Genomic DNA, 72,089 nt, shown 5'->3' with positions numbered 1-72,089 from the left:
TATAAAATATGAATGAGACTATTTATATTAGATAAATAGATATATAGATGATGGATGGATAGATAGATATGATAGATAGATAAGTTAGATAATAAAGATGATGGATGGATAGAAATGATGGATGGACAGATGGATAGATAGATAGATAGATAGATAGAATGGATGGATGGATAGAAAGATAGATATGATGGATGGATAGATAGATAGATAGATGATAGATATGATGGATGGATAGATAGATAGATAGATAGATAGATATGATGGATAGATAGATAGATGATAGATAGATAGATAGATAGATAGATAGATAGATATGATGGATGGATAGATAGGTAGATAGATAGATAGATAGATAGATAGATAGATAGATAGATATAGATGGATAGGTAGGTAGGTAGGTAGGTAGATAGATAGATAGGTAGATAGATACGATGGATGGATGGATGGATGGATACATAGATACATAGATACATAGATAGATAGAGAGATAATAGAGAAAGATGATGGGTAGATATGATGGATAGATATGATGGATGGATGGATAGACAGATAGATATGATGGATGGATGGATAGAAAGATAGATATGATGGATGGATAGATAGATAGATAGATAGATAGATAGATAGATAGATATGATGGATGGATAGATAGGTAGGTAGATAGATAGATAGATAGATAGATAGATAGATAGACATAGATGGATAGGTAGGTAGGTAGGTAGGTAGATAGATAGGTAGATAGATACGATGGATGGATGGATGGATAGATAGATACATAGATACATAGATAGATAGATAATAGAGAAAGATGATCGGTAGATAGATATGATGGATGGATGGATGGATGGATGGATGGATTGACAGACAGGATTCATAAATCAAAGGATGGATGGATAGACAGTATGGGTGCATGGATAGATGTGTGGGTGGATGGATGAATGGATGGATAGATAGACATATTGGTAAGGATGGATGGATGGGTGGACAGACGGATGGATAGATAGAAGATAAATGATGGACGATTTCAACAGGTTTCAAAGATTTCAGCAAGTATTTCGTTGACCATTTTTACCGTTGATAAAGTTTATGCCAATTCATATTACATTGGATGGTTTAAGTGTCTTTTGAAGATTCCTTGGGTGGTTTTAGTTTCCTTTTCCTAATGGCTATCTAAGGAATGTCCAATTTGTCTGGGCCCCAGCTCTGAGCTGCTGTGGGGGAATGAGCTGGAGCAAATAGCAGCCACCTTCTGCCGTAGGAAAGCAGACAGACAGGTGAGTTGGCACATGGCCCACCCTACAGCTCTGGCTTCCCTGGGGACCCCTATTAACATGTTTTTGGTGAGTCAGTAAAATGAACCATTTCTAGGACTTGATACCCTGGTGAACTGGGTATCGGAGAACCAACCTAAGGTCAGGTACCAGGGGGTTGAGGACCTGAGATCCATCAAAGTCCGTGCAAAGGAGAGATAATGGTAGATAGTCCCATGGGCTGGAATCAATGGCAAATCTCAGGGTGTGGCCGGTGAGACAGACAGACGGGGTCTTGGTGAGAAGTCCCAGGTCTCTTATGCAACACTCTGGGGACCCCCCTGGGTCAGAGGGCCCTCACGTGCACCAAGGTGCCTTGTTACCGCTTTTCTCTGAGAAAGAACGGGCTGCCTGGCGTGAGACATGCCTCAACTTCCCTAAATTTCCAGGTGGGAGAGAAAGCTCTCATTCCTACACAGCGACCAACTCCTGCTTTAAAAAAAAAAAAAAGAATTGCTATATAATTAACAGACAGCGTCGTTCACATTTCAGGCGTGCACCGTGCCGATTTGATACATGTACACGTTGCGGTATGATTGCCCTTCTCGCGTGAGCCTCTGTCACATCGCATATTGTCATTTCTTGTCTGTGGCGGGAACCATCTAGTGTCTTAGCAGGTGTGATACTAAGCATCTAAGTCTGCGATCGCTGTCACTCACTATCACCTGCATCAGATCTCCAGAACGTGCTTATTCAGTTTTCATTTATTTATTTTTAAATTCCAGTTAGTTATCATACAGTGTAATAGGAGTTTCAGGTGTTCAATACAGTGATTGGCCAGTTCCCGGCAACATCCAGTGCTCATCACGACAGGTGCGCTCCTTAGCCCCCATCCCCGATTTCCCCCATCCCGTACTCTCCTCCCCTTTGGTAACCACCAGTTTGTTCTTTATAGTTGAGAGTCTCTTTCTTGGTTTGCCTGTCTGTCTCTGTGTCTTTTTTTTTTTTTTGCCTCTGCCCATTTATTTTGACTCTTACATTCCACATGTGAGTGAAATCATATGGTATCTGTCTTCCTCTGACTGGCTTATGTCGCTGAGCATCGAAGTCTCTAGGTCCATCCACGTCGTTGTAAATGGCAAGATTTCATTCTTCTTCATGGCGCATACGGATGCACACAGCTCTTCACAGTTGTGTTTTTGGAGATTGGCTCTTGTGGGTTGTGTTTTTGTCTCCTTTGGAGATCCAACTCCTACTTGGAATTCAGATGTGCTTGCAGGCCAATCCGAGCTGTCTTTCTGAGCATGACATCCACTCTAGATAAAGTCCAGGAACTTTTATAGCTGGTGTTTCCTTCCACTTCCTTTACATAGAACATCAACGAAACAATTATGCATCTTGTTTCCTTGACCATTTCTCAGCCTTGGGGCTGTTGACGTTTTGGACCAGGTGACTCTGACGTGGGGGCTCCTGAGCCCTGTGGACTGTTGAGCAGCGTCCCTGGTCTCCACCCACCAGGTGCCAGGAGCACCCTCCCCCAACAGCTCCATTTCAACTACCAGAACTGTCTCCAGACATGGCTGAGGGTCCCCTGGGTGAGCCACATCGCCCCTCTTTGCAAACTACTTCTCTCTAAAATAGGAGGAATGAAATATTTTCTCTCCCTACATATATATCTGAAGAATGCATGGTTGACTAACAGAATTACTACAGCTGGGTCCAGGTTGCCACATAGGATGCCATCTGCGTTTTTGTTAGGTTTTTGACACACATGAAAAGCACAGTAGAGACAACCTAAAAAAAATACACACACACAACGTTTGGTGGTCTTTCTATGAGATTTCAACCCCCCCTGACTTTTTTAAAGAAAAAATTTTTAATGTTTATTTAGTTTAGAGAGAAAGAGAGACAGAGGTGGGGGGGGGGGAAGGGCAAAGACAGAGGGAGACACAGAAACTGAAACAGGATCCAGGCTCCGAGCTGTCAGCACAGAGCCCTACGCGGGGCTTGAACTCATGGCCCACGAGCTCATGATCTGAGCCGAAGTCGGACGCTCAACCGACTGAAGATAAATGAAGTCTAGATTTGCTCCCCGCATCGTGCCCCAAGTCAAGACTAACACATCACACACTTAAACATTGGTAAGGAGGGTAGATTTCATGTTAAGAGTCCTTAGCACAATATAATAATAAAAAAAGAAAAGAAAGAAAGAAATGAAGAGACATGGTCTTAAGCCGCAGAAGGAAGTGGGTCTATGTTGGTCTTGTCTGGAGGCTGGGTCGGCTGTGTTATCAACAAAGGGGAAGTTATCTTATCTCTGTAGGAATGTGTTAGGGCTATCTTTAGACAAAGAGAGAAAAAAAGCAAAAAAGCCCATCACGTCTGCTGCGGCCACACGGCATTCGAGTTAGAACTCACTCTGCTGCATGTCTGCTTTCCAACAAGTCACAAAGAGCAAGAAAGCCCAAGGCAACTAGAGTTTTACCTCGACTCTGACAATCCCCAGGTTTGCCATTGCACACGGACCCACCGTCATCCTTAAAAAGCATTACTATCAAGATCATGAGGTCACTGGTTTTCTTTGCTTCTAAACTCCAGCTCCCATGGAATGACGCCCTGAACAAATGGAAATTCTCATTGCGTTGAAACGTGGTTACTTCTCTTCAAAGGAAGATCATCATAATGAAACCAGAATGGAAAGAAAGTGAGAAGAATGGTGTATGTCTGCGGTCCATCTGTGTGGATGCCAGCGTGCTCCACGAAATCCTCTGGAGGAGCCCTAATAATGACCCCAACTCCGGGCACCTGCCCTGTTCCTGAACCTCCCTCTGCAGGTTCTGATAAAGCATTTGGCAATCAGATAATCACCGGGGAAGGTATTACATGAATTTCTTGCCCCCCCTTCCCCCCTGACTTCGCAAGGCTGCAAGCACGTTTTAAGACAGATGTTTGCCGTGCATTCCTTCCAACATTGCCCTGGATGGAACACAGAACAAGGTTTCATAGAGAGCCTTCTCAGATCTGCTTCCCTCCATCTGCTAAGTTTTCAAGAGTTGTATAATTTATTACATGGCAGGTCAAAGGGAACTTTGCCGAGAGAGGATGGGTGTGTAGAACTTAAACATTTAGGGGTTATTCAAAGTAACTCAAACCGATGGATATGTTTTGGGGAAATAAACACAATGGTCTGTAATTGGGAATTCAATCAGATTACGATCTCTACTTTTTTTTTTTTTTTTTTTCATTTGAGAGAGAGTGAACAGGGCAGGGGCAGAGAGAGAGAATCCCAAGCAGGCTCCGTGCTATCAGCACAGAGCCTGATGCGGGGCTCGAACTCATGAACTGTGAGATCGTGACCTGAGCCGAAATCAAGAGTCAGACATTCAAGTGAGTGAGCCACCCAGGCGCCCTTGGTTCCCCTTAATGGTAGCGACTGTGTGGATGAATTAGTGAATGCGTGAACAACAACAAAAAATAGCCTGAACTGATGTCTTTCAAGGTGCACCTGAAATCAAGCCACACGGGATGATGGGGCCAGAGATGGACACATGGGCAGTTCCCCCACAAGGCCAACAGCTTATCCAGACAATGCACACAAAGTACCATTTTCTCAATAAACCTGGTTTTTGTTTGTTTTTAAAGAACAAACTTGTGATCTATGCTTGCACGTGGATGAAGGTCAGAAACATGATGCTCGGGAAGAGAAGCCTGACACAAAGGCACCCATCATGTATGACTCCACAGGAAGCTGATGGCTGGATGCCAGGGGCCAGGCAGGGCACAGGGTTGCCTCTCTGTGGGGGATGAAAACGCTTGGGAACGGGGCCCAGAAGGGGGTTGTGCACAATGGCGAAGGTACTGAGCGCGTCTGAAGGGTTTGCTTACTTTTGTCCAGCGGGTACCTGGGTGGCTCACTCGCTTGAGCATCTGACTTTGGCTCAGCTCATGATCTCATGGCTCATGAGCTCAAGCCTCGTGTCAGGCTCTGTGCTGACAGCTTGGAGCCTGGAGCCCGCTTTGGATTCTGTGTCTCCCTCCCTCTCTGCCCCTCCCCTGCTCACACTCTGTCTCTCTCTCTCTCTCTCTCAAAAATAAATAAACATTAAGAAAAATAGTCCCAGAAGATTCTCAAACTCCAAGTCAGGCTTGCTTATGGACGGAAGTGCACGTGAAGTGAGAATCTCAGGAAATGTGCAAACCGAATGGCTTGACATCGTCACTGTGAATTCAGGTGCTGGGCAGGCTTTTGACTCAGATAAGTAAAGAATTGTCTCACATGGTTTTGGAGGTTCAGAGAGTCCGAAACTTGAGGGGTAGTCTGGCAGCCTGGGGACTCACGGTGTGTGTGTGTGACATCAGGCTTTTTTCTCTCCAGGACTTCAACTGATTAGATGAGGCCCACCCACATTATGGAGGCAGTCTGCTTTACTCAAGGTCTGTTGATTTGAATGTTAATCTCATCCAAAATCCATCCTCACAGAAATATCTAGAATAATATTGAAACACATATCTGTTTTTTTTAAATTTTATTTATTTATTTGTTTTTTGAGAGATGGAGACAGAGAGGGAGTGTGAGTGGGGGAGGGGGCAGAGAGAGAAGGTGAGAGAGAATTCCAAGCAGGCTCTGTGCTGTCAGCATAGAGCCCCATGTGGGGCTCACACTCAGGAACCGGGAGATCATGAACTGAGTCGAAGTCAGAGTCAGATACTCAACCAGCTACTCAACCAGATACTCAACCCAAGTGCCTTGCATACTGTTGGTTTTACAGTTAGTTTCACGGTAGTCCATTTTCTCTGAAAATTAAGTACGTATTAGAAATTTGCTAATGCACTTTGCTATTTTTCCATGTTGCTAAAAGACATCTGTCTCTAACTGTATTATCTGTCTACCTACCTATCATCAGTTATCTATCCATCCATGCCTCTATCCTATCTACCTATGTTCTATCTATTCTATCTATCTATCTATCTATCTATCTATCTATCTATCTATCATCTATTTATCATCTACCTGTCATCTATCATCTACCCATTCATCCATCCATCCATCCATCCATCCACTATCTATCCACGTATTATCTATCTTCTATCTATCTATCTATCTATCTATCTATCTATCTATCTATCATCTACCTGTCATCTATCATCTACCCATCCATCCATCCATCCATCCATCCACTATCTATCCATGTATTATCTATCTATCTATCTATCTATCTATTTATCTATCCATCCATCCGTCTACCCATCCATCCATCCACCCACCCACCCACCCATACATCATATCTATCTATCTATCTATCTATCTATCTATCTATCTATCTAGAATCTGCCTCTCTGCTATCCAGCATCTATCCATCCATCAATCCATTCATTCATCCACCCATCATCTATCTGTCATCTATCAAATACCATCTGTCATCTTTCACTTATCAATCCATCTGTCCGTCCATCCATCCATCCATCTATGTATCATCTATTTATCTACTATCTATCTATCTGTCATCTATATATACGTATCTATGTATTGATCTATCATTTAACAGTCCTATAAATCTGTACAGCTATCCTAACTCCTTGCACAGAAAGTGATTACACAACTCTTCTCCAGAAGAAGACTCCATTAGAGCCAAACTATTAATCTTCCCATAAAAAGTCTAACAACCATTTTCTGAGCTCATCCTAATTTCACATTACTCTGGGAGGGGGGGTGGTTCTGGAGAACAGACTTGGGGAGGGTCATGGAAGGACAGAGAGCTTGTATATTTTATGTCCTTTTCACTTCAAACACAGTTGGCTTTAAAAGACGTTTTCACAGGAATATAGAGCCACTTTTTTAATTCAATATTTTCTTCCATACTTCCCCCAAGTGACAGATTCCATGCTTTGATGACCTTATCCGGATGTAAAAGCTTATATCAAAATTGATATCACCATGTGGAAAAAAGGAGAACCCTTTTGTGTTTTTGGTGGGAATGCAAACTGGTGTAGCCACTCTCACAACAGTGTGGAGGGTCTTCAAAAAAATTAAAAAACAGAATTATCATAGGAGACAGTGATTCCACTTGTGGGACTATATGTAAAGGAAATAAGAATACCGACTCAAAGAGTTATGTGTACCCCTATGCTGAGAGCAGCATTACTTACAACAGCCAAGACATGGAAACAACCTAAATGTCCATCGATGGATGAATGGGTTGAGAGGTTGTGGTCTAGAGATACCCACAATGGAATATTATCCAGCCATAAACCATGAGAAAATCCTACCATTTGCCACAATGTGGATAGACCTTGAAGACATTCTGCTAAATGGAAGAAGTCAGAGAAAGACACACACTGTATGGTGTCACTGATATGTGGACTCTAAAAAAAACCCTGAAAACTCACAGGAGAAAATATCAGACTTATGGTCACCAGAGACAGAGAGGTGTGGGGGGAGGGGGGTTGGAGGAAGGTGGTCAAGAGGTAGAAACCTCCATTTATAAGGTAAATACATGCTTGATGTACAACGTGATGACCACAGTTAACAGTGATGCATAGTATATAGGGAAGCTTTTAAGACTGCAGATCCTTAGCTCAGAGCCTGGAGCCTGCTTCAGATTCTGTGTCCCCCTCTCTCTCCACCCCACCCCTGTTTGTGCTCTGTCTCTCTCTGTCTTTCAAAAATGAAGAAACATAAAAAAATGTAAAAAAAAGACTGCAGATCCTTGTGATGAGAAATCCTCCTTTTTCTTTTTATTGTATCCACATGAGAATATGGATATTCACTGAAACTATTGCACTCATCATTTCCCAAATATGTCAATCATCAATCAAACCGTCAGGCTCTATGCCTTCGACTTACGCGGTGACATTTGTCAATTATTCCTCAGACTGGAAAAAACATCGCTATCACCAGAGAACTTTTTGTAAATAACACATGGATCGTTTCACCGAAAACAGCACTGAGGCTCATTGTATTTTTAATGGGAAGGCACACTTTAATAACGAAACATGAATAATAAAACACGAATTTATCCATGGCTTTCAATGTTCCACAACGACAACAGGAAATACGCTCGTTTTTAGAAGACAGGATTGAATCCTTCCATCTGGTTGGTACTCCTTCGTGCTCTATGGAAGAGGCGGGGTTTGACTGGATGAATTGGCAACATGTGGGCAGACCGTGGGTCGCGCACGTGGCTGAGTGCTGTTGGCGTGGGTCTCCAGGGTTGATGCTCTCTTTTTGGAGGTGCCACAGACTGTGTGCGTCCCCTCAAAATTCATATGTTGATACCTAAACCCCAGGTTGGTGGTGTTAGGTGGTGGGGTTTGGGGGAGGGGGAACATTACATCATGGAATTAGAATCGTGCCCTCATAACAAGAGGCTGAGAGAACTTGGTTTTCTCTCCCCGCTCTATGAAGGCACAGCCATTCAAGACGGAGTGTGGGAACCACAAGAGGGTCCTCGCTGGACACTCATTCTGCCCACACCTGGATCCTGGACGTTCAGCCTCTGCAAAATGTGAGGAGCAAATTGCTCTTGTCGGTAAGCCACCCAGTTCATGGTGACTGAAAGCACCTCGCTGTATAGCGGATGTCGAGGGTTTACTCATCTTGCAGAATTGAACATTTTTACCATTGATGGACAAGTCCCCGTTGCCCTGGTCTCTGGGACAGAATCTTCCACACTTCTCCTGTTTGGAGGAAGGGACTATGCTGGACACCCTGTGAGTCAACCGTGCGGTATTTGTCCTTCTGCGTCTGGCTTATTTCGCAGAATGCCACGCCCTTCAGGTTCACCCGCCTTGTTGTGTAAGGCAAGATTTCCTTCTTTCTTTTCCATTTTTTTAAATTTTTAAATTTATTTTCTTAATAATTGTTTAAGTGTATTTCTTTATTAGTGAGAGAGAGCACAAGCTGGGGAGAGGCAGAGAGAGAGAGAGACACAGAATCCGAAGCAGGCTCCAGGCTCTGAGCCATCAGCACAGAGCCCGATGCGTGGCTTGAACTCACGAACCCGAGATCATGACCTGAGCCGGAGGCAGATGCTCAACTGACTGAGCCACCCAGGTGCCCCAGATTTCCTTCTTGATTTTTCTAAAAAAAATTTTTTTAATGTTTTTATTTATTTATGAAGGAGAGAGAGAGACAGAGCATGAGCGGGGGAGGGGCAGAGAGAGAGGGAGACACAGGATCCGAAGCAGGCCCCAGGCTCCGAGCCATCAGCACAGAGCCCGATGCGGGTTCGAGGTCACGAACCGTGAAATCATGACCTGAGTTGAAAGTCAACACTCAACCGACTGAGCCACCCAGGCACCCCAGATTTGTTTCTTTCTTAAGGCTGATTAGTACCCGTTGTGTGTATATCCCGCATGTTTTGGTCTTGGTCCGCTCATTTATATTGTTTCTGTGTCTCGCTGATTGTGAAATTGGGACGGTGCTCTTCCAAATATTCACCTTTCTCTGAGCAACACGGCACACTTGAGCAGAATGCTTTTACTCTCATTTCTTGCCCACTTTGTGCTTTGCGCTCTTTGTGTCCGATTTCTAAATCCATTCTCCGTTTCAAACAAGTTGGGGGAAGACCCAGGTATTGCAGGGGGTCCGGCTGGCAGAATGTGGAGGGGTCTGCACAGGTTCAGTGCCCTGTGAGCTGGTGAATCTGTAGATACAGGTGGCCTGGCTCAGAGCTCAGTCCCTGCAGCGGGATTAACCATACCCTTGCTCACGGCCCCAGTCCCTGTCTCCTCTTGCTTATGCTTTACTTCATTGGCTCAGTGGAAAGAATTAGGTTGAAATTCTTTGAGTAGACTCTATACAAGGATTACAAAACTCCATTGGTCTTAGCAATATGGTTTCAGTTGCAGACAGATGCAAGGCAGAGAGTGCACATGAGTGTCTCCACGTTGACCATTTTAAGCACATTTTTCTTTATTCTTAATCTTTTGAAGGCTTAATATCTATTGGGATTTAAGTTAGCAATGCCAGATAGTGATCTCCTACTTCCTAAAATACTGTAGAAAGAAGTATTATCCATAGTTTCCATTTTACAAAGTCAGTTCCTGCCCAGTGAGACCCTGGAGAATACTTGTGTCTAGTTTAAATTTCTTGCAATTTATTTATTTGTTTTGAGACAGAGAGAGACAGCAACAGTGAAAGCAGGGAGGGGCAGAGAGAGGAGAGAGAGAGATTCCCAAGCAGGTTCCACACCAGCAGCACAGAGCCCAATGCGGGGCTCGAACTCATGGACCGTGAGATCATGACCTGAACCAAAGCCAAGAGTCAGACACTAAACCTACTGAGCCATCCAGGTGCCCCTAGTCATGTCTTATTTTATTTTATTTTATTTTATTTTATTTTATTTTATTTATTTTTTTGATGCTTATTTATTTTTCAGAGAGAGACAGAGTGTGAGCGGGGGAGGGGCAGAGAGAGAGGGAGACACCGAATCCGAGGCAGGCTCCAGGCTCTGAGCTCTCAGCACAGAGCCCGACGCGGGGCTCAAACCCACGAACCGCGAGATCATGACCTAAGCCAAAGTCGGACACTTCACTGACTCAGCCATCCAGGTATCCCATAGTCATGTCTATTTCAAAGGAAACTTTCAACTTCGGGGAAAAAATGAGAAAGGAGTCAGGAGCATAAACATTACCTGGGACCTTGTGAGAAATGCAGAAAATCAGAAAATCTGGGGTGGGACTCAGCAACTCTGATTATCAGACCCTCTAGGTGATTTGACACGAGCAAAGTCAAGTTGAGAGCCAGCCACACAGTTCTCACCCACTGGCCACACATCAGAACCACCAGGCTTTCTAAAACCCCCCATGTTGGGAGTCACTCCCAGAGATTCTGACTTCGTTGGTTTGGGTTGGGGTTTGGGCTCAGAGGGCATTACACTTCTTAAAACCATGCTTCTCAAACCTGGGCATCCCCCAAGTTCTAGAAACCTTGGTGCCCAGACCCAGCTGTTACATCTCCCCAGGTGGCTTTGATGCACCGCCCGGGCTGACAGCCACACGTGTTTGTCCCCCAGGGGATTCGGCTCTGCAGACGATGCAGAGAATGTGTGGTCTGCTTCTTCTCAGACGTTGACGTGCATAGAAATCACTGTGGATCTTGGTAAAATGAGGATTCCAATTTTGGAAGTCTGGCTTGGAGAGTCAATAAGAATCCAGGTGGTAGAGAACTGAGTTAGAGGCTCTCTGTCCTTCTTAGGGCATCTTGTGAAGCCTTTCATTTCTTTCATGAAGTCCCCCTTTGCCTTCTTTGTCTATTGGTGTTTCCAGGTGGGGATCACGAATGGAGCCTAAGTCACGGTTACTCACATCAACCTTTCTCAGCCTCACCACTGTGGACACTCGGTTACATGATCCTCAGTGGTGGGGCTGTTCTGCGTGTTGTGAGGTGTTGAGCAGCATTCTTGGTCTCCACCCTGTACGTTCCAGGAGTTCCCCAAGATACGACAACGAGAAATGCTTCTGGACATTAGCACGTGTCCTCCACAGATAAAATCCTGGTTGCGATAACTGCCACAGATGGAGGGGTGGCTGGATGGATGGGTGGATGGACGGATAGGTAGATGTTAGGGTAGGTAGGTAGATAGATGATAGGATAGGTAGATAGATAGATGATAGGTAGATATATGGATGGATGGGTGGATGGATGGGTAGATAGGTAGATAGAGTCTCTCATGCTAAGACAGCAAAAGCAACCTCAACAATAGTGACATCTGGGGCTGGATGAGTCTCTAGGGTGTTGAGCATCATCCCTGGTGCCTACCCACCAGATTGCAGTAACACCTGCCCCCCAAGTTGTGAGAACCACGCATATCTCCAGACATTGCCGAATGTCCCCCAGAGGTACAATCAATCATCCCGTCCCTGTCGAGAACCATGGCGTGAGATGAATACGGTGAGGACTGTTCTGAATGTGATACATTGGCCTCTGCCCTTGTCAGTCCCTGGAACCAGAAGGGACAACACACAGTCGGAGCCTTGATTCCCCAAGTTGTGCCTTCTGCAATGGCTTCTTCCCAACACTTTGGAAAGTCCCCGGCTCTCTAAGTGAGCTCAGATCTTTCTGGCTCCGTGGATTCAACAATTAAGTATTGCCACATTCTTTTTCGGTTCTGAAACCGGCTTGTGGGGCCAGGAATGGAAAAATAAAGTGTCATCATGCAGTATACGGCAAGGAAAACCCTGCTTCTCCTGTCTGTTGCCTCCAGAGGACTTTGCGCTTGTTAAGATATTTTCAACGGTTGTTAAACTGTGTGTTTAACAACAGGCGTTACTCTGTTCTTGCTGGTGGATTATGTTACACCATGAACCTGGCAGACCTTGGAAAACTCTTTAATGCTAAGTAGCCCGGACAGATTTGAACTGATGGATTTGACCATTAAAAAAAAAAAAAATTTCATGGCTGCCTCATCTTTGGGAAGAGGAAGAAACAACTTACTTTACAGTGACTTGAACTGCAAACTTACAAAGAACATACACTGTTTGCTGATATTGCCGACCGTGGCTTCGTGGATGATGAAACAAATCTTTAATCGACTGAGAAACATTTGCAGATTTGTCTTATCTCTGCTGGAAACAACTCGTCCACAAAGGCCAAAAAGATATTTTTCGCAGTAGGTCAACGGGATGTTTTTGTTCAAGTAGTCTCCACAAGAGGGCAGTGGATACCACTTAGAGGGTCTTGCCCCTGGGACTTGGGAGGTGATTTTTATTTTCCCAGCAGATTTCACTCATTCTGCTTCAAAACGAACTGTTTGGGAAAGTGAGTCTTCTTACATACATATTATTGCTTATATTGAGTATGACCTGTTTTATAAGCTAAGGATCGTTCACCCATGTTTTAGGAAGAACTCATATTTTCCATCTTGCTAATGCAGACTGAGTTTCTTCATCCGCCATGTTGAATATCCAGCTCCAAGGAAAACACCAGTCAACCTTTTTTAAAAAATGAAGTGGCCTGTGAGTTACTGTTCCAGGGAGGACAACCATGCGAGGCGAGCTGGAACAGCAAGATGTGCATCACATTTAACGACACTTAATCAACACTCTCCAACTTGTAAATGCGATATTGCTATGAACAGCCCAATTCGGATAGATTCTGCCCAAAGTGCATCTCAAGAAATAAGCAAGAAAATCTTCTTTATCTAAGCGCATAACCCCGTCTTGCAATGTGTGCAACGCTCCCCGATTTCCCCAGGACGGAGCATTTTCACCGGCTCGCACACCTACTTAGAGTTTCACGACATAAAACTCTCAACGGAGGGTGAGTGGCTTACGACTCAGCAACACCGAGTCTCTGCAAAGCCCCACCTTCCCCATCTTCCAAAAGAAAACACGTCACAGAGCTGCAAACCCCTCTAACCCGATTATCTACACTAATTACAACCTTCATGCCACGAGGGCTGGCATGTGGTAGGTGCTCTGATTTTGGAACCCCACTAGCCATTGGAAAAATAGCAGACAGTCCTGTCTTTGTCTCCAACACTCATTGCTTTGGGTTAATGAAAGGGTACAGATGTCTGGATACTGACTAGGATGATTGCGTCCATGCACCGCTAACATGATTCACCGGCCAGTTATAACCCGTCAGTGTCTTATCTGGGGAAGGCTGGCTCCTTAAGGAATACTGACATGCCTCCCTTTAAAGTCTGGTTTGCTTTGGATTTGTGTACATTTCTTCAAGCCAGGACGTTTGAGCACAGATGAATTAGCTCTGAAATAAAAACACTTCGCGGGCCATTATGCTCAGTGCCCAAGCATCTGCAAGTCCTTTGGGAGGCTCTGGAGCCATCTGATGTGGCTGCTGGAAACATTCAGCTCCTACTTCTGCTTCGTCCATGCACACCCTATAGCTAGCAAGCACTGCCCCTGCTTTGAGTTGAGTTAAGGACCACAACGATGTTCAGAAAGGAAATAGCACCAGCCTCCCACTTATAAAACTCTTCTCACATAGCAATCTGAGAACCTTCCGTAACCGAAGCAGTTGAAAATCCAAACATAGTGCCCATAGACCGTCTGCTAACTGACCGAGAGCCGTGGCCCAGAATTTTAATTGTCCTCCCATGTGAACTCGGCCAATCAGTTAGCCAATCGGGTTGTGCTAACTGCATCAAACCAAGGCACATGCTGCCTTTTATTATCACTTATATTTTTGAGGAGAAAGGAAGTATGAAAGATTTCAAGACTGTGTTGTTATCTTTTTAACGTAAGGTAGGCAAAAGTTTATTTCAGTGAAATTCACAAGAATATCTCTATCACTATCTGTGTGTCTCTATCAATACCCATCCATCCATACATCCATTCATCCATCCGTCCATCCATCATATCTGTCTGTTTGTCTCTCCCTCTGTCTATGTATGAATCCATCCATCTATGTATCCATCCATCAATTCATCAATGCATGCATGCATCCATCCATCATATCTATCTACGTATCCATCCAGCTATCATCTACCTATCTGTCTATCTATTATCTATCTATCTATCCATCCATCATATCTATCTCTCTCTCCCTCTGTCTATCTATGCATCCATCCATGTATCCATCCATCAATTCATCAATGCATGCATGCATCCATTCATCATGTCTATCTATGTATCTATCCATCCAACTATCATCTATCTATCTATCTATCTATCTCTATCTATCCATCATATCTGTCTCTCCCTCTATCTATGCATCCATCCATCTATGTATCCATCCATCAATTCATCAATGCATGCATGCATTCATCCATCATATCTATCTATGTCTCCATCCAGCTATTATCTATCTATCTATTATCTATCTATCCATCCATCCATCCATCCATCATATGTATCTCTCTCTCCCTCTGTCTCTCTATCTATGCATCCATCCATCTATGTATCCATCCATCAATTCATCAATGCATGCATGCATCCATTCATCATGTCTGTCTATGTATCTATCCATCCAACTATCATCTATCTATCTATCTCTATCTACCCATCATATCTATCTCTCTCTCCCTCTGTCTATCTATGCATCCATCCATCTATGTATCCATCCATCAATTCATTAATGCATGCATGCATTCATCCATCATATCTATCTATGTCTCCATCCAGCTATCATCTATCTATCTATTATCTATCTATCTATCCATCCATCCATCATATCTCTCTCTCTCTCCCTCTGTCTCTCTATCTATGCATCCATCCATCTTTGTATCCATCCATCAATTCATCAATGCATGCATGCATCCATTCATCATGTCTATCTATGTATCTATCCATCCAACTATCATCTATCTATCTATCTATCTATCTCTATCTATCCATCATATCTATCACTCTCTCCCTCTATCTATGCATCCATCCATCTATGTATCCATCCATCAATTCATCAATGCATGCATGCATTCATCCATCATATCTATCTATGTCTCCATCCAGCTATCATCTATCTATCTATTATCTATCTATCTATGCATCCATCCATCCATCATATCTATCTCTCTCTCCCTCTGTCTCTCTATCTATGCATCCATCCATCTATGTATCCATCCATCAATTCATCAATGCATGCATGCATCCATCCATCATGTCTATCTATGTATCTATCCATCCAACTATCATCTATCTATCTATCTATCTATCTCTATCTATCCATCATATCTATCACTCTCTCCCTCTCTCTATGCATCCATCCTTCTATGTATCCATCCATCCATCCATCCACCCATCCACCCATCCATCAATCCATGCATGCATGCATCCATATATCATATCCATGTATCTATCCATCCAACTATCTATTATCTATCTATCTATCATCTATCTTCTATCCATCCATCCATCCATCTGTCCGCCTGTCCATCCACCCAGCCATCCATCTTTCATCCACTGTCTGTCGATCTGTCTACACATTTGGTGTAAGAACATGGAAATGGTTATATTTAAGCGGTGATCTCAAGTGTTGTGGTGGTTTTTCCAGGACCTAGCTGCAGGTTTTCAAATAGATAAATAGAGGCTACTTTATTGAGACACAGTTTACATCACATAAAATTAACCGTTTAAAGGAAACAATTCAGGGGCATTTATCGCATTCAAAATGTAGGGGAGCAACCCCCTTTTTTCCCCCAATCATAATAAGGATACTGTCTTCATCCCCTTCACCTATTTCACCCATCCCCCATTGACTTCCTATCTGGTTTCCATTGGTTTGTTCTCTAGAGTTAAGCACCTGTTTCTTGGTCTGTCTCTCTCTCTCCTTTTTTCCCCTTTACTCTTTTGTTGCTAAAATCGTGCATGTAAGTGAAATCATATGGTATTTGTCTTTCTTGACCGACTTACTATGGTACCATGTAGCTCCATCCGTGTTGTTACAAATGGGGAGATTTATTCGTTTTTATGGCTGACAATAATCCATTGTGTGTGTGTGTGTGTGTGTGTGTGTGTGTGTGTGTGTACATACTATAGATGGTCACTTCCGTATCTTGGCGATTGTAAATAATGCTGCTATAAACATAAGGGTGCATGTATCCCTTTGAATTAGTGTTTTTGTATTTTTGGGGGTAATAGTAGTGTGATTGCTGGATCTTGGGTAGTTCTATTTTTAACTCTTTGAGGAACCTCTATACTGTTCTCCAGAGAGCAGATGCATTCCCACCAACAGGGCAAGAGCGTTCCCCTTTCTCCACATCCTCACCAACATCTGTTGTTTCTTGGGTCATTGATTTTACCCAGTCTGACAGGTGGGAGGTGGTATCTTATTTTGCTTTCGATTTGCATTTCCCTGATGATGAGTGACGTCGAACATCTTCTCATGTGTCTGTTGGCCACCTGGATGTTGTCTTTGGAGAAATGTCTGTTTGTGTCTTCTGCCCTTTTTTTAATTGGATTATCTATTTTCTGGGCTGGGCAACAACGAATTCTGTCTAGTTCCAGAATATTCTCATCCCCCCCAAAGGAGACCCTGAACCCATTAGGTAGTCACCACTCTGTACTTCCCACCTGCGGGCCCCAGCCAACCACTGATCTGCTTTCTGTCCCCATGGATTCACCTGTTTTGGACATTGGGATACATTGACTCACACACCATGTGGTCTTTGGTGGGTGGCATCTTTCACTGCCCTGGATGTTCTTAAGGTTCATCTACGTGTTAGCAGATGCCATGTTCTTCCCTTGTCACAGGTGAGTAACATTCCACTGTCTGGATGCATTAGAGACAAAAGGTGGCAACAGCCCAAATGACCATCAGCGGACAAATGGATGAGCACCATGTAAAGAGCCTTCTCCAGTGTCTGTCATAGCATCGGGCAAAGGGTCTCAGAGGCCCGACCCAGCCTGGCCCCAGGGCTCTTTCTGCCCAAAGAAGAAGAAGGAGAGGGTGCACCAGCCCTTTCCCTCATTACGGATTCTCTTGCAGGGGCTCAGGTGAAGGAATAATGATGTAAGCAGTGACTGAACACAGAACCTCATTCTCCACCAAAATCTGGGAATTTGTGGCTTGGGTGTTTTCTGAATGTGACCAAACTAATAAAATAATTAATGATCTTTGGTGGGATTGAAAGGCACTATCAATACAATCATGTGAATGCACAAATCTAATGAACTATATCGGTTTCGTAGGGTTGCCGTAGCAAAGTGCCACAGACGGGTTTCAGGACTACGTCTCGCCCGCCATTTTCTTTCTCAGCAGACGGACTTACCATCTATGTCTTGATGCAAATTTAAGGCTCTCTGGACCACGTGCTACTCCCCCGTCTATCCCACATGCACGTGTGTCTTTGAGATGTGACCCCATCTGTTAATTCCCTCTGGGCCAATCTGTTTCGTATCGTTTGGGCAGTTATAAAACCGTAAATGGGAGTGTATCATTCTCTTCAATGAAATCCTATGTAGTGACTCTTTGTCCTTCAGAGCACAAGTCGACCCCTTACCCCACCCCCTTTTTTGGTAATTGGTGAGGTAGTAACTATCTTCAGCTTTGCAGGTGATCTGTTTTCCGTAGGACCCACCCAACTGTGCCACAGTATCACAAAAGCAACCATAGAAAATATATGAGTGGGTGTGGCTTTGTGCCAATAAAACTTTATTTGGAAAAACAGATGATGGGCCATATTGGGCCCACGGGTTCTAGTTTGCCGGCCTCTGGTTTAGAGGATAAAATCCCAGCATTTAAGCTATCACATACAAAGTCTGTCATGACCTGAGTTTGTCCCCTTAAATGATTCTCTCTTTTGTCATGTGCCACAAGTGGAGGAAAGACAGAGAGAGAGGGAGACACAGAGTCCAAAGCAGGCTCCAGGCTCCGAGCTGTCTGCACAGAGCCCGACGTGGGAGTTAAACTCATGAACCGTGAGATCATGACCTGAGCCGCAGTCGGAGGCTTAACCCACTGAGCCACCCAGGCGCCCGGGAGATAAGGTCTTTGAAGAAATGGTTAGGGTAAGATGAGGTCAGTAGGGTGGCCCGAACCCAGAAGACTGGGGTCCTTATAAGTAGAAGAGATCAGGACACAGACACACACAGAAGGACGACCACGTGATGATACGAGGAGAACACGGCATCTACACGCCAGGGAGAGAGGCCTCAGGAGGAACCAGCTCTGTTCCCCGCCTGGATCCCCTCCAGAAGCGGGAGACCATCAGTGTCCTTTGTTGAGGCCGCTGCGTCTGGGGTATTTGTCCTGGCAGCTGGACCACACGAATACGGGCACCTTCTCCGTGGCCCAGAAATCACCCTACTTTGTGCGTTCTTACAGTAAGTCACCCCGAGCTGACTCCCCTTGGAAATGCCTCCCCGCCCCCGTCTCTCATTTTTCCATTTGGCCTCCGTTCATGAGATGCTACAATGGATGTATTTTTCTTGGTGCAATAATCTTTGCTGGTTTTTTTTTTTTTTTTTTTTTCTCTTCCATGCTGTTTCTCGTCTGGCTGAGGGAAGTGGAAAATTTTAGGCAATGGTCCCGGGATCTCAGACCACTTCCAAACTCTTGCTATTGAATAAAAATATTGTATGTTCTCCTTCTCCGTGATTGGCTCAAATTGACTTTCTGTTTTCATCACGTTCCCCAGGTGATGGACGACCCCCGCCCCCCCCATTTTTTTTTCTTTTTTAATTTCGTCTCTGCTGCCTTGGCTACTTTTAAAGCAGGCTCTCGGTGTTCTTATTTTTCACGACGTTCCACGAGCCTTTCACGGAATCCACGTGTCTACATTTTCAATGCACACGTTGTCGGGATGATGCACACGATCCAAGCAAACGAAGGTTCTGATAAGGTCTTACACATCTTGGCCAAGCGCTTGGATCGTGGACTATATAGGATTTCATTGAAGAGAATGACACGGGCATTGGCATCCACATGTCCCTGATGATAAGTGACACAGAGCCTCTTTTCGTGTGTTCGTGGCCATCTGGACGTCTTCTTTAGAGTGAGGTCTGTGCCCGTCTCACGGGGCACACGCACAGACCTCTTGAGAGTCTGCCTGTAATTTAAAAGCTGGCTCCTGAAAAGAATAAAGGGGGTGCCCTGAGGAAAGTCGTAAGGGGGAACGCAGACAAATGAGTTTCCACAGCAAGCTGTGGGATTGTAAATGGGGAGCCGATGTGTTAACCCTGCCTTTGCCATGGGACAGACCCAGTTTTCACAAGGAGTCGTGTCTCCACTGACGGCTTGTGGAAACTCGGCCACGTTCTCTTGTCTTCCCACACTCCCGTTCCCCTATGCGTAAGCTAGAGTGGACCACGGTGCCCGTCCCAGGATGCTGACATCCGGCCTGGGACGCCGTGAGTCTGACGCGCTGACGAACGTGCCTCGAAAATATCGAGGCGGTTCGATGCCTGTTCACTCGATTTCCCTCTCATTTTCTGTATTTTGATGTGATTCTCTTGTTCATGTAAGGAAATGAGAACTTGGGGCATCTGCGTGGCTCAGGCTGTTGAGTGTCCGACTCTCGGTTTTGTCTCAGATCATGTCTCACAGTTCATGGGTTCGAGCCCCGTAATGGGGGCGAAACCTGCTTGGGATTCTGTCTCCCTCTCTCTCTGCCCCTCCCCTGATCTTGCTCACACGAGCTCTCTCTCTGTGTCTCTCTCCCTGTCTGACTGCCCCCTGCTCCAAAATAAATAAACCTTAAAAAATAAAAAATAAAGAAGATGAGATATCCAAGTCCCCAGGGCTGAGTGTTGACTTCTCGACTCCCTTTATGAAGTGCCATCAGTGAGGAGTCTCTTTAGCAGATGGGGTTTGGACCCACAGGTTAACCCATAACCTAACCCGCGAGCTTTTAGGGGAGGCAGTAATATCCTCAGCTTAACAAACACACCTCATCTCATGCTAAAGTGTCACCAGCTAGGTGTGGCCACAAGACTGCATTCAGCAGGATTTTAGGGAAAGTGCTGGGAGCATTTAGGAAGGCTGCTGAGAAAGAGCTCGTTCCTCACTGCTCCCTTGTTTCTACTGCCAGGAATGCAGATGGAAGTGATGGCTGGAGCTACAGCATCCACGTTGCGCCATGAGGCAACATGAGGGATGGGAGCCATGGGTTGTGATGCTAGCACAGAAAGGGACATTCCTGGGTATCTTGATCCTTATTCCCAATATCTGAAGCTTTCAGGTTTGCTTTTAGAAGCGTCTGTGTGTCACCAAGTGTTGTTGTGAGTATCTGTCTGTGCTTTGGCCAGAGTGGGGGCACATGAGTAGGAGCCGACCCCATCCGGGGTCAGACATGTGCGTGTGCACGTTTGGGGTGGGGAGGGAACGGGAGTAAAGGGAAGAGAGACCTCCCCGCTGTCCGTTCCCCAAGGGACACAGCCTGAGCCCAGAGAGTGTGAGAAAATGAGCCCGTTGGCAGCGTCTTGGAGAACATAAGCTTGGATGTGGTCACGGGGTCTCCTCGCTTCGCCCACGGGCAGCACCTGCTGTTAGGACCGCATGTTTGCTTCCTGACATCTGCTTTACGACACGAATCACTTAATTCCCGACCTCACCCCTGGTGGAGGGTCCTTCGATGAGCGGGGACGACCCTGTGAGCCCATGAAGGAGTCCTTCCTCTTAAGGTTACAGCTCTGAGTGGCGGCTGTGATTTGGGGCAAGAAATGCCCTCGTGGGATCGGACTCGAGGGGCTCCTTGCGAACTTGCTTGCGTGTACCGGGAACCGGAACAGGTGTGGTGATGTTGTCCCTGTGCCCGGGGACGTCGGGGAAGCGGTAAAGGTCGGCATGACAAGAACGTGTGGCAAGGTTTACATCTCTGTTCTTTCCCTTTCTCTTCAGGAATGACTCTGGGGGGGGGGACAGTGACCCTCCATGCAGGATGAGGGGAGTCGCACTGCCAGATGGCCCAGGTGGGGATGAAGGGCACCGGTCGCAGCAGAAGGCTGGGACCGGGGTCCCCGTCGGGACCCCGGAAGCACGCTCCCAGGCCGTCAGCCACAGGACTCCTCCGGGGGGAGGTACCAGTGGGGGCAGAAGCCACACGCGGGGGGCTGTGCATGTGGCTCCCCGGGCTGTGGCCACTGTTGGCCAGTCACTGATTTTTACGGCAAGCTGCCCTAAAATGTTAAACGTCAGGGTGCCCTGTGCACCATTGTGACGCACAGGGGTGGTTCTGCCTTGTCTGCTTCTCTTTCCGGACTGGCTCTTCCTTCCGTAGCTCAGCTCGGGCCGTAGAGCCTGTGCAGCCCAGGGCCCATGGAAGGGTCTGTCTCTGCCCGACGTGGGTCCCCTGACAGCCACTGCTTCTGATCCCCAGGACCTCGTGACCAACATCGTCCATCCTGGCCAAGTTCGTGCCTGTTGCTCTCAATCACTCCCCCTGTGCAGACATAGCACGCTTGCAGGGTGGGGGTTTTAATTACCCTGATACGGCTACAGGCTCAGGGTTTTATCTACACGCAGCTGAGGCTGTCTTATTCGTCCTTTTGCAGTCGAGTACCTTTTCCTTGTTTTCCCCCAAATTGTTCTGTTCTGCCCCCTCACGTCCCACTGAATGCTTGCACCTTGACCCTTTCTACCTGTATTTTTAGAAATATGTTTTAAATATTTATTTATTTTTGAGAGAGAGAGAGACACAGCACAAGCAGGGGAGGGGCAGACAGAGAGGCAGACCGAAGCAGGCTCCAGGCTCCCAGCTGTCAGCACAGAGCCTGATGTGGGGCTCAAACTCACGGACTGTGAGATCATGACGTGAGCCGAAGTCGGACGTTCAACCGACTGAGCCACCCAGACACCCTTCTCCCTGTATTTTATTTCATGTCTGAATGCACTTCCTCGGGGGGCCCGGCTGTATGAATTTTCATGGGTGCTAGACTTCAGTCATGCCGTGACAGAGCCTTGGTCAGCCTGGGATCTCAGACGCCCCATAGGCTTGAACGCAGGGAAGCTCAGAGACAGGTCTACGGGTCAGTTTTCCTGGGATTCCAGTCTTTACCTGGTGCCAGTCCAGAAGCGATGTCGTAACGCAGTGGAACCCACGCGAACGGCAGGTGTCTCTGCCTTTCGCCCTGAAAGCCAGCCGACCTTCTGCCCCACAGCTGCCCGGAGCTATGGACAGACGTGAAGGCTTAGCCACTTCTGACGGGACGGCCCTGGGTTTGCACTCTGGGGAACCACCCGTGCACGGAACTGTGTACATCCCTGTGAAGATGTGTGCTTCTACAGGGCCCTGTGCCACCAGAGGACAAAGCCATCCCGCTCACAACTTCTGGCATCCTCCCCCTGTGATCCAGTGACCCGGCCAAGACCCAGGATGAACTGAAGTTCTGATATCCGAGAATGTGTGTGAGACCAGCTTAATCCCCGAGCAGGGGACAGGGGCCGAATGTGGGAGCGCCCTCCCCGTCTGGAGCAGGTCTTCCGGCGAAGGAAGATCGCAGCCTCATTCCCTGTGGGGCGGGCTGCTGAGGAGGGTGAGGGGCTTCGAGACCTGGCCTTTGTTTCCTATTCTTCTCAAAGTTTGTAAGAGGGTCTCATGTACGCCGTTTTCTACCCACACTCCTGCCTTGGGGTCTTGCACATAAGCAGGGAATATATGTATACACAGAATCCATATATACACACACACATATATATCTGATGTATATACACATATATAAATCATTTATATACACATTATGTATGATATGTATACATATACATTAGATATAGTACATATACACATAATATACATACATACAAATATACATAGTATACATACATATATACAGGTAATATATATATACATTATGCATCATTTATATACACACATATGTAATATACATTATATATAACATATATACATATACACAATGTATACATATATGCATTTTATATAGTGCATATATACATATACATAATATACATACACATATATTTGTAGTATATATACACACAATTTATATATACATTAATATATGCACATATATACATAGATATACATTATATATAACATATACATATACACAACATATACATATATGCATTTTATATAGTGTATATATACATATACATAATATACATACACACATATTTGTAACATATATACACATAATTTGTATATACATTATGTATAATAGATGCACATATATACACATACATTATATATAACATATACATATACACATAATGTATACATATATGCATTTTATATAGTGTGTATATAAATATACATAATATACATACACATATATTTGTAATTATATACATATAATTTATATATACATTATACATAATGGGTGCACATAGATACATATACATTATATATAACATATAGACATATACACAGTATATACATATATGCATTTTATGTAGTGTGTATATACATATACATAATATACACGTATATTTGTAATATATACACATAATTTATATATACATTATATATAATACATGCACATATATACATAGATATACATTCTATAGTATACTGTAATATATAGTATATATTATACACATAATATATACATATACATAATATACATAGAGATATATATGTAATGTATGCATGTTATATTACATGTACATAATATATGCACATGTATACATTATATAATACATAAACACATATGCATAATATTCATACACATATATACATGGTATATACATGATGTAGATACACATATATACCCAACATATATATACATAATATACACAGATACATAATATGAGTATATATAACATACATATACACACATATATACATTATATATACATTATATATACATATACACATTATACACAAATATACACACGTATATACATGACATATACACACAAATAGACACATGATAATTGGCGTATATATACAATACATATACATCCACGTACTATATATACGTGTATATATTGACCAAATGTCTGTGTTATTTAGTGACAGAGTTGCAATCGGGTAGCCCAGAAAAGGGCGTGACGTGAACGGCCTTGGGGAATCCTAACACTCTGGTCAACCCCATCCCAATGTAGATATGCCACGAGGCGTAAGGTTTGCAAAACCAAAGCATCGGTGTGCTTGAAACATGAATCCTTATCGCAGTCCTTCTGGCCTTCTTGCCTTGTGACGGGAAAGGAGATGCACCCAAGTTGAGAGGCATCAGGCTCGCTTCCGCCTGGCCTTTTTTTCTGTACTGTGGTGGACACACGACTTTGCCTCAGTGTCAGGAGTAGAGCACAGCGGGGCGGAGAGAGAGGGAGACACGCAATCGGAAGCAGGCTCCAGGCTCCGAGCTGTCCGCACAGAGCCCGATGGGGGGCTCGAACTCATGGACTGCGAGATCGTGACCTGAACCAAAGTTGGACGCCCGACTGACTGAGCCCCCCAGGCGCCCCTCCCGTCCACCCATTTTGCCCATTCCCCCCCACCCCAGAACCCCACCCCTCTGGCTGCCATCGCTTTCCTCTGTGTACTGATGGCTCTGTTTCTGCCTTTTCTGTATGTTGCTCTTTCTCAATCTGGCTTGTTTCACTCAACATAATTCTCTAGCTCCATCGATGTCGTGCCAAACAGCACCACCTCATCCGTTTGTATTCCTGAATAATAGTCCATAATATTCCCTTGTGTGTGTGTGTGTGTGTGTGCGCACCACACTTCACCCGTCCATCTATCTCTGCACCCTTTATTTGCTTCCATATCCTGGCTGTTATATAAATAATACTGCTATAAACCTCACGGTGTCTGTGTCTTTCCCGTCTGGTATTTTCATTTCCTTTGGGTAAACACCCAGTAGTGTGGTTCCTGGATCCCAGGCCGATTTTATTTTCCACTTTTTAAAAAAAAAAAATTTTTCCTAACGTTTATTTATTTTTGAGACAGGGAGAGACAGAGCATGAACGGGGGAGGGTCAGAGAGAGAGACACACACAGAACGTAAAGCAGACTCCGAGCTGTCAGCACAGAGCCCGACGTGGGGCTCGAACTCACAAACCGTGAGATGATGACCTGAGCCAATGAGGAGTCAGACGCTCAACCGACTGAGCCACCCAGGCGCCCCTATTTTCCACTTTTTTGACGACCCTCCGTCCTGTTCTTCAGAGTGGCTGCAGCAGTCTGCGTTCCCACCAACAGGACACAAGCGTTCCCCTTTCTCCACATCGTCTCCGATGCCTGTTGTTGCCTGTGGTGTTTGTTCTAGACATTCTGACAGGTGCGAGGGGATACGTCACGGTGGTTTTGATTGGCATTCCCCAGATGCCGAGGGACGTGGACCATCTTTCCATGTGCCTGCTCTGTGCTGGCGTGGGGACACAGTCTAGCCTTCCCTCAGCACAGCCATCCATGAATTATCTGCGATCATTCCTCCCACGCGTACCGACTCCTTCCTGCCTTCCTCCTGCCTTGCAGGAGAGCAGATTTCTGCATTTCTGTTTGCTATTTATTTCCCCGCTTTGCTACCAAGGCCCGTGTGCTCGGACCCGCCCTGAACCTGCGTCCCCGGGCTCGCCCCGATGCGCTCACATCCTGCCTTGCAGACCACAAGCCAGCCAGTGTAATTTCCATCCAGTGGGGGGGGGGGGGGGGGAGCCAGCTGCTACAGAACTTGGCAGGGTCGAGGAGAAGTGGTCCCAGCTCGCTAATGAACATCCAGAAGGAAACTGTCTTCTCCTCTGGGTGGTTGCCTCCAAATGTGTCATGTTCTCATCGACATCGTTGAGAGGCATGATCAACGGCAACGTTTCATTATGTTGAAGGCACTCGTTGGCTCCAGAATGGGGACATTGGAAGACGGGCGTGTGTTAGACGTACCTGGAGATGCGTTTCTTCTCAAAGCAAGATGGATTAAGATTCTCTCACTGGACCAGAATGCCTGGGGGTGGGGCCGGACGCATGGATTTTGATCATCTCCTCCCTGGGATTTTGATTCCCAGTCCTGGGTGTGCAGGTAAACTGGGCAGTAAACTGGGCAGGGAAGCTGTGTGGGGGGCTGAGGTTCACGGTTCTATAAATTCTTAAGTTGGGGCTGAGGTGGTGGGAATGTGGTGACAAGCCCAGATGTCCCTTAAGGTCACAGATGCTTGGGTAAGGGGCACCGAGCCCCTGATCAGTTGAAAATGCACGTATAAGTTTTTGGGACTCACTCGAAAGGTAGCCACTCATAGAGCACCATTGAGCAGAAGGCTGGACGGTTAACGGTCGGCCCATACGCTCTGTGTATCACACGCTGCCTTCTTGTAGCCGAGAAAGCTGGAGAAGAGAAGATGTGGCTCCGAGGGAGGCAAACCATAAGCGACTCTTAAAAACTGAGAACAAAGTGAGGGTTGATGGGGGGTGAGAGGGCGGGGAGGGTGGGGGATGGGCTCTGAGGAGAGCCCCTGTTGGGAGGAGGCCATGAATGTTCCAAGGATGCCCACCGAATGGAGAACACGTTCATTCCTCAGACACGGCGGATGGCGTGAGGATTGCATAGGCGTCATCCCTTCGTGCCTCCCAGACGTCCCTGCGGCTCGACGACCCTCCTGGTCTTCCAGAGGAGTCCGAGGTTCACGCTTCATCACATCCCGGGATGTGCGCTTTCAGTCCTGAGGGTGAGCACGTCACGGGCCAAACCAGGATGCGTCGGGGGCTCTCTTTCCGCTTGCGGTTCAGGTGCAGGTAACTGGTTTACCCTCCGGCCCCATCCAGTCAAGCAATAAGGAGTCCACGCGTAGGAAGCAACAGTCCTCGAGACTGGACAGCAGGCACTTACGAAGGGGAACCCCCGGGAGCCGAAGCATCAGAGCGGGTGCCGTCGCGGTGTTCTGTCCCCGTGCGGGCCGTGGGGGATCTGGCCCTCAGGAGAGTGGACACAAGAGGGGGGCGGCCAGTGCCTTCTTTGCAAGCCCCCGTGCTCCTTTAGCTGCAAGGAAGGCTGCACAAGACACCCTCCGGGACCACCGTGTGCCCAACAGACCCTGGGGGTTCTCTGAGCACATGCACAAGGGCAATAATGGAACAAGTGGGGTGACCGTGTCTGCACCGCCCGGGGGAGATGACGAGGACCAGGAGAATGGCACTGGGCCCACGAGGAGGCGCAGACTGGAAGTGATGGGACGTTGAGACAAGTGGGACGGGAACGTGGGACAGGGGGCAGGGAGGCAGCCGTGAGCCGGACTTGACTGCTGCCAAGGGACGGCCGAAACGGTTGTGGTCCGTGGGTGAAGACGCTGGCTGTGCTCAGGAAGAGGACAGAGCGGCCTCCGGGAGGGATGAGGTCAGGAGAAACCCCGTCAGCGCACGCAGGGACGTCCCACAGCAGCTGCCGTCGCTTCCCTGCAAATGGCCCGGCTGCATCTGACATCTGGCTCTCGGGGCCCAAGCCGCCTGCCTTCTCCAGCGACGACACCACCTCCTGGAAGCCACCTCCACGCATATGAGTCACCGCCTCCTGCCCCCTGATGCAAAGATGGGACATTCCCATTCACGTGCTTTCATCCATCCCGTCCCTGGGAGTGCTGAGTCAGCTGCACGGCTCCTTTGGTCGATCTATCCCTCTGATTGATTTATTCTTATTTTTGAAACAGCACAAAACATCCCAAAGTGCCCTCATTCTCCAGGGGTCACACGGATGTCATCAAAACCTCACCCTGTGCTTTCCATTAATGATGGAAACTTTCCCTCCGATGACTAAACGGGTTTATGGGACTGTTGAGGGTGAACCCTAACATCTTCATGCTTAAGGAAAGGAACGGCCAGTGTCATCGGGGATATTAAACTATTTTACCTTTTACGCGTGTGGCTTTTCAACATCTCAATTAGTAATGTTCTCACTCTCTCCAGCAGTCACTGCCCAATAGACTTGATTTCGCCCCTGAGATAGCCCAGTGGTCAGAGCTCTCTGCCCATGGCCGGTGGTGAGTAAAAAATGCGTCCCCAACACCAAGGGTCTTAGAACAGCAAATGTTAATTATTGGTCATTAGCATATTAATTTATTGTATTAATACTATTTTAGTATTAATGTATTATAATCCTGATAGTATATTAACTTATTTTATATATGGCATGTTAATCCTGATAGTATATTAATTTATTATAGTCCTGATGTGTATAAACTGACTATATGCAGCACATTAATCCTGACACTATTAATTTTTATAGCAGTTTATTAATTTATTATAATCCTGATAGTATATTAATTTATTATACTACTATAATTATTCATTATAATCCTGATAGTATACTAATTTATTATAATCCTGATGTGTATAAACTGACTACATGTAGCATATTAATCCTGATACTGTATTAATTTTTTATAGTAGTTTATTAATTTATTATAATCATGATACTATATTAATTTATTGTATATAGTATGTTAATCCTATAGTATATTGTTGTTACAGTAATATATTAACTTATTATAATCCTGATAATATATTAATTTATTATAATCCTGATAGTATATTAACTAATTATATGTAGCATATTAATCCTGATAGCATATTCATTTATTATAGTAGTTTATTAATTTATTATAATCATGATAGTATCTTAACTTATCACCTATAGCATTTTAATGCTGATAGCATATTCATTTGTTATAGTAGTTTATTAATTTATTGTAATCCTAATAGTATCTTAATTTATTACATATGGTAGTATATGAATTTATTATAGTAATTTATTAATTTATTATAATGCTAATAGTACATTAATTTGTTATACATAGTATGTTAATCCTGATAGTACATTAAGTTATTATAATCCTGATAATATAGTAATTTATTATAACTGATTGTATACTAAGTGACTGTACATAGTATATTAATCCTGGAAGCATATTAAGCCATTATAGTAGTATATAAATTTATTATAATCCCAATACTCAATTAATTTACCATAGTCCTGACAGTATATTAGTTTATTAAAATTAGTGTATTAAATTGATCGATTTAATTAAATTTAAATTACATTTAAAAAGACAGACACTGCTTCCCTCCATGCAGAAGCTCCACAGGTGAGTGATGGGGATATTTCTGTGGCTGGGACCAGTCTGGCTTTGAAACAATTTCCTGGGCTAGAATGAGGGGAGGGATACCCAGGGTGCAGGAGATTGGAGACAGTGTGTGTGTGCCGATGTTCTTCTGCACAGAACTGCTGTCTCTGAGCAGCACTTTGTTACCACCCACAAAGGTTAGCATGAAGACACTCCTGGCAGAATGCATTTGCAAATTGTGTCACTCTCTTCACTGTAGGGGAGTTATTGAAGACGTCTTTGGCATTAATGACTCAGAGATACGACTGGAACAGCTCTCCTTCCTGGAAGAAAACGTTGGGAAATCGTTATTTGCAGAATAGGAGATGTCTCACTTTTTCCTTTGGCTGCTAGGAAGCTCAAAACTCAATTATTTTTAAAACTCTGGTCGTTGTGGTTGATAGGGATGCATTTATATTAACAGATTTCAAGTCAAGTGGGTGAGAGAAGACAATTTTTTTAAATGTTTATTTAGTTTTGAGAGAGGGAGGGAGACAGAGTGCAAGCAGGACAGGGGCAGAGAGAGAGAGAAGGAGACACAGAATCCCAAGCAGACTCCAGGCTCCGAGCTGTCAGCACAGAGCCCAACGCGGGGCTTGAACTCACGAACCGCGAGATCATGACTTGAGTTGAAGTCACGTGCTTAACCGACCGAACCACCCAGGTGCCCCGCGAGAAGGTATATGTTTAAATAGTCTGCCTTCCAAAGTTTTCATTATGAATAAATTTTTTCTGGAGAATTATACACATACTCAAAGGCCGGGAGAATATTCTCTTGGATCCCGCACGTACCCATTATGTTAAATAACTAGCAACCCATGGGCGGCCCTGTTTCTTCTACACCCACACCTGTCCCTTCCTACGAACCCCAGGTTTACCTGGAAGCTAACCCCACGCATCAGACAACTGCATTCAGCTACTTTTCTAAACATGCTTGCCTTTGCACTCAGTCCCAGCGTTACTGACCACCCCTTGCTGACAGGACGGTGTCCAAGTGTCTCGTCTTTCTATGGCATTGATGGCCCTTCCCTGACTTGTTCCTTTTCTTGGGCCCTGATGACATTTTCCAAAGTGAAAGCATGCAATTTAAAAAGAAAGAGTGCATCTCATGATTGTACTGTAGTAAGATACTCCGGGGGCCAGAGGAAACCAATAATTCCTCTCTGCCCCCGTCATGCCTGGGACGACAAGTCATGGCTCCATTCACCAAGGCGGGGGTGCCATTGTCTTCTGGCATTCTGCAAGGAGACCCCATTCTATGGCAGCACAACATGAGTGTGCATGTGTGCAACGTGCTTAGATTGCTGCGCCATCTTGGGTTTTCTTCAAAACCCCATCGTTGCTTCCGTGGCTGTGTGGTTCCGGCCGAGCGGTCAGCCGTGCCCGTCCACGCGCTGCTCACGGATCAATCACCATCGCTCGGATCTCCTAAATCAAACACGAGCGAGGCTCTCCTTCAGAATGTGCGTTGAGGTCACAGCTGCCGTGGGTCTACAGTCTTGCGAAATTGGTATTGATGGCTAGTCCATTTAAGCAATTACGATCCTCTCAGTGTGTGTCTGCACTTGGCAGAGGGGAGATCTGCCTTGGCTGCTTGCAGAAGTGAAAGTCGTGGACTGTGTTTTCCAAAAATGACTGACTCAGAGCCATGGAAGCTTTAGAGTGCAGGGCGACTTGGTGCGTCTTAGGGGGAAAACGGGAACTTGGTAGGACCACACCCATCGCCGGGGCCCGTCCGTAGGTGGCATGGCTCTTACTGAGGACGCATTCTCAAAGGCGGCTTGGAAAACCCTCGTTAACAGAGCAGAAAAGACAAAGGCCCGTGGAATCCCAAATGTGTTATCCAGTGTCAAAATCAGGGGACAGTTAACAGATTTTTTCTTAAGCTTTTGAGTTTCCTGTGGACTTCTACTAACGGCTGTGGAACATGGGTCGGCCGTCATTTTCTGTATAAAGAATAATTTTTTTTTGGCTTTTGTTTACCATAAGTATGGTCTCTGGTGCAGCATTAATTCTGCTTTGAAAGCGGGTAAGCAGATATAGTCAATACCTAAGAAATGGGCACACTTCTTCCCGTTTTTTTACTTTTTAAATTAAGATTTTTTTAATGTTTATTTTCGAGAGAGAAAGGTTCAAAAAATAATAATAACAAAAAAAATAATAACAACCCCCCCCCCCCAAATGTATGAATTACTCTTAGGACACATACAAAACCAAGCAGCTGACAAGCTTTGGCCCACGGATCATTGGTTCTCAAATCCTGGTCTAGATGATTTGCTTTCCTCAGGGGTCATCAGAGGAACAGAACCGATTGGATGCGCAGGGAGGAAGAGATGTCTTATGGGGAATTGGCTCAGACCATCATGGAGCCCGCAGACCGCGACCGTCTGCCCTCTGCAAGCTGGAGGGCCTTCCCACCTGCCTGTCTGCACGAGAAGATGGGAAGTTACGGGTCCGCGTCCCAGGATCCTTGGTGCCGGGGATCCTCCCCTGAGCCGGATTCTTCCAGGTACGTCTGCTGTCATCCCACGAGGCGGAGGGATGACCTCGGACAGGGAGTGCTCACGGCACGGGGGCACGTCTTCCGGCCAGCATGCCAGCACGGTGACAGGGGAGCATCTGCTTCTTCTGGAGTCCCCACAAGACTCCCCAGTCCAGTGGTGACATCACAGGGGCTGCAGATGCCAGGATGCTTCCCAGGGCTTCTAATTCACAGGTCTGTGTTCACACCATTCCCACCACCCCCCCTTCCATGTACTGAAATATAGTTGACACACAATGTTATACCACTTTTGGGTGCACAACACGGTGAATCGCTGGGACCCTATGTCTTCCCCTCCCCTTCCCCCGTTTTGCCCGTCACCTCCCCTCCCTCCCCTCTGGCAACCACCAGTTTGTTCTCTGCGTTTATGGGTCTGTTTCTACTGTGTGGTTCTTCACAGTCCGCACGGGAGTGAGATCATACGGTATTTGTCTTTCTCATTTCGCTTAACATGGCACCCTGGAGGTCCATGCGTGTTGTAGCAAATGGCAAGATCTCATTCTTTTTCTTTTTTTTTTTTTTATGCTTGAGTAATATTCCAGATGATTCTGTTCTTACAGGGCCGAAATCGACCCAGCTATTTGTAGAAAAGCAACAGCCCGTGTCTTTCCCACGCTGGCCGAGGATGAACAGAAAGTCGCCTTTTCTTCCTGCTCACATCATCCAGACTGGTTGTGCTCCCTGCGAGGCAGAAGCATGCCTGGAACAACAGTGGGTATTTACTGGGTATCTCCCGCACGCCCGGCATTGTTCTCAAAGGACTATGTTGAAGCTCCTAAGTGCTCCTGGGGTTGAGGGCAGTTAGAGCCCTCGTTTTCAGGATGAGATGTCTAGGGGACAGTCGGAGGAGAAGACAGAGGCTGCATCTGTCCTCCCTATACGCAAACGATGACTTGTTTTTATCGATCTGCAACTCGTCTCAGTTAGATGGATGTGCTGTGGAGCTGAAATGACTCATCAGTGAGCTGAAATGATGTGCCCGTGGGTCAGACCATCACGTATGACTGCTTAAGTGACTTTCTAAAAAATACAGCCTTTGACGGGGTCACCTGGGTGGCTTAGTCAGTTGAGCATCCAACTCTTGATTTTGGCTCAGGTACTATTCTCATGGTTCGTGGGATCAAGGCCCACGTCGGGCTCTGCAGGGACAGTGTGGAGCCTGCTTGGGATTCTCTCTCTCTCTCTGCCTCTCTCTGCGCCTCCCCTGCTGGCACTCTCTCCCTCTCTCTCTTTGTCTCAAAAATAAATAAATATTAAGAAAACAAAAAAATAAATAAGTATATCCTGTGATAGATGATGGGGCATGAAGCCCAGTGCGAGTCCAACGTTGCTTTAGACGTCCTTGAGAAGATATATTTTACGTAAGTCAAACACTTAAATGAGGAGGCTTGGCATCAAGTGGATGGCCTGCCACAGTGTGGGTGGGCCACACCCTATCAGTTGAAGGAATTAAGAGAAACTAAGAGGAGTCCCTCCAATGAAGAGGGAATTCTGCCTCCAGAGCACAGCATAGAAATTCCACCTGAGTTTACAGCACAGTGCCCTGCAGAATTTGGACTGAAGCATGCATCAACTCAGGTGAATTTCCAGCCCGATGGCCTGCCTTATGGATTTGGGACTGGCCAGCAGCCCTCAAAGTCATTTGAGGTGATTCCTTAGAATAAATCTGTCTCTCTCTTGGTTGGTACGTAAATAGATGGATGGATGATAGATAGATAGATAGATAGATAGACAGATAGATATGATGGATGATAGATAGATAGATAGATAGATATGATGAATGGATGATGGATAGATAGATAGATAGATATGATGGATGGGTGGGTGGGTGGGTGGATGGATGGATGGATGGACAGACAAGATAGATAGATAGATAGATAGATATGATGGATAGATAGATAGATATGATGGATGGATGATAGATAGATAGTTGTCAGTGATAAGAAACAGAGAAGATACAGATAGAGATATAAGGTATCTGTATATTTGCCTACTGATATTTCCATGTTTCTCTCTGTGTTTCTATATCTGTATCTCTTTCTGCACGTGTTTCTCTGCCTTTCTCTGTCTCCCGTTGCCTCTCTGTCTGGAGATCCCTAACTATTACAGCCCCAAGGACACAAAACCAGCACAATGCCCCACAACAGCTGGCCCGCGTCTGGTTCCGGGCCAGAGCCCCTCCCCGTGATCTCCGTGAAAGGATTAAACTATTCCGGCCATCACTGACCTGCAGAATCTGAGGGTACCCTGTCTAGACAGGTCTTGGGTTTCCTGCATCTGAGCAGAGCCCGTGCCAAATGTGGTCTGTTAACGGGGAGGTCAAGACAACTGACTTTTATTAAGACGCCTAAACCTCAGACGCTGAGTGGGATTTCCAGGCTCTTACATCAGGTCTCAGATTGGGAAGAGCCTTGTGAGTGAGGGTCATGGGGTGGGGGCTGTGACGTCCCTGTGGCCAAAATACATTTTTTGAGATCTGTGGGCTCCCCCCCCCCCCCCCCCCGCTGAGTTCATTTTGCTTTCGTTCGTGGGTCCAACTGTTCACCAGGAGCCCTTGGGCCGGAGCTGGAACACTCACAGCCTTGTCGGCAGCCGAATGCTGTCCGCAGGTTAATTGCAGCTGAGCGCGGGGGGCACAGGCTGGCCGTGGTCCTGAGCAACGACCCCGTGAGTTCTGTTTTCACTGCCCAGCGACACGACAGGATGGCCACACGCTCCAGGAATCTGCTGACTCCCTCCGACACATTTATAATTCGGAAGTGAAACCAGTGTGGCTTCCCACCCTCACCCCCCTCCTCCCGCCCCCCTGGTAACCGTGTTCATCCAGCACCATGGTCTTGCAGCCTTGTAGCTCCGTGAATTTCTGGTTCTTTCCACTGGGCTGGGTCTGTCTGGGCTCAAGCCGTTGCCTTGCTTATGTCAAACCCGAGTCCCCGTCTGAAGTTCACCAAACCCGATGCGAACCGTCCGGGCAATCTTAGCTGCCCAGAGCGAGCAGAGAAGCTCCCCTCGTTTGCAGCACGGCTTCCTGCTGGCCCGGCCCGCAGCTGCCCAGCTCCGTCTGGAATTCTCCAATGGGCAGTCTTCGCAGAATGCTTTTGCTTCCCCGTGAATCCTGCTGCTTGGCCCTTTCCCATTTGGACAATAAAAACAAGCAGCTTGGGAGCATAACTTTGCAAGAAAATTTTATGCCCGTGCACTTTTTTTAATAGACATTTTTTTAAACTTTATTTATTTTCAGAGAGAGAGAGCAGGGGAGGGGCCGACAGACAGAGAGAGAGAGAGAGAGAGAGAGAGAGAATCACAAGCAGGGTCTGCACTGCCAGTGTGGAGCCCGATGTAGGGCTCGAACCCATGGACCATGAGATCACGACCTGAGCTGAAATCAAGAGGCGGACGCTTAACTGACTGAGCCACCCAGGTGCCCCCAACATACTGCTAAAGGGACGGTTTCTGCAGAGTTTTGAGGTCCAAGGTAAAAAAAAGTTGTGCACATGCCCATTTATCCTAACACCTGTCAATGTTTCAGGATCCATCATGAGGAGTTTCTTTCTCCAAACTCCCCCCCCCAAACCCCCACTGTCATCAACCCACAATTGCTTCCCTCTTGTACTTCCGTTTCTAAGCAGTCGTATACTCACAATGCGCCAGCTTGGCAGAGATATGGTTATAAAAGTGCATTCACCACCCAAACTTTTGTTTCACTGCACAATGATTCCTCAGTGGCTCACGTCTTCTTGGATCTCTAGCAGTGAGCACTCACCCGCCATTGCCAGCTGTCCCTTCGCCCAAGGTACACTGGGTGAAAGTCCCCCCTTGATGAAATGCAGTGATATCTATGGGCAACAGCCCAACTGGGTGATGGGTGAGGAGGACTGAAACCATTTGGAGAGGAAATCTGCATGAGTCCTTCTAAATGGCTTGGGATCTGAAGCAAGGCAAGCTTGGCCAGAGGGTGGCAGGACCCTCAGGGTAACTAGTCACGGGTGAGGACATTGAATGACATCTACCTTGTGCATCAACATGGCAGGTGGCCTCTTGTCCATCTAACAAAAGCTGCTTTGTGTGTCTGAGTTGGACAGGACTAAGGACAACCCAACGTTGAACTTGGTGGCCAACGTCTGGGTCCAGACGTTGCTGTGTTTGTGAAAGCAGCTTCAGCTATCACCAGTGCATGTGACCTCGTTGACTACGTCTTCTGGCCATGATGACACCCAGCCTGTTCTAGAGATGTATTGTCTCACACGGTAGCCACTAGCCATCAATGGCTAACAAAATTTAAATTCTTTAAAACAGGGACACCTGGATGGCTCAGTTGGTTAAGCATCCAACTGTTGGTTTTGGCTCAGGTCATGATCTCACAGTTCATGATTTTGAGCCTCACATGGGGCTCTGTGCTGACAGCTCAGAGCCTGCTTGGGATTCTCTCTCTCCCTCTCTCTCTGGCCCTCCCCTGCTTGCTCTCTCTCTCTCTCTCTCTCAAAATAAATAAATAAACTTACAAAATTATAAAATCTAAGAAAATTTAAAAGTCACTTCCTGGGTATTACTAGCCACATTTCCAAGGCTCACAGGCCACCATATTGGACCCCATTGCTCGGAACATTTTCCCATAATTGCTCAAAATTCTGTAGGACTGACCATGATAGTCTGGACAGTGGGTATTTCCAAGGATCATCCAATTATGAAGAGATTAAAGTATTTTTAATTTGTGGAATTTTTAATTTATTTTTTATTTTTATTTTTTAATTTTTTTCAATATATGTTTATTGTCAAATTGGTTTCCATACAACACCCAGTGCTCATCCCAAAAGGTGCCCTCCTCAATACCCATCACCCACCCTCCCCTCCCTCCCACCCCCCCATCAACCCTCAGTTTGTTCTCAGTTTTTAAGAGTCTCTTATGCTTTGGCTCTCTTAATTTGTGGAATTTTTTAACTTGTAAGATCCTAAGGTGCATGGTGGATGACACCCATGGAAAATACCGTACAACTAGCAACATTCTCTTCATAACGAGGACACAAATATATTTACCTCAAAACCTGTAGCCCATGAGATAGTGTAAAAAAGTCCGGATGTGAACGAAAACCACATTCTGAAAAATCCCTAAAACTGCGATACTTCTAAATCTGCATGGAGAGTCATACCATCCACCTGGAGTAAGGCTACGGAAGTCTACTAATTGTTTATAAACACATATGTGCTGATTCTCAGGTTCCCTCACGATTATTTTGCCATCTGCAGACGAGCAAAAGGCAAGAATCCAGCTTCCCAGAGGGGCAAAGCAGGTGCAGGTGAGTAACCAGCAAAACAGCGGACCAGTCGTGCCTGACTGTGTTGTTGGAGATGTGCACGATCCATCCCTTTCAGAAGGCTGGCCGTCTTATTCGGAGTAACGCTCACCCGGGGTGGGCAGAGACGGCCGAGAATTTGTTTGAACACAACCACCGTTTATTCGTTTTCAATCACTCGTGCATTGCAGGTGTCCCAGCTTGAGGAGCGTTCTTCCACGTGGCGCCTGGGACGTGCAGGTTCTTCACCAGCTGTGGGTTCTGCCGTCTTCGACACCTGGCTCCCAAGGTACGCACGTTTTTGTTTCTTGGCTCTTTGCTGTGGCTGTGTTTGGGCCGTGGTTCCATTTTGGTGCAGCTGCAAGGGCAGCTGGTCCCGGGGCACCTGGGGGGCTCAGTCGGTTGAGCGTCTAAGTCTTGATTTCGGCTCCGCTCATGATCTCATGGTCCGTGAGTTTGAGCCCTACGTTGGGCTCCATGCTGACTGTGGGGAGTGTCCTTGTGATTGTCTCTCTGTCCCTTTCTCTCTACCCCTCCCTTGCTTATGCTCGTGCTTTCTCTCTCTCTCTCCCAAAATAAATAAAGTTAAAAAAAAAACAAACAAACCCGCCCATCCCTCTCTGCCAGGACGGGAAATTCATGCAGACTCTTTGGAAATCCATTTGGCACTGGCTTGTGGAGAAACTCTTGGGTACGTGTGCATGTGTAAGCGTGTCCTTAGTGGTAATGTCTGCAGTGGTGATAAACCTGCACAGAACCCACATGTTTGCTGATGGGAGGGTGGATATATAAAGTGCGCAATCATTGCATAATGGGCTATTGTGCAAATAATACACTGAATCTGTGTGCAATGTTATGCATGAGGGTTAGCAATCCAGTGTTCAGAGAAAAAATGACACGGGACCAGACAGCGTGCTTTCAATGACTAAGGCTCAAAAATAAACATACTTATATGACATATATATGTAATACACACACATGTATACACGGGTGTATATGACATATATATGTCATGTTATATATATTATATTACACATATTATTATCGGTAATGATATATTATACATGATAACATTATGCATGACAATGTGCATAAGATAGATAAGACGTATATGTAATATACATACATGCATATACACATTACATATGTGCATCTTAGAAATTCTTAGAAATCTTTCAGTGTCGACAGAAAAAAAAAATACAGAACACCAGACAGTGTGCTACCAATGAGTAAGACTCAAAAGTAAACATATTCATATATATATATATATATACATGTATATGTAATATGCACGTATATAATATGTATATAATAATGCAGCATATATAATATAATGTTGTGTATGGTAATATAGTATTATGTATGATAATGTATAATGTAAATAAGACTTGTATATGTAACATACACAGACATAATATATATAAATAAATATATATATAAATATTTATATATATATATAAATTACATATGTGCCTCTTAGAAATTCTTAGAAATCTTAGAAATTCAGTGTTGACACACCCAAAAAAATACAGAACACCAGACAGTGTGCTATCAATGAATAAGACTCAAAAGTACACATACATATATATATATATGCATATATGTAATACATGTAAGATATATGTATTACCTATATGTCTTACCTATAATATAATAGTATTGTATATATGATAATACAACATCATGTATGATAATAAGTATAATATAATTAAGACATGTATATGTAACGTATACAGACACATATATATTACATATGGCTCTCTTTAGAAATTCTTAGAAATCTTAGAAATTCAGCGATGACCGAAAAAAAATACAGAAGACCAGACAGTGCACTATCAATGAATAAGGCACAAAAGTAAAGATACTTACATATATGTCTTATACGTAATATAATAAAATATATAATATAATATATTATGCATGATACTATGTAATGTAGATAAGACGTGTGTATAATATATATAGACACATATTACATTATTATTATGTAATATAATAATGTAATATAATAATATACTATGTATAATAATATTTACAATATAGATGTGTGTATAATATATACAGGCGTATATTACAGATATATATATGTAATATACCATAATAATATACCACATATAATACATTATGCATGATAACATATAATGTAGTTAAGACATGTGTGTAATATATAGACATATATTACAGACATATATAATATAATTTAATATAATAATATATCATATATGAGAATATATTACGTATGATAATTTTTATAGTATAGATGTGAGTGTAATATATACGGCATATATTACATATATATAACATAACATCACATAATAATATACCATATAATATATTATGTATGATAATACTTATAGCATAGATCAGACATGTGTGTAATATATGCAGACTTATATTACATGTGTTATATATAAGTATATATGTACATGTACATATGCTATATACAATATAGTATCGTATGTTATTATATGTTATACATATGTACACATGTATGTGTATGCCTTGTATGTAATACGTATCAGTCTATACACATGATACAGATATACACACAAACATATGTATATATATCTTAGTCTGTTTGCACTGTTATAACAATATATCACGGACTGGGGAGCTAACACACAACAGACATGTGTCTCAGTTCTGGAGCCTGATCTCACGTCCCAGATCAAGGCTCCAGCAGATCTCGTTTCTGGTGAGGACCCTTTTCCTGCAGTGTAGATGGCCATCTTCCCACTGTGTCCTCACATAAGGGAAGGGGTGAGGGGGCTCTCTGGGGTCTGTTTTGTAAGGTCCCTGATGAATTCATGGGGACTGCACCCTCATGACCTGATCACCTCCCAAAAGCCCATGTCCCGATGCCCTCACCATGGGGATTAGGGCTTCAACATAGGCTTCTTAACTACATTATATGTTATCATGCATAATATATTATATGTGGTATATTATTATGGTATGTTATATTATATATATATTATATTGTCTTATGCAGTTCAGAACACTGAGAAGTCCAAAGACACATTGCCAGTGAGCTGGAGACCCAGGAGAGCCCGTGACGTGGTTCCAGTCTGAGTCTGAAGGCAGGAGAAGACAGCTGTCCCAGTGCAAAGGGACTCAGAGAAGAGTCCCTTCTCGCTCATGGGAGGTTTGGTCTTTTGTTCTACTGGGACACCTTCAACTGATTGGACGAAGCCCACCCACACTGGGGTAGGTCATGTGCTTTACTGAGTCTACCCATGCAAATGCTATATAATGTCTATATGTGTGTGTGTGTGTGTGTGTGTGTATGTGCTGACAGCTCAGAGCCCAGAGCCTGCTTCGGATTCTGTCTCCCTCTCTCTCTAACCCTTCCCTGCTCGTGCTCTGTCTCTGTCTCTCAAAATTTGCAGAGGGGAGAAGACAGAGCGATCACGGCCAATGAAGACAGAACACAGACGCGGCCAAAGAGCGTTCCACAGCACGTAGGACGGTGTGTGTTGAGGAGAGGCCAGCTTCGCCATGGCAGCCAGGGTGGAACAGGAGCCACCCTTTTTTTTTCTCTCCTAGAGAAACGTCCGATTCATAGGATGACTGATGTGTGTCCAACAGCGATTCTGAACCTGCCCACTTCCTTCACTTGCAAGGGGTCAGAACTCGTCTAATCTGTCACGGCCCCGCTTCCCGTCTGAGCTATGATGGTCCCCTAATGTGCCGTCTAGACAGCCGCCCCAAGATGCTTAAAAATGTCAACCACCCCATTGCACATTCTTCCTGAAAACCGTCCTACACCGTTTCGGGTTAACGGTGAGACCCCTTCCTGTGTACTAGCTGGCCGTGCGTTCATGCACCCTACCGTCACCCCGTTCTATTTCCCCCGGCCCTTTCCTCCGCCCCTGGCTGCGTGCAATTTGACCCAGCTCTTTAGACGGCTCCTTTTCCGATTCCTGGGTCACCCTAAGTGACCTGTCTCCCCACCACCTCATGGAAACTTGCTCACCATAGCACGCTCACAGATACGTCTGAGGTCTTGTGGGACCCCGCCAGGCAAGCCTTTGAGGCCCACGTTGCCGGCAGTGAAAAGCAAAGGTCCTGTGAAGTCCCGAAACTGTAGGCTTAGTGGAAACCAATGCGTGACACGTACGGGTTATGCAAAGAGGTTGTGGTTAGGACCATCTTTATCTCGTGCAGAGCAGGGTGGGGGGGTGGGGGTGGGACGAAAAGACCGTTTGGGATTTTCTTTGAGAGCGAATGCACGTGTGCATACGAGCCAGGGGCCATCGACACGACTGTGGACACAGAGGACCCATGTCTCCAGAAATCTCAGTTGAGCATGCAATCCTGTGTTTTGGGAGAGCTCTCCGTGAACCACATACAGAGAACGAACGCCCCCTCCCATCCCTCCGGGCTGGGACTTGGCACACGGGGGTCTTGCGACTGTACCTCCCCCGGAAAATCCGCACACACGTGGAGCCTCTGAACGCGACTGTGTTTGCACACAGGGTCTTTGCAGATTGAGCTGCTTACGAGGGGGGCACGGCTGTCTGCGAACGACCCCTTCAACCTCCATCCACTTTAAAACCCAGTCTCCGCGGCAAGCCTAAGCAGGCACGAAAGCCGGAGGGTGTCCACCCAGAGCCCTGCTCTGCTATCACATCAGCTCGAAGGCATGTAAACAACAGGCTCAGGCCCCTACATTCGCTGCCAAATGTACGCGATAAATCATCCCTGACCTCGGCCCCGTGCACAGTCATCGGCAGATTAAACCGCGTCTGGCGTGTGTTCCGGGGCCAAAGGTCTCTCGTGGCCATTAGAGCTGAGTTCTCCTCCAGGGAACGTTCTAGGGAGGGGCCTCGAAGGACGCCTTCCCGCCCACGCGCGCCTTCGCCGTCTGGATGTCCACGGGGACCGTGACAACCAGGCCACGCTTTGTGCGGCGGCCGGGATGCGTTTCAGAGCCCAGGTGGGTGGGCCACGCGGTAGGGAGAAAATGGTCCGTGGGTTTCAGCAGGGGCGTGGGCACGACGCGCTCGCCTGTATCCTGTGCACCCCCATCTGTGTGCGTCTCCCTCGCCTTGTATTGGCCCATCCCCGCCTCTGTTCGCTCGGCCATCGTGGTGGCGGTGAGCCTTCCCATCACCCAGACTTCTGTAGGTGGGACGGGTCTCTTCTTACCGCACTCCCAGGGTGCTCCATAACTCCTCGAATTTTGTGACTGTCAGCTGCTAAACCGTGTCCCACCCCCCCCAAATTCATGTTGGAGCCCCACCCCCCCCAGGACCCCCGAATGGCACTGTCTTTGGAGGTGGGGTCTTGAAAGAGGCGATCAAGCTAAAATGAGGTTATGGGGGTGCATCCTAATCGCAAGGCACCGGGGTCCTTCTAAGGAGACGGATGAGGACACAGAGGACCGAGCCTGTGAGGACACGGGGAGAATAACCTACAGGTTTTTTCCAACCCTTCCGCCAACTCTTTCTTTATCATTTGGCAGACCTGTCTTAGCTGTGAAATGTTGCAACCAGATTGTAAAGAAATCCCAGAGAAGATTTCCAACCACTTGTGTGCCCCCATTCCGGCTGAGAGCTGAAGATTTTCCAAGTGTCCTAAGAAGATGCCTGTGCAATGTTCCTACCATTCAAGGCTGCATCTGAAGCTCCGGTTGGTTCTAAGTCTTTAAAAATTTTTTTAATGTTTATTTATCTTTTAGAGAGACAGAGAGAGGGAGAGAGAGAGCGCACAAGTGACGGGGGGCAGAGAGAGAGGGAGACACAGAATCCGAAGCAGGCTCCAGGCTCCAAGCCGTCAGCACAGAGCCCGATGCGGGGCTCGAACTCACGGACCGAGAGATCATGACCTGAGCCCAAGTCGGATGCTTAACCCACTGAGCCACCCAGGCGCCCCTATTTGCAAACTATTTTAATTAATCAAAGCGATCAACCAAAACATCTATCATGTGCATCATAAAATAACACATTTTTATAAAAAATAACGGCGTTTTCGCAAAATGGAAACAAATCCGTGAGCAGAGTAACATTCTCTTACATTTTTTTTTTTTGCAACCGTCCAGCTTAACTGTTTGTCAACGTGTTGTTCTGGTTGAAGTTCGTGGCAAAAAAGCCCGGGCTCACACAGGTGTATCTTCGGGGAAGAGAGAAGTGTTTTCACAGCCTTCTTAGGTCATCACGGCTCTTGTCTGATATGCCATCAAAACGTGCTGAGTCGTGGGTACTTAAGGGGTCATTGGCATGCGGTGGTGAGACTGTATCAGTCGGGTGTTCAGACTCTGTCAGATTACAATCCACCGCTCTCCCTGGCACTTGTTACTGCCACTACCAGCCCCGTGCAGAGCCCTTAAGCCTTGGGGAGCTGTCACGTTCACCCAGGATCGGTACACTAAAGTCCTATTGATAGTGACCCTTCTCAAGCATGCTTCCTTCCGACTCTTCACACAGGCTCAGAGAAGCCATCAAGCACAAGAAAAACAAGCCCAGAGACAGTGAAACAAGGACAGAAAGAAAACAGTGCTAGGCAGAACCCGATAATGCCCCTGTCTTCCCTGCCCCTGAGAGGACAGGCATCGTCTGCCCATGGTTCAGTGACACCCAAGTCGAGGCACTGCTGTGAGAAACATTGCAGGTGTCATTATTGCCCCGAATCAGTTGACTGCAACCTAAGGAGAGTTTCTGGGTGGGCCTGGCCTGATCAGAAGACTGTCTGGTTGGGCCCTACCTAATCAGGAGAGCCCCCTAAAAAAACAATCAGTGGAAGTCTTCCTGCTGAAGGAGACTCAGGCAGAGAGATTCACAGATGACGGGATAGTCCGTGTGAAGGGGATTCTCGGTTGCTCGTTTGACCGTGGGCGACCCTACGAGCTCAGAGGAGCCCCCGGCTGCCAGTCAGCAAGGATGCTGACCAGGCACGGAACTACACCCTTCCCACAACCACAAGCACTTGCACGAGAGCCCGAGCTTCAGATGAGAAGCTTGATTTCAGCGTGGGGGGACCCTGAACACAGGACCCAGTCACACCGTGCCTGGACCACTGACCTTTATAAACACGTGTTGTGTTAAGGTGCTATGTGCTATGTTTTTTTTGGTGTTTATTTACTTCTGAGACAGAGAGAGACAGAGCCTGAGCAGGGGAGGGGCAGAGAGAGAGGGAGACACAGAATCGGAAGCAGGCTCCAGGCTCTGAGCTGTCAGCACAGGGCCGAAATCCGATGCTCAACAGACTGAGCCACCCAGGTGCCCCTGTAAATGCTTTCTAGGGAAGACTCTTGGGGGGGGGGGGTCTATGGCACCCCAGACCAACAAGAAGTAAACTGATCAGAAGCACACAAATGTTAAGGGAATCGCGTTTTTTGCAAAACAAGGAGCCTATAACTATCCTCATGTTTCCAAAGTTGCATGAGCAGAAGAGGGCACAGAACCCATGCAGCTCCTAGGAAGACAAAAGACCGCGAGGCGGGTCCTGAGGATCCCATGATTCCCACAGACGAGACGCCTGGTCTACCATTGTTGCATTTCTGAAAACGATGTGCATATTTTTCCAGTTGCCATTATTACTCAGAATAAGGGAGGTAGACAGACAGCTCATCTGTGAGTTTACAGACCCCTGGTCTGCACATAGCCTGCGCCTAATCCCCGAGAAGGAAATTAAGGCTCGTGGGCCATATCTGGCCCTCCACTTGCTTGTGCAAATAAAGTTTTATTGACACAGAGCCTCACCCACTTATTTGCATATTGTCCACACTCCAGGAGAGTTGAGTTCTTGCAACAGACACGTGGCGATTCACAAAGCTAAAAATATTTGCTCTCTAGCCCTCTACAGGAAAAGTTTGCCAACTCCTGGTCTAGACCCACTTCACAACTTTTGGTAAAAATGATTTTCGTTCACTGAAATTGCGTTCTCTTTTTTTTTTTTAATTTTTGTTTTTTAGTGTTTATTTCTGAGACAGAGAGAGACAGAGCACGAGCGGGGGAGGGGCAGAGAGACAGGGAGACACAGAATCGGAAGCAGGCTCCAGGCTCTGAGCTGTCAGCACAGAACCCGAGGCGGGGCTAGAACTCATGGACCGTGAGAGCGTGACCTGAGCTGAAGTCGGACGCTTAACCGACTAAGCCGCCCAGGTGCCCCTGAAATTGTGTTTTCTTGTAGACATACTCCAATAGCTACAGAAACCAGCTCCCTGTTGAGGATGATGGAAATTGTTGCTTGACACGGACTCTAAGATTGCCAACGCCTCTCCCTCTGGCTAGAGCCAGAGAGAGATCCCCTGCTGACTACCAGGAAATGGGGAGTGCTGTAGATCAAATTCCACGCTTACATAATACGACAGCAAGATCAGTTGCGTGCACATGATCGCCAGGGTTCCCCTTTCCCCTGACCCTTGAAACGGAGCAGAGTTCCTGAAAACATTCCAGTTGAAATGATAAGGCCAGTTCGTATGGTCCCTGGAAGAAAGCCGTTGCAGGTGAGTGATTGATTGTTTATACTGAGAGTACTTTCTGGTTTGGCTTAAAACCTTGTCGTTTGTGGGAAGGAAAGGCTGTTTGCTATTAACTCCCAATTCTGTAAGCCTTCGCATGGCGACAGAGTTTCGTTCAACCCGCGGCGAGCCTCGGTTTCCCTTGGGATTCCGTGCGGCTTGGCTGGAGTGCCTTCTCTCCGGCATGGCGGGCCCCATCGTCTCTTGGCTTCTGTCTCCTCCAACATGAGCGCGTTTCCTGAAGCTTCTGGTGCCTACTTGTTTTTCTCTTGCGTTTCTTTTGTGTCCATTCATTGTAAAAGAGAAGAACCATTCTGGGGGCGCCTGGGCGGCTCAGTCGGTTAAGCATCTGACTTCAGCTCAGGTCCTGATCTCACGGTTCATGGGTTCAAGCCCCACGTCCGGCTCTGTGCCGACAGCTCGGAGCCTGGAGCCTGCTTCTGGTTCTGTGTCTCCCCCTCTCTCTGCCCCTCCCCTGCTCGTGCTCTGTCTCTCTTGGTCTCAAAAATAAATTTAAAAAATAATACAAAGAAAAAGGGAAGAACCATTCTGGAAACTTCCCTCCATCTCCGCCTGGGGAAGAGTCCCTGAGACGGTCCTGGGCTACAGACATTTGCTCAGGCTCCTTCCTCTCGGTGGTCTTGGCTGTTTTAGGATGAGAACACCTGTGTCCTTTTGTGTGTGGATGTGCACAGTTTCCCCAGTGGTGACATCTTTCTGGGCTTGTCCACCACCTTCTCTGCCCCTCAAGAAACATTAGCAAAAGCTCCAAATGTGTCAGACGAGGTCTGCGAAGAGGAAGTATAATCGTTGTGTGGTTCACGATCAGCCTTGAGTTTTACCTCTGTGCACATCAGGGGACGTACCAAGACTATGGAAATTACAGTATCCGTAATTACGTACTGAAAAAAAAAAAATCAAACTTTTCCCAGAATCTGGCTTTGGCTGAACCATTCTGAAGAGGAAAGTTCTTTTGACTTTTGCGACAGACTAACTCCAAGCCTGGTGAGCAAACACATCCCTGTGGCTATGTAGATGGACCACTGGCAGGGCACAGATCGGGAAAAGTGTGACCCCAAATCTGGGGGGGGGGACACTGCTCATAGGAAACATTCTTTCTCCAGAGTTTCCTTTTTCATTTGAAAACTCCCACTTGAAAGTACCAGGGAAGAATTCCAGGCAGGAGAAATGCACACTGCATGTTTTTAAAAACAACCCCCAAACTCTGAATTTGTGTATTTGTGTCTTGCTCCCACAAAGCCCGATGGGGGATTCCTCATGGGGTGGTTTTCCTGGGTCATTCTTTGCCACCACAGGAGGCATGGCATATCCATCGTATAGGACACCTTACAAACCCCCTTTTGCAACATGGCAAGTTTGTTTTTAGGAAACCTCGAATGTAATGCAAAGGTTTTCATTGATTAAACTTTATACTCATGCCAGCAAAGAGAATACAGAGAAATATTATGGTATTAAATAGGGGAAAGTAATGCATTAATACCTCCTAATTACATTAATATTTTTTATTTTTTAAAAATTTATTTTTTTAACGTTTTTATTCATTTTTTGAGAGAGAGTCAGAGCATGAGTGGGGGAGGGGCAGAGAGAGAGAGAGAGAGAGAGAGAGAGAGAGAGAGACAGAATCCGAAGCAGGCTCTAGGCTCTGAGCTGTTAGCCTATTTTTGCATTTGGTCTGAATGTAACGATCCTTATTTCCATCCACCAAAAAAAAAAAAAAAAAAAAAAATTCTTCCTATCATTTATCTGCACTTTGCATGATAGAAAGCTCTAAATGACAGAAAGCGGGGGGCAAAGTACAGATAAATGAAGCCTTTGGAAAATTTTCTACTTACGGTTTGAACAGCCCATCACCTCCAGCAGCTGGCTCTTGTGCTGATAGGAAGATTTCTTTTTTTTTTTTTTTTGGTGGATGGGAATAAGGATCGTTACGTTCAGGCCAAATGCAAAAAGCAAACGGTGAATGCCTTCTGTGGCATTTCTCCACAAGATAACGATTTCCCCCCATGCTGCCGCAGACGAGGATTTACACAGCAAATGGTGTTTCAGAAGTGAGCTAAGTATTTGCATTGGCGTGTTAGTAACTTTTCTGCTGCCCATATAAGACAGCATCTTAAATCCCACGTTGCCTAATGGGCACACACTTCTCTGTGTCTTTATAATCTTCCGATCAGATCATATGTATGAGGTTTGTTCGTGAATTGGCATTGGGATCGCCATTACCAATATTAATGGGGTGTTAGGAAGCGTTTCAGCTCAGCTTCCATAAAATCGTACACAATAGTGTCTGGATTGCTCCCAGGTCTCCATTTTCCCCCTAGTCGACCCTTCTACGTCTCTGCTAGGCATCGTTGCAGAAACAAAACGCTCAACTGTATTTGCAAGAGATGTGTTTACCCAACAAAGTTGCTGATTTATCGGTTGAGCGAGTTGGACGATGTCCTACGTGATCCCTCTCTGGCTCAGGGAAAAGGTGACATTTTCTCTCTATTGAAAGCACCAAAATAATTATTGTGGACAAACAGACGTGGAGAGTGAATCATTGCCTGTGGGGAATTAAATTTCCCCCCTCGTGTCAATGTTTCACGTCGCCTGCATCAGGCTAATCCTTGCACGGCGCTCTGTTTACTCAATCGTCGCTCATCTGCTATTGTCGTAACCTCAAGATTATATATTTGGACTTCTCGCGTTTTGGGGTAATAACGCTTTCCTCTTCCCTCGTACAAGAGTTCCACAGACACGAACACCAACTCGAACATTTGGGGTATCTGTCAAGAAGTGGGATGGGGGAGGACATGGAAGGTGAGATCAAAATGGCCCCAGGCAATGTTATGAGAAAGGATGTTATGAAATTAAGTTAGCGCAGGCAATCTTATCTACTCCGTTCTCATCGATTTTGAATTATCTGTCTTATCGATCCCAACCCAGGAATTAGAACACCATTTTCTAAACTATAATTTTCTATTTTACACTGTAATAATAGTAAGGCTTCTGTGCAATAACGTTAAGCTATATATAATCAATGGTAAAAAATTCTACAGTAAAGATCCTGAATGATGGGGACATTCATTTACTTACTTTTCTTTTTTTTTTTAATGTTTTATTTATTTTTGAGACAGAGAGAGACAGAGCATGAGCAGGGAAGGGGCAGAGAGAGAGGAGACACAGAATCGGAAGCAGGCTCCAGACTCTGAGCCATCAGCACAGAGCCCGATGCGGGGCTCGAACTCACGGACCGCGAGATCATGACCTGGCTGAAGTCGGACGCTTAACCAACTGAGCCACCCAGGTGCCCCATTTACTTACTTTTCACCATCACAGGAAAGTATTTGAGTGTCCCTATTCTGGGAAAACCGATAGCTATCAGAAACCCGGTGTTTGCCATGGCAGCCAGGGAAAACACAGATCTTCCTCCCAAAACCCGACAAGCAGCCAACGTGCACAATGGAAGGGACACATAAGTGATAATCACGGGTGAGCTGGGGGGACAGTCCCCCTGGCAGGCCTGCAAGGTGGGCTTGGCCTCAATATGAGTAATGGGTCCTTCCCAGTGTAACCTTGACGGTCCTCAGCACCCTGGAAACAGCCGGTGTGGGCGAGATCCCTGAGTCTTAGTGGGAGAGACTGTTGACATCCACCTGGTACAGAGACTTCACACTTGGCTCGTCCCACTGTGAGACTCCCATCTTGCTGCTCTCATGCGATAGAGACAGGGGACCCCTCCCATTTCCAGATGAAGAAACTCAGGCTAATCAAGGGTCCATAACTTTGCCAAGAAGCCACAGCCGTGAGGCAGCAGACTCAGGATGGCCTGGCCTTCAGTAGCCGTCCAGGTACCAAGATGCATTGGCATAGCCAGTCCCGTTAATGTCTCTTTTCTGGTAGGAAGTGACAGCACTTATTCTAAGCAATGTAACCTCCTCAGTGATGACTCCTGCTGTGCTGTTAATGCCGACATTCAGTTGGTCACCAAGCCTCCTCCAGTCCACTCCATTAATGCGTTTTTCTATCCCGCTCTCCTGGCCACCCTATCTTACTCTTGCCAGCAAAGCTCTTCCAGCCGAGATCAGGTCGTCTCATCTTATTGCTTGAGATGGGACCAAAGCTTCCTAACTGCTGGCCCAGTCCTTGCTCTTCTCACTGGGCATCGGCATCCCAGCCCCCGCTCTGGACTCACCGCCCGTCATCATATGACCTCATCATGGAAGCTCTAACCTGTTCTTCTGACACTGTCCTCCTTTCCCCCCATCCCATTCCCTCTACACTCTAGGCATTCTCCACATTATCAGCCCCACCAAATGACCAGCCACGGTCACTCACATTCTCCTTGCTTGCTATGGAAATACTTTTCTGCCTTCTCTTCCACCCCTAAGCATCAGGAACAAGACCTTTCATGGGATTTTCCTTGTGGACCCAACGTCACAAAACTCAAGCCTAAATCAGGACTCAACCGACCTGCCATGATGGTTCAAACCCCTGGCCACAGTGGGGAACAGTCGCTTCCTTCCCGAGTCAGAATCAACGTTCTAACAAGATCCCCGGGTGACCGTGTGCGTATCTGAGCAGCATGTTAAAGCACACTGTTTTGTGTCCATGGTGGGAAGAACACTTACTATGAGATTTACTCGTTAACAACACTTAATGTGCCCAGGGCATCACTGTTGAACCACATCTCATTCTAGACCCCTCATTTAGGTGAAATTCTGCAGTTTCTGTCACTCTCTGGCTGGCTTATTTCAGTGAGCATAATGTCTTAAAAGCTCATCCGTGTCATTGCCTATGGCAGGATTTTGGGTTTTTTTAAGGGATGAATAGTCTCCCATTGGATGCATAACCACCCTGTCTTTATTGCCCCCAACTGTATGGAGATACAATTAATAGATGAGACTGTGCATATTTAAGGTGTTCAGTGTGATGCTTGGATGCATGGCTGATGTCTTGAATTTTGACGTTTGCAAAGCAGATGCCATTTCCCCCTAAAATTACAGGCTTGCTCATGCTCTGGGGCTTCCTTGCTGTCTTCACCATGTTCAGGCACCGGGACGTAATGCTCGCAGACATTTCTGCCTCTTCAGTCCCGATAGTTACAGGAGCCAAGGGCAGGCTGCCCTAAAATGTGCCACTTTTGCATACTGATAGTTTAGATACAAATCGTGTAACAGTCACTCAGATCCTCCTCTGTCCCCTCGCAGGCAGGACATCAAGGTCCGACGGGGAAGGTGCCCTCCCTGTTTCAGAACATAGGGAGATACCCTTGCCACCAGAGATGGGAAATTTGGAGCCAAGAGGGCTGTTATTTATATAATGCTTGTTACTTTTGACAAATTTACTGCAGCCCCAATGCTGTTTAGAATTCCTTGCTAACTGGAGCCCCCAGAGTTATGTCCTTTGTCTTACGAATAACTCACAGATTTACTCTCTGTCTGAAAAGCATAAAAACTGCCCTCCTTCCTCATTTCTTTACATCTTAATTTCATTATTGTCCTCTCAGCACAGAGCCTGACGCAGGGCTCGAACCCACGAACCATGAGATCATGACCTGAGCCGAAGTCGGGCACTCAACCGACTGAGCCACCCAGGTGTCCCTGTTTTTTTTTTTAAGTTTTTAAAAAAATTTTATTATTTATTTTGAGGAGGGGTGGGGAAGAGGAAGAGACAGAGTAGGAGAGACAATCCCAAGCAGGCTTCTCGCTGTCAGTGCAGAACCCAATTCAGGGCTTGAACTCACAAATCGTGAGATCGTGATCTGAGCCAAAATCAAGTGCTTGATGCTTAACCGAGTGAGTGTCCCTGGTGCCCCAATCTATCTCATTTAAATTTGATCCTTAGTGCAGCTGGAAGAACTTGAAGGTAGAGGAAGAGTTTATCCTTCCCTTCAGAGACATAGTGATGTGATTTCTACCTGATTGCCCACACCCACCTCCACTTTTCCGGATTCCATCTTGGACGACGACTGTTTTCCTGTCTTGCAGATGGTGCCTTCTCATTGGGTCTTCCCATGGTGGAAGAAAAGAGAGCTTGGGCGTCTCTTCCATTTCCTATAAGGGCACGAATCCCATCATGGTGGCCCCACTGTCATGCCCTCAACCCAATGACCTCACAAAGGCTCCCGCCTCCCAACACCATGCCATTGTTGGTTACGGCTTCCACATACGAATTTTGGGAGGGACACACATTCAGCCCACAGCAGGGTGCAATGTTTTCATGCCTTAGCACATATCCCCTGTAGGCAGATGGTCAAAAGGGAACAAACGAACAAAATAAACACCACCAGCTAATTAATTCCATGCACAACTTAACTGCTTTCCAGTGCAGAAAATCACATAGTATCAACTGACAAAAGTAGAATATAAAATTCTATGTTATGGGAAACACATCTTCTCAAAACACCTCCTCTAAATGGAACAATATGCCGCAAAATATTAGCTAGGTTCATCACGTGCCTGTGAGCTTGTGAGGAAATTTTCTTAAACAAATTTGTCTTATAACAGTTGTACATACCATAAAACTCATCCCTTTATAGTTTTTTAATGTTTATTTATTTTTGAAAGAGAGAGAGACAGAGTGCGAGCGGAGGAGGGGCAGAGAGAGAGAGAGAGAGGGAGACACAGAATGTGAAGCAGGTTCCAGGCTTTGAGGTGTCAGCACAGAGCCCGACGAGGGGCTCAGACTCCCGAAGTGTGAGATCATGACCTGAGCTGAAATTGGATGGACGCTTAGCCAACTGAGCCACCCAGGAGCCCCCAGATTCACTCCTTTAAAGGGCATTGGGTTTTAGTATATTTACAATGTCGCAAGATCAACCACAGTTAATGCTAGACCATTTTCAGCACCCCCTAAAAGGAACCCGGTCGTCATGAATATCCCCCCAAGTCACCCAGCCCCTCACTACCACCAATCTGTTTTCTGCCTCGTTGGATTTGCCAAACTTGGACTTTAATATATTTTTTTGGTTTTCCAAAGTTTTCTATGATGTGAGCATGTTACTTTCACTCCCAATAATCAAAATAATTGCATATTAAAGTTTCTCCTGATAAAAGGATGTGTAAAGTTAAAGTCTGAAGTCACAGACACCAAGAACAGATGAGCTGAGCTTTGAACCTCATGGTCCTGAGAAACGAATCACGTGTCTGCTTGGTCCGTCCTCGTCCAGGCTCACATTTTTTCCCCCTCTCGGCTTTGCTTTCTCAGGTGGGTGCACTTTCTGAGTAATGTTGACAATTTTGTCTTGCAATCAAGAAGCCGATTCTTCCCAAAGTTGGGCATGTTTCAAGTCTGTCTACCCAAGGGGCTGCCACTAAAGATTATTTGTCTGGACAAATTTGCTTAGATCAGCAGACCTTGGAACAGTTGTATAAACAACACCAATTAAAAGCAGAGACTCACAAACACTGTTGCCTTCACTTAAGGGGATAAATATCAGCTGAACTGTGTGCGGGCCCTTCAGCTGGGATCCAAAGACTAGTGTGGGACCCCGCAGACAAGAGCATGCTCATGATATGATACTATGATATGGTATAATATAATATGATCTAATGATATAAGATGGTATGATAGAATAGGATATGATATAGTCTGATACGCTATAGTGTGATATAATGATATGATATATCATGACATAATATGATGTGATATGATATAATAATATGATATGATAATGTATCATATATGATATGATACATTAATATGTAACATAATGACGTGGAATGATATATGATATGATGCAATAATATGATGTAATATAATATAATGATATAGAATGATATGATAGAATATGATATGATATAGTATGAAATGATATGATATAATAATATACAATATAACACAACACAATATAATATGATATGATCCAATGTAATGATATAAGATGATATGATAGGGGCATCTGGTTTGGCTCAATTGGTTAAGCAGCCAACTTCAGCTCAGGTCATGATCTCATGGTTTGTGAGTTCGAGCCTTAAGTCGGGCTCTGTGCTGACAGCTCAGAGCCTGGAGCCTGCTTCAGATTCTGTGTCTCCCTCTCTCTCTGACCCTCCCCCACTCACTCTGTCTGTCTCTCAAGAATAAATAAACATTAAAAAAATTTAAAAAAAGATGATATGATAGAATGTTATAATAATATGATCTAATAGAATATAATATAATGATATAGTGTGATATGATACAATATAATATAATACAATAATATAATATAATGATATAATATGATATGGTACAATACAATATGATACAATAATATGATATAATATGATATACTATGATATAATAGTATATGGTATAATATACTGATATAGTATGATATGATAATATAATATGGTATAATACAGTATGACACAATGTTATGAAGTAATATGATATACTATGATATAATATGATATAATAATATGATATATGATATCATATAATATGATATAATTAATATAACTATAGTAATATGACATAATCAATATAATATATGACATAATGGCAAATCTTGGTCATTGATTAGGACAGAACCAGTGGACGTAGGATATAAGGTAAAAGCTTCTAGGAATCTGCAGAGTAGAGGCACAGGGGAGTCAATGAAATAATTCCAAGAAATCCAAGTGCAGGACCAGCTAATCTGAATAATGTGCTTATTGGTAAAGGCTTCCCTGAAAAATATTAAAACATAAACCACATATAAGAGGCAGACCACCCTATGCAATTTTTGTAACGCCTTTTGAATCTCTGGTGACTTGAACATTAAAAGTTCACCAATGTTTAAAAGGAGGAGCCACATGAGTGCAAGAACATGTATCTGTTTTCTGTTTTTCTCACGTTTTAAGTGACAGAATGATTCTCATGTGTCACTGGAGTTGGAGGGAGCTTTGGAGATTATCTGATCCAGACCATGATATTAAGAACCAAAGTTTCTTCTTTCTTTCCTTTCTTCCTTTCTTTCTTCCTTTGTCTTTCTTTCTTTCTTTCTTTCTTTTTCTTTCTTCATAATTTTAAGGTCAGATCACTGGTAGAGAAAAAAAGAATAACAGTTCTTGATTAATTTCTTGGATTGGAGGCCTGGGCCCATCCCTGCGTAACGTCAGAGAAAAACCAGCAAAATGTTCGTGCAGTTTGTAGTCTGGGAACGTGAGTCGTGTTTTCTTTTTAGGTTTCGCTTCTATGTTTGCAATCTCAGAGTTCAGGATTTATGACCACTTGGCGTGGGGGGTGGGGGGCGATGGGGCAGATCCCACGATGTGCAGATCCGTCACGGCAAGAAGACCGTGGGCACAGAGACTGGGTAGAAACAGTTTCAGGAAAGTTCAGACAGTGCTGCTGGTCAGGAGTGTTCACCCCCAAACACACTCCCTAAGAATTAAGGACGAGCTAAGAAGACAGGCCACATGGGAAGGAGAATCGTAAGAGGTAAGAGGTGTATGTCACAAGGACAGCACAATGTAACCCTAAATCCTAATGAGCACCACCTTGCTTTATGATATCCCGCTCACGGCTCAAATCTTAAGGGAACTTTCCATCAGTCGGACAGCGCTCTCCAGGTGCCAAGGAGGTAACGATTCTCAGATTGGATCCCTTTCTGTGGCCCCAAGTCCCTGCCACATGGAACCTCCATGGGCGCACACGCTGCAGTCAGCTCTCCTAAAAACCCAAGGTCACAGAGTCAAGGGTTCACCGAGTGCTGTCTCAACATCCTGTTTGAGGGTGAAACCACTTGGCTCAGAATGTCCAAAACCCACCCGAGAAGGGAAGAATTTCACGACTGGTGAGACAGATGCGAGTTTTTTGTTTTTATTTTACGAGACTCGGAAAATATTTAAAGACCCGCAAATTGGTTCTCAGAATTTCCGCGGGGGATTCACAGCAGATCCACACGAACTAAACCATACACGTCTACACAGAGAGCCTGATTTCCTAGGAGAAATGCGTTGGACGGGACGGGAATTGTGTACCGGCTACAACTGCTGGAAGGCACTGACGCTGTGATCAAAGCCTCTGTGAGTTGATGTCTGTTATCCCAACGCAAAACAACACTCACCATAAATTAGCAATCGACCTCCTCCTTTTGTAACACCCCCACCCTGTGCCAGACTGTAATCCTGAAGAAGCACTTATACAACTCCCAGGATATACCTTGTTCACATCACAGTGACTCGCGATTTCTGTCCTAATTCGCCGTGTTCTGTATTCCGTGAAGACTGGGGAGGGGCGTTAGTAGACTCATGTTTGGGCTCTGAGGAAATTCGTACGGAAACGTATTCAGGTAACATTTCACATCCTGGGAATGCTGCCACGCTGCAGGGTCACTACACATGAAAGAGAATTCTTTTTTAAAAATTCTGAACGTTTATTTATTTTTGAGAGAGACAGAGACAGAATCTGAAGCAGGCTCTGGGTTCTGAGCTGCCAGCCCAGAGCCTGACGTGGGGCTCAAACCCACGAACTGTGAGATCATGACCTGAGCCGAAGTCGGATGCTTAACCGACTGAGCCACCTAGGCGCCCCTGCAGGCAAAAAAAATTTTCTTTGCCTATTGAAAGGTGAATACAGTGGATGGATACATAATTTTTTGTTTAATTTTGTTTAATTTTAATTTTTTTTTAGCTTGCTTTAAGAAATTTTAATTAAATTTCCAGATTTGAGATCATTTGAGATTCACACGCTGTCGTAAGGAATGACACAGAGACATCTCTGGTGCCCTTAACCTAATTTCCCACCAATGGCAACATCTTGAGAACCCGTAATATCACAGCCAGAATATTGACTTTGTTACCATCAAGACACAGAGCGTTCCATGGGTGCAAGGATCCGCTGCTTTGCTCTTTCATAGCTCTGCCTGCCTGCAACCCCGTTTTAAGACCTGGAAACCACCAATGTGTCCTCTGGTTCCATCATTTTGTCATTTCTGGAACGTTCTAGAAGCGGATTCATGCAGGCTGTAAGCTTTTGACATTGGCTGCTTTCATTTGGTATAATTTATTTTTTCTTTTTGTTTTTTGGAGATGCATCCAAATCGTTGAGTACAACACTTCATTTCTTTTTGTGGCTATTTTTGTCAGGGGTGTGGGAAGCAACTCGAATTACTGTTTAGTAGACACACAGCTCGGGCCTGGATTTCTCCCTAGACCATACCTTTGCAGGGTCACACTCTTGCTGGACGGGTGCACAGGTGGCCACACACGGTCCTCCAAATGCAGATCTGCTCACAGAGCAACTATGGGCACACACACACACACACACACACACACACACACACGGGGCCTGTCTGAGGACTGTGGACACTGTCAGCAGGGGACAAAGGCATCAGCATCAGCACTGTCTTCATGGATTCACTGCAAAGTCACATCTAAGCCGGAGCCTTCCTCTCTGGACTGTGTGCATGAGTGTGGGTTCTGTGTCCACGTGTATCCCTTCTCTGCATGTCCCTGAGCTGACACTGTTGTTTGAGTGACCGATGTCACCGCTCCAGCCACGTGGCTGATGGCTCAGCCCAGATCTAGGCAACTCCTCAGGGTGTTTTGCATTGCATCTTTTCTTTCTTTTTCAAAACAATTTTTTTAATGTTTATTTATTTTTGAGAGAAAGAGTGCGAGCAGGGGAGGGGAAGAGAGAGAGGGAGACCCAGAATCTGAAGCAGGCTCCAGGCTCTGAGCTGTCAGCACCGATGTGGGGCTCGAACTCATGAACTGTGAGATCATGAGTTGGATGCTTCACTGACTGAGCCACCCAGGCGCCCATACACACACACACTCACGTATATGTATATACATATATATGCATATACTCATGTGTATACATATATATGCATATACACATGTGTATATAGGTACATGTATATGTATACACACATATGTGTCTGTCATATGTACATGTGTATTGTATATTCTAGGTACACATATATACATGTATATGTGTGTATATTATAAGTACATGTGTATGTACATACACGCATATAGTGTGTATTATACATACATACATATGTATATATACACGTGTGTATATTAAGGTCCATATATATACATGTATATATATGTGTATATTCTAAGTACACATATATGTATATACACATGTGTATGTGTGTATATTAAGGTACATATATACGTGCATATGTGTGTATATTATAGGTGTATATATACATGTATATGTGTGTATATTATAGGTGCATGTATATGTATATACACACATATACGTGTGTATACTATAGGAACATATATGTTTATATACACATATATGTGTGTATATTAAGGTACATATACATGTGTATACACATGTATATGTGTATATTATAGGTACATATATTCATACACATGTATGTGTGTATATTATAGGTACCTATATATGTATATACCCACATATAAGTATGTATGTTATAGGTACATGTATATACACATATATGTGTGCATATTATAGGTACACATATTTGTATATACACATGTATATATGTGTGCATTATAGTTACCTATATACATATATACACATATATATGTGTATATCATAGGTGCATAATTATACACATATATGTGTGCATATTATAGGCACACATATGTGTATATACACACATACATGTGTATATTATAGGTACCTATATATGTATATACACATGTATATGTGTATATTATAGGTACATATATACACACATGTATGTGTGTATATTATAGTACCTATATATATATATGTACATGTATAAGTGTGTATATTATAGGTACATGTATATACACATATGTGTGTGCATATTATAGGTACACATGTTTGTATATACACACATATACATGTGTACATTATAGTTACCTATATATGTATATACGCATGTATATGTGTATATTATAGGCACATAAATATACACATATATGTGTGCATATTATAGGTACCTATATATGTATATACACACGTATATATGTGTATATTATAGGCACCTATATATGTATATACACACGTATATATGTGTATATTATAGGTACTATATATATATGTACATGTATAAGTATTATATACTATATATATATAGGTACTATATATAGGTACTATATATATGCACATGTATAAGTGTGTATATTATAGGTACATGTATATACACATATGTGTGTGCATATTATAGGTACACATATTTGTATATACACACATATATGTGTATATTATAGGCACCTATATATGTATATACACACGTATATATGTGTATATTATAGGTACATGTATATACACATATGTGTGTGCATATTATAGGCACACATATTTGTATACACACACATATATGTATATATTATAGGTACCTATATATGTATATACACATGTATATATGTATATTATAGGTACATATATACATACACGTGTATGTGTGTATATTATAGGTACCTATATATGTATATACACATGTATAAGTGTGTATGTTATAGGTACATGTATATACACATATATGTGTGCATATTATAAGTACACATATTTGCATATACACACATATAAGTGTGTATATTATAGGTACATGTATATGTATATACACATGTGTATGTGTATATATTATAGGTACTCATATGTATACATGTATATGTGTGTATATTACAGGTACATCTATAAATACACACATATATTTGTGCATAGTATAGGTATATATACGTACATAAACACATATACATCCATTTTGCTGAAGTAATTGAAACCACAAACTAAGGAAGTAAATGTAGTTGTACATCATGTGATATATACACACAGACAAGTATACACGTAAACACACACATGTGTTGTGTGCATGCACACACATACATGTATATACGCACACACCAATTTTGCATACAGGCATATACACACACAAAAATACTTACACACCAATGTACATCCATTTGTTGAAATAACCCAAAGGCTGAGTTAAACAAAAAAAGAAATTGAGGGGAGTGCCTGGGTGGCTCAGTCAGTTAAGTGTCCGACTTCCGTTCAGGTCATGATCTCCCAGTTCCTGAGTTTGAGCCCCAAGTCAGGCTCTGTGCTGACAGCTCAGAACCTGGAGCCTACTTCAGATTCTCTCTCCCTCCCTCTCTTTATGCCCCTCCCCCACTCGCTGTCTCTCTCTTGCAAAAATAAATAAACTTACAAAATTAAAAAAATCTGGGGCGCCTGGGTGGCGCAGTCAGTTAAGCATCCGACTTCAGCCAGGTCACGATCTCATGGTCCGGGAGTTCGAGCCCCGCGTCAGGCTCTGGGCTGATGGCTCAGAGCCTGGAGCCTGTTTCGGATTCTGTGTCTCCCTCTGTCTCTGCCCCTCCCCCGTTCATGCTCTGTCTCTCTCTGTTGCAAAAATAAATAAACGTTGAAAAAAAGAAAAATTTAAAAAAAATTATAAAAATCAAATTGAGAAACCAGAGGGTGATTCCAAGCTCAGAGAAGTAAAAACAAAATGGCCAATACTTCAAGTTTAAAAGTCACGGATCAACGGATGAGCTGTTTCCAAACCCCAGGAAGGAGTGTTTTGGGGAGATAGGGCTGAGTCACATTTGAAGAAATAATCCTTGCTCATTTTGCAAGACTCAGAGAACACTTTCATCCTCCCGCTCGAAACGCGTGCTTTGGAAGGTAAACACACAACGCAAATGCATCTCAGGCACACGGTGGGTGTTCAAAAACAGAGAGGTGAACTTGAAATATCCAGAGTGAAAACTTCAGGTCACGTCTGAAGCAGCCAGCAGGACTTGGAGAGGGTGTCTGTAGATGCAGGGACAATGTCTTTAAGGCACGGAAGACAACTTGCTGGGCCTGCTGTGAGTCCAGAGGAAATACACAGGGTGTTTCTTCCCACTGCCCACTGACAGTGTCCACGTCAGAAGAAGGCAGAGGTGAAGGGCAGCTGCTGTGAGCAACAGACTTCGTAAATCCCCTGGCCTCCGCTGCCACCACCAGCAATAAAATGGTGACTCATTGCAGGGCGTGAGGCAGGTGGAAATCACATCAGACTGGAGGAGGCTTTGGAGAGGACACATGGACCAGTGGGCGTCAACATGAGCCATGTCTTCGACAAGAGGGCAACCGGGTGGCTTCATTAGTCATCTGCCGACATCATAACGTGTATTAGCCGCCAGGTTAATCGCAGGAATAACGCACAATGAAAACACAGCTTTCTCTTCAAAAAAAGAAACGGGCAGGAGTCTTAAAAATAAAAACGTAGTTGTGAGCAGATGGAATTAACAGAAGTGAAGGAAACAGTTGGCTAATAGTACGAGGGGCACCTGGGTGGCTCAATCGGTTGAGCCTCTGACTTCGGCTCAGGTCACGATCTCATGATTCGTGAGTTTGAGCCCCGCATCGGGCTCTGTGCTAACAGCTCAGAGCCTGGAGCCTGATTCTGATTCTGTGTCTCTCTCTCTCTCTCTCTCTCTGCCCCTCCCCTGCTCACACTCTGTCTGTTTGTCTCTCTCAAAAGTAAATAAACATTAAAAAAAAAAAGAAAGTATGAAAAAAACACACAACACAACATTTACACCAATCGTCAGCTCTCTATCGAAACGCACCGACGCTATCTCTTAATCTATTTGAGCTCCTAAGATTGGGGTCACAATAATCAAGGTCCTTGCTGTTTGCAAAGGTCTGAAACTAATAACAGAGAAACACTTCACAGGGAAAATCGAGGAAAAAGACGACACAAAAAAACAAATGAGTCCACTGGGAGACAAACTTTGTGTAGCCATATTCATGATGAGCAAAAAAGCCTCTAAGAAATGAAAAGATACAAGGTTAGCACGAAGTTATCAAAAAACGTGGGGTGCCTGGGTGGCTCAGTCAGTTAAGCACCCGACTTCAGCTCAAGTCACGATCTCATGGTTCGTGGGTTCCAGCCCCGCATCGGGCTCTGTGCTGACAGCTCGGAGCCTGGAGCCTGCTTTGGATTCTGTGTCTCCCTCTCTCTCTGCCTCTCCCCTGCTCCCTCTCCCCTGCTCTCACTTTGTCTCTCCCCCAAAATGAATAAAACATTAAAAAAATGTCGCCAAAAAGTTACAAAAACACTAAACTTCTCTGCACCTGGAAGCCTGGCTCCTCAGTATACCAAGCCCAGGAATATGTTGTCTGCCCCACCTGCCTCCCACAGGTCCCGGCTCAGGGTGAATCCTGCTTTCAAAGGAAAGAGAGAGAATCTCTTCTATTTCTGTTTGTTTTTCTTTTTTTTTTTTTTGTGGTTGTTGTTTGCAGTTGAAATTGACTTCTGCCTCTGTCCTTTCTCCTTCCCCGTGAATGTGAGTGAGTGTGCACAGAAATCCCCACACCTGCAGGAACAGCCCCACACACAGCACACACAACCCCTTCACTCTGTGCCAGGGTCTGCAAACACCCAGCCCCAGGGCTCTCCTGTCACCCGCGTGTTTTCTCGGCACTACAGGACGCGGCCTCAGCGATGCCAGCCATGCCCGCTGCCGGCTGGGAAGAGGCGCGTCCCTCCAGTGCTTCCACCAGGCAGCCAGCCCCTCGCAAAGCGAAAGCCGCCCGGCGAACAGGAAAACACGGCCCAAATCAAAACCAGATGCGTGCCGCCTTGAGCTGCCCTCCCTGCTCCCCTTCCCCTCCGTCTCATTTTACGCTGCTTCTAAAATGGATACGACTCCCCCAAATCCCTTTGCACGGCCGGCCGCCTCTCCCGTTCATTTGGGACCACACGGCCTAGGTGGGCGGGTCAGGAGATTCCCCTGCTGTGACTCAGCGAAGGCGGCTGAACTTTATCGTTTGGGCGACGAAGCGTCTGGAAGAAATCAGACACATGGACCGGTTTCTACATACCGATGCACGCAGTAGCTTGCGAGCAATTTATGTGTTTTCCCCCCAACCCTTCTTTGTCTGGCTTGTGCACACCCAGTGGGAAAATCTCGAACCCAGGCTACGACACCCATGGTTTTTGTGCATCGGACACTTGTGTGAAATATGGAGAAACATCTTGTCTTTGAGCTCTTCTAGAAGATGTCGTGCTAGACAAGTAAGAATGCATCCGGTCTGTGAAATTCACAGAGAGAGAGACAGAGTGTGAGCAGGGGAGAGGCAGAGAGAGAGGGAGACACAGAATCTGAAGCAGGTTCCAGGCTCTAAGCTGTCAGCACAGAGCCCGATGCAGGGCTCGAACTCATGGACTGTGACCTGAGCTGAAGTCGGACGCTTAACGGACTGAACCCCCCAGGTGCCCCAATACTGTTTTCGTTTTTAAAAATAAACTTTAGGGGTGCCTGGGTGACTCAGTCCGTTGAGCATCTGACTTCGGCTCAGGTCATGATGTCACAGTTCATGGGCTTGAGCCCCTGCCTGGGGCTCTGTGCTGACAGCTCGGAGCCTGGAGCCTGCTTTGGATTCTGTGTCTCCCTCTCTCTCAGCCCCTCCCCCACTTGCTTGCTCTGTGTCTCTGAAAAATGAATAAACATAAAAAAATTAAAAAAACCCAAAAGCAAAGTAAGTCAATCAAAGTTTTTTAGGTTTGCCGTATAGACAAGCCAGCTCTCAGGGGAATAGAACTTTTCATGGCTTGTCTCTGATTCTCTCGCTCTTTCTCTCTCTTTTTCCTTTTGTAACAGTCTTTTGACCCAGGTGGTCTTGTTTTCAGGACAATACAGAATATTTTTAACTGTACTATATATAAAGGGATGAACAATACTGGATCCATTGGGAGTTGACTTCGCCTGGTGTCTACAGAGAAGTCTAGTTCAGCCGCACCCGGTAAATAAAAAACACTTCTTGCTTGGTTTTGCTACAGAATTACGACCGCCATGTTTATTTTACCTCATGTGAACTTTCAAGTTGTTGTTCCATTTATGAAGCACTTTAAAAAGAAAAAAAGATCACATCGAAAGAAAACAATGATGAAGCACAGACATGGAAGACTTCCAGCCAAAAAATGTGTCTTGACCAGACTTCACCAGAAGAAATTCCATTGACCTAATTCAGAAAGGGATCGGCTAATATTCCCAAATTATGGATGCCTCTGGGGGCTGGTGTCATCCAAAACTGTTTTTTTTATAACGTCCTGGCATTTGTTAAAGCAAATCATTGAAAGGAGCATCTATGGGGATGATTCTGTGGCTTCTCTTATAATGAGTAGAAGTCCATGTTGCAAGACATTGCTCCTTAAACAGATCTGAGATGGTTTTCTTTTCTTCGTTTTCTTCTATTGTGTTCTTAAACTTTTGATGTATTGTTTTACCCTGTTTTGGTTCCAGGGACATCCATGTTCATGAGGAGTGGGTGTCTTTTAGCCAGCACCCTTACAGTGATGCTGAGCACGGTTGCCCTTCCCCAACCCGTGGAGACAAGGGGTTGGCACAATCTTGAGGATGACGTTCCAATCCTACTTAACAATGGTGTTGCTTAACCTCCTCTGTGCCAGGCACCTAGGACTGGCTCCCTGAATGCTCTTTCCCTCACCACGCTGTTAGATACAGTAAATCTCCAACTGGGTTCCACGATAGCCTATTAAAACACATTCATGTTGCAGAGCCCATCTGACTTCGTCACCAATCCCAACACTGAACACAAAGTGACACCAACCATCAGGCATTCTTGCTGTGAATCATAGCAACGAAAGAGAAGAACTTGGTAGAAATAGGAACAATCCCTTTGCAATGTGCGTGTTCTGATCTTGTGGCCACGGAAATCTGACTGTTGTGTTCGTTGCCTAGATGTTCACAGAGGAGAATGTGAGGCTAACTCTGGACTTCCGATGACATGTTTTGGAGCCTCCAGCGTTCTGGAAGCAGCCGGACTGGCCCCCGCTATGACATTTCCTTGAGTTTATTTGCTCATTCTGCACAAATATGTCAGATCCTGGCAGGGCTCCAGAGGCAGGCAGGATGGAGACAGGAGCCTGGTTCTTACAGCCACTCTCAGACCAGAGGAGCAGGGAGAGTAGTTAGACATGATAATCCTGCACTTTTCACTTGGGGGAGGGACATTCCTTACATGCATTCCTTTGTGCCCACCCTTTCTCCTTCCTCACAACAAAACCCTGACCACGTCACCTGTGGGCTTCCTGCTTTTCTTACTTTTTCATGCCTGTAACTCATCCCCATGATCACGTCCACTCATCTCCTCTTTGTCAAGGCCATCAGTTGGCTTGTCTTCATCTGGTTTTAATTGTATGAGCTTGAGACGCCCACCCTGTCCTTAGCTCATCCAAGCTAAAATGTTAAACCGTCCAAGAATGAGGTCATCTAAGCTCTTGTGTGCCCTTTACACACATGGAACCGGAAGGAGAGAGGGTGCCGTTCCACACACGGTAAGACATCGGCTGGGTCAGGCATTCCTTTGCCGGCAAGGCGTTGATGAATGCCCGCGGTAGCCGGCTGTGAAACGTAACTCCAGGAAGCAGACCACTGCTTGCCAGGTGGCTACATGGAGGATAGAGCGGGGAGGAAGACCCTAATGGCGACGGAGTCTCTATGTGGGGGCATGAAAAAGTCTTGGAACTAGAGTGGTGATTGCACCACATGGTGAGTGCATGAAATACCATGGTAACCCTCTTGCGGTTACCATGGTGTGATCAGCTGAGTTGTGTCCGGCTGAAATTCTCATGCTGAAGCTCTAACTCCTGCACCTCAGAAGGCGATCTTATTTGGAATTTGGGCCATTGTAGATATTAAGTCATAATTAGGCTCTAATCTAATAGACCTGTTATCCTTATAAAAGTGGGAAATCTAGAGGTACCTGACTCGCTTAGGTGTAGGAGCACACGATTGTTTAAAAATTTTTTTTTAATCTTTATTTATTTTTGAGAGAGAGAGAGTGTTAGCAGGGGAGGGGTAGAGAGAGAGGGACACACAGAATCTGATGCATGCTGCAGGCTCCAGTCTCTGAGCTGTCAGCATGGGGCCCGACGCAGGGCTTGAACTCATGAACCATGAGATCATGACCCGAGCTGAAGTCAGACGCTTAACTGACTGAGCCACCCAGGCGCCCCTAAGGAGCACACGATTCTTGATCTCGGAGTTGTGAGTTTGAGCCCCACATTGGGTGTAGAGATTACCTTAAAAAAATCTAAAAAAAAAAAGAAGAAAATCTGGGCTCAGATGCGTGCACACAGGCAGAACACCACATAAAGATAGAAACGGAGGTTGGATGATGCGGCCACAGACCCAGGAGCACCAAGAAAAGGAATCGCTTACAAGGATGAAGCACATACATCAGGACATGCTTTAATAGTAGACATAAAATGGAGTGAAGAAAATGGCCAACGCGTGCAGGTGAATTCCCAAAGAGTCAGGCATTCCCAGGGAGTGGTTCACAGGCCTGTCCCCAACTCTCTGGTAGGTATGGCATGAGCGTCCCCTTGGTCACCCCGTTCAGGGACTTTGCCCAGAGGCAGTCCCCACTTTTCTGCTTCTAGATTCAAGAAGTACTCTTTCTCAGATGCACTAGGTGGGGGTATTCCTGAAAGACTCAAGGTGAGTTCCACTGGGAAGTCCCTTCCAGCTGGGTGACTTTCCACCTGCCCAAGGATGGAGAGTCCACCTGCCAGTATCCGAAACACAGACAGTGATGCTGAACACCTCATGTCTTCTTGCTGGAGGGAGAGCCCTCCCGGGAACAGCCAGACCGCCAACCTGATGGACGGTTTTGGGAAGCACGTGGCTGAGGCAGGGGTGCTCTCGCGGAGGGGACAACAGGGTGACGCCTTCCACGGCAGCACCGTGGTGAATTGGTGGGCACCAGGAGGCAGGTGCCTTGGAAGGCCTCCATTCTTGACTGGTTGCTTTGTGAAAGGGTTTTCCCCGAGGCTGTGGTCCGTGATGGATTGAACACGTTTCAGAGCGGTTGTGAACGCTGGGTGTTGCCATGGCTACAAAACAAACAGTCTCCTCCTAAGATTGCGGGAGCTTTTTATTCTCACTCCAAAGTGTGATTCAGGGAGAATGCATTCAGGGCAGGCTGGCATGGTAGGGACGAGGTGCCATCATTTGTTGGCTCATTTTCATATGGCCGGGTTTCAGATATCCACCGAAAAAATGGGGGCAACAATGTGTGTCCTTTAGAAGATACTGTAGGAACAGCAGTATGTCATATATAATGTGTATATAGAGTACATTTTATATTTAAAATTTTATATGCAAAATATATAATACTTATTAATATCACATCAATACTTAATATGATATTACATATTAATACTTAATATGATATTACATATTAATACTTAATATGATATTACATATTAATACTTAATATGATATTACACACATACTGAATATAAATATACATTAAATTCACATATATGTGTATATATGGAATACATTTTATATATAAAATTTTATATGTAAAATATAGAATAGGTATATATTATATTACATGCATTAAATATAAATATATTAAATTCATATATGTATATAGAATACATTTTATATACAAAATTGTATATATAAAATATATAATACTTACATATTACAGTTATTAAATAAAAACATACATAAAATGCATGTATATGTGTATATGTAGAACACATTTTATATATAAAATCGATGATGCTTATCTTGTATTACACACATACTAATATGAATATATATTAAATGCATATTATATACACACGTATACTGGTGTATATGTTGCTACTGTTTATATGTGCATATATGTATACAGTTGATTGGATGTTTGTATGTTTTTATTGTTGCCTCTTTCTATATGCATATTTGTCATTGTATTTTATGTGGAAGTGACTCCTGGGCAGGCTGGTGTGGCAGGAAGCAGGTGAAATGATCTGATCATTTGGTGTCATATAAATACCCTTCCAATACCTAAAAAGTGGTGTCAACATAAATTCCTTAGAAAAAGTCTCCCATGTTTATATATAAACGTATAAATACACGCTAACGGGGGCTCCTGGCTGCCTCAGTTGGTGGAGTATGGGGCTCTGGGTCTCGGGGTTGTGAGTTTGGGCCCCACGTTGGGTGTAGAGATTACTTAGAATAAATTCTTTCAGGGCACCTAGGTGGGAAAGACGGTTAAGCATCCTACTCTTGATTTCAGCTCAGGTCATGATCTCACCGTTTGTGAGTTCGAGCCCTGCATCGAGCTCCGTGCCGACAGTGCGGAACCTGCTTGTGATTCTCTCTCTCTCCCTCTCTGCCTCTCCACCCCACTAATTCTCTCTCTCTCTCTCTCTCTCTCTACTCTTCCCCTACTCAAACTGTTTCTCTACCTCTCAAAATAAAGAAACTTAAAAAAAATTTTAATCTATCAAAATAAGTAAATAAATAAATGCACAATAGCAAATATATACAAACATTTGTACATATTAACAACATAACATGATAATATCTTTAATGCATGTATATAATACAGAACACATATACCCACACATATATACTTTATATAGTATATTAAATCATTTATTATATTTAAATATATATTAATTATATAGTAGTCACATACTTGTTTATATACACATACACACCCATGTAAGTATATCTCTGTATTTGTTGCTATTGTTTATATGTATGTATCTTCTTTATTGATACATACATATTTGCTATTATTATCATGTGCATTTTTGTTGTATATTGTACATGTATGTGCATTGAAAGCATTCTGTTTGTATAGTATTGTTTATATAGGTAACTTTTCTATTGGTTATTTATGTGTGTATGTCTACTATAATGTGATTTGTTATTAATCATAATGAACAAATATATATATATATTTCTTGTTTCTATATGTTCACTGGGGTTCTCTCTGATATATGTGCATATCTATATATTTGCTGTTGTTTATTTATGTACATATATATTTATATCAGTTACTAGTATATATGTGTAGGTTCATTTGCTGGTTAAAAGCAAGTGATGGGGGTTGGGGGCACCTGGATGGCTCAGTCAGTTAAGCATCCCACTCTTGACTTCAGCTCAAGTCTTGATCACATGGTTCGTGAGTTCGAGCCCCGCACCAGGCTCTGTGCTGACAGCGCAGAGCCTGCTTGGGATTCTCTCTCTCCCCCTCTCTCTGCCCCTCCCTGCTCACAGGCTCTCTCGCTCTCAAAATAAACTTAAAAAACAAAACAAAACAAAACAAAACAAAAATGAGACAAGGGTCTCACCCATCCTCCAGATGAGCAGATCAGACAGGGACAGGCACATCCAGAGGTGGACATCGCTGGGACCAACTTAAAGTCTATCACCTGTAGGAGCCATAATATGTGTTTCTCGAAGAAAAATCACAACCACTGTTAATGGTAGAGCTAACACAAAACCCGGCTTCCCAAGCGGGAGCTGGGCACTCGTTACCCGTGTCGGCCCTGAGAACAAGTGCTTTTTTCTAAGAGGGATGAACCCCAGGACACTAGACCGCTGTGCGGGGTGTTGAGGGAAGGAGGTCACATTTCAGAGACATGGGTGCACACGGCCGAAATCCTTGGCGGTCCCTCTATTGTTCTGAGGAACCAGTCTGGCTCGCCTTCTAATTGAATCTGGTTCACGGTTTCACAATTTCTCATAAACTAACAATGGAAATTAGCAATGTCTTCAATTCTGGACTTGGCTTTAAAAGGCAAATAATGTTCTGGGACCGTGGCTTCCAACATCATCAGAAACTCAAGAGTTGGGGGGACTTGTTTCCTAACCTTTGTTGTATTTGAATCGGTCACCACAAAGGGATCCAGTAAGACACCCCCTTCCCCCTCCCCAGTGTGGTTCCCAACAAAGAAACAGACTTGAAATGTCAGATCCACTTTAGAGCCTATTTATTCAGCTGTGGAAGAAACCCGGCCCCACTGAACCCACACAACAGAGATGGAAACCTTCCATTGGCCTGGCATCACTTGAAGAGCCTCTTTTGCAAAACCGGAGAAGGACACAAAGTCAACACGAGTGAACCGTAAAAACTTAACGTTTCTTAGAGGCTCTCGTGAATGTTTCACATGCATCCTGTAGTTTTCTGTTTCACCCGCATTAAAACATACTTGCCCTGGACGGAGGTTTACAGCAGCACTGCTGACACATGGGACCCGATTATTCTGGTGGCTGGGGACCGTCCTGTGCACCGTAGGAGGAACTGTCACCCCCCAGACTTGTACTATTCAACTACTAAGAGCCACATAACATGCCCCAATATCATTCTTCGCTGGACCCTGGCATCGACATTTGCTAAAAATGTGCGTCTGGGTTTCACGACAGAAAAACAACACTGACGCTTCTTTCCAGAGATCCTACTGGGGTTGTGGTTTTTCCGGTGCCCCCAGTGTGCCCAGCCACCTCAGGGAAGGTGGCTGTCCTGTATGTGACCCAGGGAACTTCCTCAGGGGCATCCACTGGTCCTCTCTCACAAGGAGGTTGAGCATGTTTCCCCAGCTTGGCTCACAGCCTGGTCTTGCATCCACCTCCAGTGGAGGTGACTGACCACCTGCCGGGGTCGCATGCCAACCTTTCTGCCTCTGAACCCAGTTCTGCACCTGCCTTCTGAGAGGCACCACCTCCAGCTGGTCTCTGGGATGGACGGCTGCTCACACACGTCAACCTCACTGATGCAACACTGCTCCAGAGCCTGCTGCCTCCTTGGCTCTGTTCTCACCAGTGATGACCCGGCCCTGTTAGAAGAACCATTGCTTTCTCTGACTGGCGACTTTGCAGAAAGCCCTGGGGGACTCTTGGCTCATCACCACTGGTCAGATGCTGCATCAGAGGAAGTTTCTAGCACGTGCCCTGCATTCATAGCCACTCTTGCTGCATGAACAGACTGACACACATGGGTGTGCATGGGGCATGTTTTCCTGGCTCTACACATTGCTGACGTGCCACGGATTTCCTCCCAATATCCCCAAAATGGACACAATGTCTTCGACTCCAACAGGTTTCAGGGTACAGTGTTTTATCTCCCTGTAATGAGTTGTGGCCAATCACATTTTACTCAGCAGACCGTTGACCTGGAGTGTCCCCTGATGCCTTCAGATGTTCGGGGTCTGTCTAGGATCTTGACCCCCAAGTGTCCAGGCATGGAAGCTTATTGGAATTTCACGAACTATTTCTAATCTAATGTGAAGGGCAAGTTATGACCATGTCAACAGGAGAAATCCTAGCCAGACTAATTAAAAACAATCAAAACTCCCCCCGCCAATGGAAGGACTCAGTGTATATCCAGTTGTGCCCACCAAACACACTGCTTTAAACTCCCGTGAAATAGTTCCAAGCAAAAATGCAATTTTCGTGTTCATTTCTTCTTTGTTTTCTTCTTTGACACTGTCTGGCAACAGTGTCGAATGAAAAATGTGGACAAGGCTGAGTTTCTGTAATTGCACAACAGTTGGAAAGCCGGCCATCTACAGGCTGCAGAAACGGGCCAGCAAGACAAAGCCAACACACGACAGAGAGCCAACCATCTTTGCCGCATTTACCAGGAGCCGTAGAGTGAAGGTCATCGCGTCATGCCAGGAGGAAACGCTGGACGCGGAGACACCTTCACAACCGACGTGATGCCCCTTCTTCAGTCCAGCAGACTGTTAAGAGTGACCAGAGAGCGGGAGACAATGGCACAGGAGAACCGGCCCCTTGACATGACCTGAGCCGTCTCCTTACCACGCATAGATCCTCAGTGAAGGATGAGGTCCTCCTTCATCGTAAAATCACCACGTCTTCGCAGAGGCAAAGGTAGGACCACTGCTCTTGCCTGAATCTGCCAGAGAGCTCCTCTTTGTTCCGTCCATCACAGGCAGGAGCTTTGTATATGAAAATGAAACCCTGGCTCCGTGCCTCCGGGGACCCCAGAATTACACACTGCCTACAAACGCAGCCCCAAATCACACATCTTTGTGTTCTGATCACGGCCTTTCTTACGAGTCTCACGATGCTCTCCGGGCAGCTGGAAATGCAATTAACATGTTTACGGTACATAAAGGAACGCGTCCAAATCCTTCCTGGCTTGTGTCCACATCTCAGGCTGCTCCTGTTCCCCACACCCCGCCTCCAGGCCTGACACTCCATGGTCTCTTCCACGCTCCTGTTAATAAGCGTGAATGTTATGGCTGTTGGAGACGGTCTTGAGGTCTTCTTGGCTGACAATGATGAGAGCTGTCGGCAAGAAAGGGAAGAAAAAAAAAATACTCCTAGTTCTATGAGTTTGCATGGATATATTCCTAGAACTGGAGGTGACCAGGCAGTTCGTCATCCAAACTGATATGGAAAGGAGGAGCTTTTCACACGTGTGGGGGCACAGGTGTCAGTTGGGACTCTCCC

At 45.1% G+C, this 72,089-nt stretch overlaps 1 long non-coding RNA gene across 1 annotated transcript; it reads left to right on the top strand.

Annotated features, from left to right (window-relative positions):
- Positions 1-37,554: 37,554 nt before the first annotated feature.
- On the top strand, positions 37,555-41,632 carry LOC128311541 (uncharacterized). Its single transcript, XR_008289990.1, has 3 exons — positions 37,555-37,761; positions 40,465-40,679; positions 40,862-41,632. It is a non-coding gene; the product is annotated as an uncharacterized LOC128311541 (long non-coding RNA).
- The last annotated feature ends 30,457 nt before the right edge of the window (positions 41,633-72,089 follow it).

The sequence above is a fragment of the Acinonyx jubatus genome, chromosome X, assembly GCF_027475565.1.
Source record: "Acinonyx jubatus isolate Ajub_Pintada_27869175 chromosome X, VMU_Ajub_asm_v1.0, whole genome shotgun sequence".
Lineage (NCBI taxonomy): Eukaryota > Metazoa > Chordata > Mammalia > Carnivora > Felidae > Acinonyx > Acinonyx jubatus.
Note: the sequence above shows the minus strand (reverse complement) of the source record. Positions and strands in the feature narration are given on the sequence as shown.